Source organism: Dermacentor variabilis, chromosome 8, assembly GCF_050947875.1.
Source record: "Dermacentor variabilis isolate Ectoservices chromosome 8, ASM5094787v1, whole genome shotgun sequence".
NCBI classification, from domain to species: Eukaryota; Metazoa; Arthropoda; class Arachnida; order Ixodida; family Ixodidae; genus Dermacentor; species Dermacentor variabilis.
The window spans coordinates 113,747,874-113,819,962 of record NC_134575.1 but is presented as its reverse complement, the minus strand read 5'-3'; positions in this window follow the sequence as shown (position 1 = coordinate 113,819,962).

The following is a 72,089-nucleotide window of genomic DNA, read 5'->3' as shown; positions in this document are numbered from 1 at the left end:
CGGAATAGTTGTCTGAAACCTGCATGTTCAAATAGTAAAATTGGAGGTCCTTCAATACAAAATATTACCCCAAGTCCTTGGCCAAAATCTGCGAACATAAGATCCACTAGCTCTAGATTTGCACTAAATACGTGTAGCCTATAGTAATAAATGGGGAGTCTCAGAGGGATGAACTCACTTCATGTAAGCATTTGTAACTCCACCACATGAACTGCTATGCCGTAGGGAGGAAGTTGCTTAAACAACAAATAAGATAGAGTCCTAACCTATTTTTTATAATCTATGTTTTTGTTTCTCTATGATCATATCATTCATTTTTTTGCTCATTACAGTAACGCTCATACGCAATGAGGAACTTTTTGGTCAGTATGTAGATCCTACTTGGCCTGTTTTTTGCCACTTCCAGTGGGTGCCCAGATCGCTTTTATTGGACACGGCAACACTGCCGTCGAAATGTCACCGACTTTCCCACTCCTTGTACAGGCTCTAGCTGGGTGCTTTTGGATCAGCGCTGCTGCAACTTTCACGGTGGATGGACGCTGCCAGCTTGCATCACCATTGGCCTTGCCGTGTTGCGTGTTAGGCGCACCCTTTGGTAATCCCGTCACATCGCAGCTGCCACACGTGGACTATGGCCACAGCGCATCATCAACATGCACCATTACGTCACTTGACTATCTCGGACCTGCTGCCTTTCTGGCTTTAAAAGGGACGCCCGTTTCAGCAAACATCAGTGGACACGGCAACACTGCCGTGGCAATGTCACCTACTTTCCCGCTCCTTGTGAAGGTTGGTGATCGAAAATATGGTTTTCGCAGTGATTTTCGAGGCTTAGTCGTGTTGCCGTGTCCACATACTCTCTTATGTTGTATAACTTAGTGTTTTGCCGTTGCTCGTTTGCCAATGGCCCGCTCGGGATATGTTGAAGGACATCGCGGACCTATCACTGAAGAAATGTATAACGAGATGATTAAGACACAAAGGGCGGACTTACACAAAATAACTAATATTGAAAAAAAAACCAAGCATCTTTTCAGGCTCGAGTAGAGGGCAGGCTTTTGAAAGTAGAGCAAAGATTAGAAATCTTGGGTGAAGCCACAACCAGGCCTGCTAACGTCGAGAAGTTTGCCAATGAAACCTAACAGATATGGCAACTATTATTAAAAGGGTTGACCACTTGGACCAGAAATCAAATTTCCACAGTAATGCTCTCGTCAAACGGACTGATGACCCTGAAAATTGCCCTTGGCGAATTTATCTCATTGCCAAAGGGATAAAGGAAGATGTGAATGAAACTGAAGAGGAATAACGTAAGAAGGTCAATGTTGATGTTTTTCATACAGTCTTAAACCTAAAAATCGGTTTAGTCGAACAAATTCATCGCTTAGGAAAGCAACAGGATGGTAAAGATCGGCCAATCATTTTGTGACTCTAAGATTTCCGAGATAAAACTAAAATCCTGAGAAACTGGATTATGCTCCGTGGTAAGGAAATCAGCATTAACGAAGACTATTCTAAACGAATTTCGAGATCCGAAAACGGCTATGGGGCTTTAGTTCTGAGGAGAGGAAAAGGGGGGATCAAAGTGAAACTTATGGTTGGCAAGATGAAAATGAATGATGTAGTGAATGCTTGGAATGAGGCTACCAATTGGAGTTACATATGTAAGGCACCTTCTGAAAGAGATGACAAGCACGGTAACAACAATTGAAGCATTTTGAAGTAAAGTTAACGTAATTGAAGTAATGCAGTTGAAGAAGCATTTGAAATGGAGTTACGGACACTGAGGCTCTAGTACAGGAACATGATCCCGATATTCTGGTGCTTACCGAAACGTGGCTTAACTGAGAAATACTACATGCCGAAGTCACGCCTTCTGCATACGATATCGTAAGAAGATACCGCGAAACGAGAGGAGGAGGCATTGCCCTGCTAATTATGGAATGTATATTGCTCAGTATTATCCCGCATGTCACTGATGTCTAAGCTATCTGGATTAAAACGTAACCTAATTATCGTACAGTATACATTGGTGCTATGTTGAGACCACCAAACTCCCCAGTGAATGTATTTAATACGTTATGAAGCTTTATAGACGCACCCCTAATTCACGAAGACAATATTATTTTATTAGGAGACTTCAACCTTCCTGGAAATAATTGGTCGACACTTTGTGTAGAGAGACATGAAGTCCCTAATTGGAAACAACTACATGAGATGGCTTTCTGTTATAATTTGACTCAGGTCGTCTCAGCTTGTACGCGCGTGGGTCCAACCACTTCCTCAATCCTTGATTTGATATTCTTATCTGGTTGGGCGCTCCCATTTCTTAACATATAAGAAATTGATGAATGTCTCTCTGATAATAAGATGGTTATGACGTCACTAGATATGTATGTTAATATCAAGCGTGGGAATTAGAAACTTGTGATTCCAAGCTTTAAAGCCACCAATGACCTGGCAGTATTGGAACATCTGGCGCAGTCATATTATATTTTTTTAGAGTTGTACAGATCATCTGGTACAACTGAAGAACTATGGACATCCTTCCATGATATGAGAGCGTTTTGCATACAATATATCGTTCCTCAGCGTTCTAAACGTGCAATAAAAAGAAACCCCTTGGTAACTCGGGAAATAATACACACCGAAAAGAAAGCTTAAACTGTGGCGAAAGGCTTGCACTCCACTCGTAGTATCGAACAGAAACATGACATTCATCTTTTAGGTAAAAAGCCCCGGCATAACCTGAAGACATATAAAGATAACATTTATAACTGAACGCTGAAAAGATTTCTCTAGGAAGCCCCAGATAAGTCCTGGAGGTACTTCAATCCATCGGCTAAGTCGTGTAGCCTGCACACAGACAAAAGAAGCCAGGATAACGCGGACGCATTTAACCCTTTTTTGCTCAATTTTTACCATTGATGATGGTATCTTGCCTACCATCAATGATTATGCGGACAGACTTCCTATTCAGAATATGAAGCTTACAGAAGAGGGCGTTTTCAATCTGTTTCTTCACGCTAATATAAAAAAAATGTCTCGGTTCTGACGAAATGCCCAATGAATTCCTTTACAGAAATGCCTATTGGATATCCAAGTTTTTAATACTAATTTTTCAATCATCCATTTCTAGTGGCTTGTTTCCCACTGCCTGGAAGTGCGCAAAAATTGTACCCGTAGGTAAAGGTGGTCCAACCTCTGGCACCAGTTCCCACCGACCGATATCGCTCACGAGCACCTATTCTAAAATGCTAGAACACATGTTTCAAAGCACCTGCTCACCTATTAGATAAACATAAATTAATTTTTCCCGATCAACATGGCTGTCGCAAAGGATTGTACACCGTTACTCAGCTCATTGAACATGTACGTGACATTTCTAGCGCAATTAATACCCGCGGCCAAACTGACATAATATTCTCAGACTTTGCAAGGGCCTTTGACTAGGTGTCCCACTAAAAGCTTTTACTTAAAATCAGTGTTACTTTCAAAAATTCTGCCCTGACACGGTGGTTCACTTCCTACCTTGCGCTTAGAGAAGTGTGTCATTGGGACATCAGCAATCCATTTTCTCTCCTGTGGTACCTGGGATACCCAAGGGCCGCATTTTTATTCCTAGTTTAATAAATGATCTGCCAGAGACATCACTACCCAAATAAGAACGTTTGCCGCCGACTGCATGTTGTACAGGAGAACAGAGTTAGCAGGTGATCAGGCCGACCTTAATCTTAACTTACAGAAAATTATTAACTAATGCGATCGTTGGCAAATGCAGTTTAACCCAACAGAATCGGTTTTTATGTCCATCTCTCGAAAAAAGAATATTCAAGATTTCTCATAGAGTACGAACGTTCATGAATTGCTCGAGTTAAACAATATAAATACCTGGGTCTTATATTCACACCCGACTTGCGCTGGAATGTTCACGTAAATGAGCTTTGTGCAAAGCTAACAAATTATTTTGGTGGCCAGGACGTCACCTACATTGTGCCTCTCCTGAAATAAAAATTTTAGCTTACAGAGCCTTGCTAAGACCCATAAGTAAGTACGCAAAAATAGTGTGCGATTCTACATCCAAAGTTGCTGTCTAAAACTAGAGAAGGTCCAGCGCCTTCCTTCTAGGTATATACTTATTAAATACCGCCTTTTTCACACTCCAACCGAATCATGTAAACTTGCAGAGCTCGCACCTCTACAAAAACGTACCGAGTATGAAAGGCTTCAATTACGGTTCTTAGTAATTCACAACCATGTCTGAATAAGATACGATAAGTACTTCCAAATCAAGACACAGGAAACGTTACGACACAGACACAGTATGTATATACCTGTTTCCACAGTGCACAATGATGCTTCAGGTATAGCTTTTTTCCAGGGCAATTCAGCAGTGGAACTCTATGCCTGATTCAATTGTCCACATAAAATGAGTTAATGCATTCTTGGAAGCAATACATTGCCTTATGCACTCTGATTTACCCTGATGTTCTGTGCTAATATTATGATATAAGTCAAAATGTGCTGTGTAATTATATTGTTAATTTGTTTCATTTCAGCAGTGCTGCTTCACTTTACTTTTTTATTGCATTCTTCAAGCGCACTAATGCACTTCTCCCTTTATCTATGTCAAATCCACTCCTGTAATAGACCGTCAAGCACTGACAGTATCGATAAATAAATAATAAAATAACATGTTCGAATAGCGATGACAGCCTCAGCACTAGACCGCCGCAGCAACCATGCAAAACCTCGGAAAGTAGCGAAATAAGGCTTAAATTCAATATACCAAAAAGAGAATCTCGTTGCCTGTTATATTTGGCGTTCCAAATTGTTGTTCAGGACTACCTACATACTTCACAAGTATCTAGGGCGAACATAAAAAAAATAATTTATGGAATTTCACGTGCTGAAACCACCTTCTGATTATGAGGCACGCCATAGTGGAAATTTCGACCACCCAGAGTTCTTTAACGTGCACCTATATGTAAGTACGCGGGTGTTTTCGCATTTCGCCCCCATCTAAACGCGCCATCGTGGCCGGGATTCGATCCAGCGACCTCCTGCTCAACGGCCCAACACCATAGCCACTGAGCAACTACAGCGAGTGCCGGGTGAACTTGACGAGCGACTTTAGTAGGGCCCAATTGTTATGCCTATGTTAAAACATTTGCTTATAATAAAGCACTACAAATACTCTTGCTTTTCCGCCGTGTGGACGAATCCTTGTGCCGCGCACTGCATTAAAAAATACTGGGCATGCTTCCAATATTTAAAAATATTAAAACGAATGCACACTTGGACTTTCTATTGATCTGCTGTTGAACTTTTTGTTGAACTTTCTAGATACTAAATTCCGCATTCCCAGAAGGCCTGCGTCTCATTAAAGCCTCATGTTGCTCTTGTAGGGCAGCTGCCGCTGCTTTATTCATAGCCGCTTTCGCCGAATTCAAAATAATGTTATTTCCATCCATCCATTGATAGCAGCTTCCTGCCGATGGCGGTTATGAAGTGCGGCATATAGAGTTCACCTAGCATCTTCTGCCGTTGTGTGCTTTCGCAGTCTTCCTCGCGCATGACTAGGGCACTTCGCCCGACTTCCATCGCATCATCTCGCCTCCCTTCCTGCCGCTCGACCTCGTTCAGCGTTTAGCAAGATTATTGCCGCCAACCATGGAACTTTACCGTCAAACTTCACGCCTGCAGCACGACCATCTCAACCGCTGTGGTGCCTCCATCCACTCCAGGCTCTTCTTGCTATTGCCGGTATCAAAAGGAAAACGGAGATGTCAACTTTCGCCCTCAAACGAACCGTGCTTTCAGTGCTACATGAACACCACAGAGGACGCATCCACGTTTACACAGATGGTTCTGTATCCTCTAATAGTTCAGCTGGAGCAGTGGTGATTCCCGCAGAGTGCGTCACCCTCAAGTTCAAGACATCTCACATTACGTCATCGACGGCTGCACAACTCGCAGCTATCCGTGCTGCTCTGGAGTTTATTGTTCACAAATGGTCACATTCATGGTCCATCTTATGTGACTCAAAGGCAGCTCTTCAGTGTCTGATGGCCCCTTTCAACCATGGACCAAATCAGCAACAAGTCGCAGACATCCGACTGCTCCACCATCACGCAATCAACAAGGGACACAACATCATCTACCAATGGATACCGGGTCACTGTGGAATTTCAGGAAATGACAGTGCGGATGACGCTGCCCGGTCGGCTCATGATGGTGCCCAGATTATACCCATACCGCTGTCAAGAACAGATGCAGCCACAAGTCTTCGCTCCCTCGCCCGCGAGCTTACGCAGAATCTGTGGAACACCAGTGATTTCACGAACGCACGTCTCCACAAATTGGATCCACGTCTGCAACTCCGCCTACCACCAGGGTTGCCACGAGCGGAAGCAACACTTCTGTGCCGCCTGTGGCTCGGCGTGGCATTCACGAACTCATATTCATTCCGCATTGGCATGGCCGACAGCCCTACTTGTGACACCTGCGGCTGCGAGGAGACGATTCAACACCTCCTATGTGACTGTCCCCGTTATGCAGTGCGAAGAAAAGTGCTCGTGACCGCTCTCGCAAAACTGGACAATCGCCCCTTTACAGAGGAAAAAGCTCTAGGACATTGGTCCAGAGGGGCTTCGGCACTCGAGGCCTTAAGGGCTTTGTTGAAGTTTTTAAGGACATGCGAACTGTACGGCCGCCTTTGAACGTTGTAGCGCGTAGTTTCGCGTTACTGTGTGAATTTTCTCTTATTTTTTCCATTTTTTCCCTCTTCTTCTTTCCTTTTTTATTCCATTTACCCCTTCCCCCAGCACAGGGTAGCCAGCCGGTACTTACACTGGCTAACCTCCCTGTCTTTCCTCTCCTTTTTCTCCTCCTCCTATACAAGATGCGCGAGCGGGCTGCGCGAGTGCTGCCGACGTTTCCACAACATTCTACGGCCGCCTCCACTGACATTTCTCTCCTCCTCTGTCAGACCACCTCCGTTATTAAGTGCCTAGGAACGAGAAATTGAACAGTCGCTTAAGACAATTAATGGCTCATACTCCCTTAGGGAACGGCTGGCACCTCCGTTAAAAACTGTAGCTCAGTTTCTGCGATTTATTTTTTTGTACACCTCTCGGTAGCGTTAAAGAGGTCGCGAAGATTGGGTTTCCGGTACACTGCTCAACACTAAAATGTAAAATTACTTATCAATGATTGGGTGCGCATTTGACGTTCACTATAGAATGCCGAGTTTTCAGTGACGAGACGGCGTGGTCTTGACAGTCCGTAGGACTTTCAGCATTGTATATGATTCTCGTACATTGGCTTCATGATTATTGCGGTCGTATTGTTCACCTTGGCATTAACTTATTGGCCATGTGCGAACTGGGGCAGAGTTATGCGCTACCGTTTTTTGTCGGTTCATGCTGCCAAAATATATGCAACCACATCATGCGTGGTCCTTATCAAACGAGTCTTCAAAAATTCATTGTTTTTGCTCCCCTTGCTTAATCTATTTATACTGCCCACGGAGTTAGGAATTTCGATTGCCTTAGGCGTTGACATATTAAAAGCGCTGAACGCCAGATGACGTATACCAGAAGAGACTGGAAAAGACAGCAGAAAGACATAACCATGTCGTGGCTTCACCATACAAAGACAATATAAGAGGATTTTTGCGACACATACATGATAGAATATGCTGCACTTCGCAGCAGATCGGCTAAGAGCTGACTTTTGCTAAAAAAAACATCACTCGCAGTCTAGCACGAACGATTTCTGCCTAATTTTTTTTTCATTTTCTGGCGAGGGATCAAGTGGCATGTCCAGGTTGGTCGGTTGGTACTTTGCTTTAGATCGAAAGGTTAGGTTTGTGAGCCCTGAAACTGTAGCATGTAAAGAAAGGCTTGCAGCTGTATCTGATAAAGAGCACAATGCCTGACCTATATCTTTTACACACGAACAGACTAAATTCCTTTCAAGTACATTCTTTCATTTTTTACTGAAACAGCGCTTACGAAAAGAAGTGTCGCTGGTGAGACATGGCGCGGCGTGGTCTTCTTCATATGTTTTCAGTAAGCGCCGCACCAAAACAGAAGACGCTGCCTGCTGAAACTTAAACTGATAAAAAGAAAAAAAAAACAGAAAAACGAATAAAAAATCAATGTGGTAAATGCAAAACAGAATGAAGCGTGGCGCATAAATATTAAAACGCCTGTAGCAGCAATATCATTTGTAAATTCGTTATTTTCCGCGTCTTCTTCTTATATGAAGTGAAACTAAACTGTCTTTAATCTGCAATCCACAATTACCTTCTTCTTTCTTTCTTTTTTTGGTTTTGTATGCGGCATCTACATTGTGGCAAACGCGCTGAAGGAATACATTGCAATCCGTTGCGTCAAGCCGGCTCGATTGCGCCACAATAAACGAAGTGCTCCCACTTGCCAAGTCAGATATTTTTTCAGCTTTTCTGAACCTAAATATCGTTAAGTTAAGTTCTCGGAATTTATTTGCCTCATTTACACTCAGTGCATTACGCCGGGAATGGGATGAGCTTGGGAACACATTTATTGTTTGAATTACCGCTTTGGAAATGGTATTTCGCGAATTCGGGACATTCTCCATTAGAGACAATGGCTGTAGCAACATGTTGTACAAAGACCTCTGGAGGGCCTTGTGTTTCTGCAGAGAATGGCGTTTACGACCAATCGCAGCAGACAATCGCTTCGCACACGCCTCCCGCAGGTGAAAAAAAAATAAGCGATAACAGCTGCCTTGAGTTCAATAAAATATCATCAGAAGCTGGCCCCTGCAGCCAGTAGCGAAGCCTGTTTAGCCAAGAACTGGCTGAGACTCAGTTTGTTCATCTTTTTTGTTTATTTCATTTTTTCCTTTGCTGTACGCTTCTTTTCTGTCGCGGATGGTACACACTATCCCGATGGTGCGCAGTGGTACAGCGTCGCAATTTTTCATCAGGAAATGCGTAAACAGGCGCCAGTTCACAAAAAACTGTTCTCTGACAATTAGCACAGGGCATAAGTATTAGAGTCTATAGCATGTAAGCAAGGTCAGACGAATCCAGGTTTTTTTTTTTGCTAGAATAATGCTGTACAGTGATACTGAACACCGAAAAAATATACACTTTGAAGAGATTGTCAACTAAAAATAAAATGTGAGAAGGGCCATTGTACCATTCGGTGTGTCAGGTTAGGGCCTTTTTTCCGGTAGGGATACGTCGTGCGCGGCTATAACATCCTGCTAGACCCGGGCCGTTTCGTGCAACAATATCAGCGACCTTCAAAGTCGCTGACTGAGATTATTCGACCCGCGCGCTTTACAGCATCTCCAATGAACATAGGTAAAAGCTATATATAAATCAAGTACGCGTTTAGGAACATTGATTGTCTCCTAGCTTTCACTCGGAAAACCTGCGCGTGCAAAACAAAAGAAAAGTACACTTGACACTAACACTGTTTCGAGGGTATAATTGACGTCTATGTATTGACACGTTACTACACATCAGCAAGACGACATTTCCTTTCAAGCATGCAGAAACATGGTCTTCATGTTGTAGCCATCGAGTACCTCCTCAGTAACTCTAAACAACATGGTGTGCGAAAACAAAATACTAATAATTGTTCGGATATAAAATGTATGTGAAACCAAAGACAGTAGAAAATAAATACAATATCTCACGAATTTTTATTTTCCGCTTTGGCTTAACTAAATACCTAATAGTCGTACGCTGAAATCAAACAAGCCGTTCGCAGTTTTCAAAAACAATGCACAATTCACAGCCTATTTTACTCAGACTTTAATTAAGCCGGCAACAACAATGCAGTGCAAATACAGGAAAGGAAATGTGCGTGAATATTTTTTCTATATTTAGTTAACTTCCCAACTCTTCGTGAGTCGGCGCTTTCTTTCCGATAGCTTACAGTGAAGATGCTAATTGCTCGTTCAATATATCAAGTTTATATATGAAGTCTTTTGAACGTGGCATGGCTCCACCACGCTAACTTAATGGGACCTGACAGCGAGCGTCCTGAATGCCCTAAAAGCAGTTTTCTGTCTTTCGTAGAGAGCACATGCTTCGCTTGAAAGCCATGAAGACCAACAGACAAGCTGGGACAAATGGAAAGAAAGTTTGCGTTATTTTGTTGGCGGGTTGGCCTGTCGCTAGCCCATCGCTGTGAAAGAACTCTGCTGTATCGCTTAGGCAACAAGCACAACGTAGATCACTTACATACTTATGACGCCGTGTTGAGATGCAAACAAGCTCAAAAAAATATTCAGGACAGGAAAGAGTGTCACTTGCTGCTAAGTTTATCTGAAGCAGACGTGATCCCGTTTATACGCGAAGGTGGCGATGTGCGCACGCGCGTGTGTGCACAATTCTGAGAAACAAATTTGGATTTAATTTAATCACACAGTCCCAGAAGTGGAGTTTGTGCTGTGTAAAGTCACTGACCTACCGCTCACGGATGCATCACGTTTAAGAAAAGAAGTCTCGGTTAAACGCCGTGCCAAGGAATGTTGGCTTCTGTCAAATATGTGGATATTGGGAAGATCTGACCCTCACATGCAGGAATCCCAGTACATAGGCAAATGCGCAATAATCTTATTCTTCACCGCCAGATTGTGTTTCCTGCCCTATCATTGACGCAATGGCATGTCTGGCAGACCTTATGGCGAGTAAGCGAAATTTCGTACACCACGCCGACCGCGCTAGTCACATACGGCATTGCATGATTTTTTACACAAATGGACAGCTCCTGCCACCCTGATGTGCGTGTGCACAAGTGAGCGAGTTTCAGTGTAGCCGGGAAAATGACAGGTACTTGGTACCTGCTGGCCTTTACCTTCGAATTGTGCTCAACATTAGGCATGCATGGAACAAACCTGTTCTTTTTTCTTCCCTAGCTAGCGCCTTGGCCTTGCCCTTACCCATCAGATAAAAAAATTGGCTGTTACGTGGCAAAAGCCCGACCTGATTATGAGGCACGCCATAGTGGGGCACTCCGGAAACTTGGACCACATGGGGTTCATTAACCTCTATATAAGCCTGAGCACACGGGTGTTTTCGCATTGCGCGGCGATCGAAATGGAGCCGCCAAGGCCAGGATTGGGATCATTGATAACCGCTCATCGTCGCCGCAAAACTTGACAGTGAAAGCTTTTCCGCATTTTGTGAAAACAACGCCTCACCAGCGGCGCCAAAAAACACATGAAAGCTATTGCCCTTTTGTCAATCTCATTACCCGTGGAGTCGACCATTAAATGTTATTTGCGTGAGCACGGCCTCTACACTCAGCATATGTGTCACGCGGAAAAGATTAGGCATAAATTTAAGAACTGCCGCTTGTCGGGTAAAGAAACTTCATGCGTCAAGGAAGCTCCTATGTCATGTTTGTGAAATCACCTAAAAGTTCATCTTAAAATTGAGGTTGCTTCGCTGGTATGAGCCCGTGCGAACGCCAGAAATCCTTTGACGGATATTTCAGTGACGTTGTTTGGGTTATTTTGATATCTTTGGTATTTCAAAGGGCACGCCAGTTTAGTTTCAGGAAATGCGACATTTATTTAACCCAAACAACAGCGCTTGGCGAGGGACACATTGCTGAGAGAGAGCGACGGCGTGACGTGGGCAAACTACAAGTGGGGATGATGGAGGCTGTATCCGTTGTTACAAGAGGTTGTGATGAATAGGCCACGTAAGTCCTCATGACTTCCTGGTACTGATCCAATCGACCAATGCACGCCACGAATACCGTAATTCCAAAATCTGTAACAAATTAGACGTTTGCGTGCGGCGCTAAGGTTCAGGCTGACCTGGCAACTGCCGTACAGACTGAAAAACTATCTGGGTGGTGGTTCTGCAACCACAACGAGGGAACGAGAAGAACGAGGGTTAACCCATAGGCCAAAGTTTTATTTATCATATTGTTACGTAGAAAGATGCCGACGAAAAGCTATATACAAGTAGATTTAAAAGGCAATACGGCGCACTTGGCCAAGAGGCAACAGCCCGCGATAGCCCCTAATCGTCGTCGTCTTGACCCTGCTCGCCTCTTTGTCATCACAAATACTGTTCCGTAGCACTACCCCCGGCGGCAAAAGCGCCGTCCCGGAGCGACCAAACGCCGGACTCGGACGCAGTGTAGTAGGCCTTGACCCTACTGACGTGCACAACATCACTAGATGCAAGAGTAGAGGACAGCCTCCATCATGCCCACTTGTAGTTTTCCAACATCACGCCATCGCTATCTCTCAGCAATGTGTCCCTCGCAAAGCGCTGTTGTTTGGGTAAAATAAATGTCGCATTTCCTGAAACGAAACGAGGAATTTCATACGTCACAGGCGTCATCTGGCGGAGCATGCGGTAGGGCCCTGTATATCGCGAAAGGAGCTTCTCTGAAAGTCCCACGTGACGAGAGGGCGACCACAGGAACACGAGCGCACCAGGGGAAAGCTGTACGTCCCTATGGCGGCCGTTGTACTGACGCTGTTGAATGGTTTGCGAGACGGTCAGTCGAGTACGGGCAAGCTGGCGTGCGTGGTCGGCGAGGGGGATGGCGTCGCGCGCATACTCGCTTGTTGAGATCGCAGCAGGAGGAAGTGCCATGTCTAGAGGCAGGGTCGGTTTGCGACCGTAGAAATGGTAAAATTTAGAAAATCCTGCGTTGTCGTGCCGGGAAGAACTGTACGCAAATGTGACGTAAGGAAGGGCAATGTCCCAGTCGCAGTGGTCCTTGGTAACGTATTTGGTCAGCATATCCCTAAGGGTAAGGTTTAACCGCTCTGTCAGGCCATTGGTTTGAGGATGGTATGAGGTAGTCAGCTTGTGTTGAATGGAGCAAGAACGCACAATGTCGGCGATAACTTTCGAGAGGAAGTTACGACCACGGTCAACAAGCAGCTGCCGCGGGAGGCCATCAAGAGAGATAATGTCACGCAAGAGAAAGTCCGCGGCGTCATTGGCGCAACTGGTAGGGAGAGCCCGCGTGATACATTGTAAAAAAATTTTGCCTTACTTTACAGAAAATTTGCTGGTAATTTGTGACCGAACACTCTTCCGTAAATAAAGAACGGTCATTTCCGTAGAACGGACAACTGTAAAAGAGAGGCCGTAATACAAAACACGAGTGCTTCAGTATCTAGAAAAGGAAGACTCTGTATTCTGAATCAGTACTATTACCGTTAAAGTACGGTGCTTATCGTATTCAGAAAACGGAACACACTGTATGCTGAATTTGTACTATAACCGTTAAAATACAGGTGCTTGCCGTATTCAGAAAACGAACGACTCCATATGCTAAATCTGTACCATATCCGTTAAAGTACAGGTGCTTCCCGTATTTCATCTTGCAGAGCATATCCATTGTTCGAAGAATGTGCCATCGGGGACAAAATATCCCAGGACGTGCAAGAGCCGACCGATTCTTATGGTGCACTATTTGCTGGGATCAGCCGTGCTACCATCTGCGTTCGGAATGTGCATACGTGACCCACTGTTTTCAGCGGTCCTGAACAGAAATGCAGTTTGGTCAACGCTTGCACTTCCAGGGTACTTTTGTACACGATAGTACATCTCCTTCAATGCAAATATCATGAGGGTAGCTGATAGCCAAAGCAGGTCACCATTGATAAAATTGCCTTGCCAACACACAGACATGGCTGCAGAGACAAAACACTTTGCTCTTTGTGATATGAATGCACTGCATAGCATATATACAAAAAGGTGCAACATTTCAGTCCTCAAGTTCTTAGATCACAGAAGCAACTTTATTTTCTTCAATCACTCGTCTTGCACTTCTTCCTGGTGAAAGTGGTTCTTGACCCCAAATGATTGCAAGGATAAACTTCCTGCTGTTAGGAGAAAGAAATAATATTGGTGAATATCGATCCTAAAGAAAGCGGCAAAATATTATAATTACAGAAAACGACAAAGCAGTAACTTCTGTGTTAGAAAAACATGTAAATAGACCAACATTGTCGGAACAAGGGATGTTGCTGTAGCCAACATTTAGATATAGGTGCTTGTCATTAGAGCAGCAAATGTTTTCCTTGGCTGTGTTGTTTTGGACTGTGCATAGCTCATTGGCCCCTTGCCTCAGTGGGGGAGAAGAAACTGGTGCATATAATAGGTCAAGAGAAGCCAAAGTGTTAAAATAAAGGAAGGAAGCAGTGGTGATTGGGATGGAGCGGGTATGAGCACTGCTGTCAGTACTTGCTAAGAGTAGGGGTGACCAAAACAGAAAACGATGTACACATGTAAGCAGTCATTAATCCAGTAGACCTAATCTTCCCAGAAGACAAAATAGGTATCAAGATAACCAGTTTGCACTTTTGGAAAAGGAAAACGAAGAATTAAGGAAAATAAATTTTGTATCAAGATGCATCGGGTTAACATCACTGTAAATGGTAAATGAAGGCACATTATGAATATATATTTTCTTGAAAGCCGATGAAGAAAAGATATATTAACCAAATATCAAAAAATAGGGACATCAAAATGAAACTGGGTATGACCATAATACAGTAAACAACCTGTGGAAAAAATGGGACGGACAATGTGATAACCAGGTGCAAGATTGCAAAACGTCGAGCACTGTTTATATTCATGCTGCTGTTGACGGCTTCAAGTTTGTGTCTTCCTGTGGAACCTTTGTCTTACTTGAACAAGGAAATGGGTCATTTTTTAAACAAGTCAGTTGAAATGCAGTTCACAGCTCCAGCATTATTATAACGGAAGAAAATATTATGTTCAGTTCTCCTAGGTGTGCTTTCATTCACCAGTTATTTCCACCGGTGTAAGCTGAAAATTTAATGGTCTAAATGGACCTTAGCTCCTGACAAACCATTAGCTGGTCTTTTTTTCAACCCAGATGCCTGCACATTATATGTGTTGGCAGGAGTGCTAGCGAACTACATTATACTTGTTGCCAGAACCAAAGTGAAACTTGGTAACAGTGATTGAAAAAAAACAGCATTCCACAATACTGATTCAAGTCGTCTGGAAAAGTTGCTTAAGTTAATGTACACGCCCCACCCCATCAGACACAATTATACACCACACTTACTCTCATGGTGTCAACCATACTATTATAACACTGGGCATCAAGTAGGAGAATTAGGGGATAAGAAGGCACAATGCTTTTTGTTAGAACATCAAATGTGCTGTACATAAATGCTACATTCCAACTAACAAAGGAGCAGCCGGTTTGTGAGATAGTGACCAACGCATACGAAAGCTAATGACATTCTGTGCAGCAGAATGTTGACGATGAGGTGTTATGCGCACAAGTGCACTCTTTCACACAAAATGACATCCTGCAGTCAAACCTTGTGCCAACATTAGAGCTTGAAAAACACTACAGTGGAAAGCAAAGAGTGATAAATTTGTTGAAAATTACTAAAAATTATTCGATTATTCATTATCCTTATTGTTCGTTAAAGATTTAGATTGTTCCCTACGGGTGCTGTAAACAGGCACCCTGCTTTTACAGTCGTAGCAACAATGATCTGTGGCACAGACAAGAATAAATGCTCATGAAGTTTATGCAAAAGTATACCCTACAAATTACACCCCATTTCACATTCCAATGTGGTAGAAGAGGAAGGCAAAAAAAAACTACGTTCTGGTGGAGGATGCATACCCCAGAATAGAAGAAACAAGTGTGCCCTAACCATTGCTGCTGCCAATGCCTGTGCACTAGCAGTTACATATAATATGGCAGTTACAATTGTTTTTCCACAAGCACTGTAAGCTGCTGCCAGTTTACCAGTTCACAACTGCAATAAATTTAGGGCAAGTTAAAGCTCACTAATGGAGTTATGTCATATGACACAATTGGAATGCAATATTCTGCAAATAAGTGACGCGCGATGTGCCATCCCGTACAATGAAACACCTTTGAAGAATCTGAATCACCACCTGCACTCTTAGGCAGTTACACTCTTTGGAGTGCCCCTTCTGCCACACAATAATCGTTATCTGCCTTGATGCGTTTCCTTTCTTGAAAACGCCACGCCCGCTACTTTCCTGTCGGGAATGCTATCATGCTGATAACGCGCATGCCGTTAGTTACTGGAAAATACAGGGCTCGCAGCGTTAAAGAAAGGAAACGCATCAAGGCAGATGACGATTATTGTTGTGTGGCAGAAGGGGCACTCCAAAGCGTGTAACTTTGCCTCAAAATGTGGGCAGTGACGAGGTAAAAGAGTGTGTTCTGTGTAAAGTAGTGCACATGTATAATTTAAAGGTGTGGAGAATGCATTTAGTAGCAGCTGTGAAGGTTTCTAATTTTAATTGCACGCAGTAAAAACCTCCATTCAGTTTTGCAAAACGCAAACCCCCTACCTTTCTGTTGTTCAAAGGTAACGTAGGGCTATAACATGTACCATTATGGGTTTCGTTCCCAAACAATCGAAGTGAATACCACCACCCTAAGTGTTATGTGCCTTCTGTCCCACATTTCCTGTCGAAAATTGTTAGTGTCAAATGCTACGATCGGCACGGAAACGGATTTCTGGAGCAATATAAAGTATTAGGGTACTGTGATCTCAGTTATTTCACTGCTGTTGAAGCATTATTGGGTCTTGAAGTAAAAAAAACGAGGAATTAATACATGCATATTTTACGTCACAACCCTCATGAGGTATTTAGTAGTCTGTATTATAAAGGATTCGAGATTTACAACGCAGGACAGATTTTATTCCACTGAAAGAATGGCATCATGCCAATGATTCTGCATTTGGTGCTATATTTATTTGTGTTTAGTTCAGTTAGGATGTGTGTGTATGTCAGCGATATCGCTTGACATGTTTTAGACTGACTGTTTTCTAAATTTATGCAAATTCGTATTCGCAAATAACCTTGTATGACCCCAAGAACTGGCTTAGCAGGAGTATTTCTAACATTTGCAAGATATAAGGCTCTTGAACGCATATCTAAGCCTTGGGCGCACACCGCCCCCTAATCCCATCAGCAAGTTTCTGGAACTCATCTACGAGGTTTCTTATGATGAATGTAAAGTTGCTTGAACGGGGGAAATAGGGAAATTAAACAGGTGAATTATGCAGCATAAGAATGATGTCAGCAAGAAGCAAGCATCAAGTGGAACTGTTACTCAATGTGCATAGACTATCAAACGCAAGAATTATTTGGGATGATTTGAAGTTCTTGCATTGGAACGAAATGTCTCTTAATCTATATATAAACTCTGATTATTCACTCTACTACGACTACCTTCACCAGAAACATTCATAATCATTATTCTATTCATGCCACATCATCCTGGCTAATAATCAAGCCTTCATCAGCTGCTTTTTTTACTGATTATTCTCTGTGGGAAAGAGGTCTCCGTATGAAGACCATATCATATACTTATTACCCGTTTTTTGATAAATGATAAGGGAAAAACTTCACACCAAAAATGCACTGAGCTTGAGCAAGTTCTACGTTTGAAGCTGTTGATTCTTTTTTCCCTTTGCCATCATTGTCTCATCTGGTTAGCTAAGTAGACAGAAAAGCTGCAGGGGAAAGGTAGGCGGTGCCAAATTAGACTTGTGCCCCAGGGGACCTTTTCACGGTCACTGGAGGAACTGCCTGTGGCCTCGGCACCTTCCTTGAGGGCCATGATCATGTCCAAGAAGCCTTGTCTCCACAGGCTGCACAACGAAGGATAATTTTCTGAGCTAAGTCTGTTTTAAAAGAACCCATTTAAGTTGTACTCGTAGCTTTGCACCACAAAACTGACACATGACTGGCCACTCAAGACACTTTATGTGTATTCGCAGGCTTATTCCTTGGAAAAACACTTTTCTGTAGCACACAATGAGTAACAGTAACAAAAAAGTGTATCAGCAGGCTTTCATATTGCTTTAAACTTTTCATTGACACATTTCATTTAATTATTTGAGATATTTATTAACTAATTAAAAATTATGCAATTAGGCAGAATGGAAAAGATAATCAGAGTATCTCCAAGCGATGGCAAACATTACCTTCATTTTGTCTAGTTACATCGCATTTACATATTTCTAAATCTTGGTGCACTATAGTTAACACACCCTGTAGATCGAAAAAGAATATTACAATTTTCATAATCATCTCTTGTGTGTTTTTGGTGGCTATGGCTGCTTCAAGTTATTCTTTCAGTACGGTACAAGCAGTTTTGAAGTGAAATTGTTTTGCATCGAGGGCGTGTAATCTAGAAAATCAAGCAGAAGGTCAAGTTGTGTTCACTATTCAGATGTTTAACTAAGAACCTACAGGAAAAGGTTCTTAGTTAAACAACACAACACACAACACCTAATAAACAATGCAAAATTAGAAAATTTAAACTTAACAAGAAACCAGTTTTTGAAAACAAAGAAAAAAGTCAGCAGCTTACGACGAATACACCCTTACTATGTACTCCGGGTGAAGTTGTTACCGCAATGCTTGGGCACCATATGAACGTAACAATCAACAACTTTGAACAGGATATTAACACCACTAAATGAACTGGCCTTTGAAGATTCTTGATCTGAAATCCTCAACGACTTGTTCTGGCGTTTAATCTGTCGAGCTAAATCTGTATTCTCAAAAGCTGGCTCTCGGCCATAATTTATCTAAACGCAACGTCAGCCTAAATATCAATATAGGCTTGGCCTGTAAATAAAGTGGATAATGCAAGGCAAACATCATGAACACTCTTACATGTTAACCAGAGGGTTCACTCATGCAGCCATCAAATTATGTGATGCAGACACATGATATATTGAAGCTGGTTTTCTGAAGTGTTTCATGTTTCCAAGGCTTCTTCTCCAGTTGTGAAAGCTGTCTCCACTAGATAAATAAGCGATGAGAATAAAAAAAGAACTTCAACATGCTCAAAATATGTTGGCCATTTGCAAGTAACAAGCAGTCTTTTTGGGCTCCTTGGTTGCCTGATGCAAATCTACTGTGCCACAGTACTTGCATTACCCAGTACCAGCCACATTAAAATGCAATGTGTTCAGAGCCCTTACCCTCTGTTTTTCTGCTTTGGAAACAGTTTACCATGTGTTCTGTAGGCGTCGAGAAAGGGGACAGAAAGCACTGTGCACAACCGATTTCTAATATGTTTTGCTGGATGCAGCACAACACACCAGATGCAGGTGAAGCCAGTGGAAATGTGGTGTCATGCATTCGCTTGTCCTGAAAGCAGGGCATATGGTGGACTAACTAGTGCTGCGACCAGATAATAGTGCTGAAAAAGTTTTCTTTGTGGTTTTTCACACTTTAGGAGGTTTCTACATGTTTGGTATGCATATTTATGACAATCTGAACCCGTATACGATATTGCTCTCTTACATAAAGTTTTTTTTCTCATTTACCAGTGTTTCCATTGCACGCCCCTTATGTAGCGACACTGTGGACACTGCAATGGAAAAATTCTGGACACCTCGAAACACTGCTTGGGTAGATTATGGCACATCAGGCAGGCATGTTAGGGGAAGAAAAGCCCAACACCCGTGCAAACGAAGTGCTGTTGCAAAGTTGTGAAGCACGAACTTCCGGGACAAGGTTGGCTTCAGTCGAGGGCGTTCGATGTGCTGTCCATCACCTGTAGTAGAGATCAGTGGTGTGGACCCTTTTATACTGGCTTTCTTTTCTGGTCGGAACCTTGGCAACAGCTTCCACCATACTTTTTTGAATCTGCAACATGTGCAGAGAAAGTCAGATCACTGTGTGTTGATTGTATGGCTTTATTTTTCTACACCATTCTATCAAATCAATAAAAAATACAGTTCGCATATTTTTACTACTGTATATAAACAGACTAGTTGCTAGACATGCGAAACATTACCATACGTCTGACAGAATGCAACAATAAAAGTATACACTGGAACGCTACACTAAAATTTAAATTTATGTGACACCGTATGAGCACACAGTATGCATACTGTATGCTCTAGCCCTGTGCCAAGTAAAAGTTAATTGTCAATCGTTAATGGTGTATTTCTACTTATTCTGAGTCATCAAATTGTACAATCAATGTTCCAAGTTTACACATTGTTGGCTTTTGATTGCCTATGTTATCTGTTTTCTACTTACACATGCAGTAATCCAACTGTAATAAGGAAAAAGATTTAAAAAAAGAAATGCCGTGATCATCTTCGACATTTGCTGAGGGCAGGAGTAATGGCCAATAGCATGTGGCTGAAGCTACATAAATACTCAGTTTTTACACAGCTTAATTGTTCAGCAAGTTATAAACAGGTACGATGTGCGCCTCTGCATGACCAATAAAATCTGACTACTTGACACTGCACGAAGGCTGCTGCTTGATAGTGTTCGGCAGTTCGGCTTTGGTTTTGTGTTATACAGAACTGTTTACGTACCAGTAGTTTACTTTGCGATAAAATGGAACTTGGAGCACTGGCAATTTGCACATAAATAATGTGACAGCAAATATAACACAAGGATAGGAATATAGGTCTCTTATAAAAAGTACATCCACATTATCATTATAATGTGACGTGATGCCACAATGAAACAGAAAGCAACGCATAGAAGTGGACGGCCGATCCATGCCACCAAGGTTATTGGACAGACAGTATTTCAGAAGTGCCCGCAACACAGTCAAACAAGGCAAAGACGTATTACCTTGCGTTCAATACAATGCGTTGGCGAGCTAGAAAGTAAGTAAGGACTAGTAAGTAAAAAAATGAGTAATGATAAGTTACCTTGTTTTTGCTGAGTGTCAATACAATCTGACTTTCATGCATATCCACTCTCCGCTTTAGTATTACAACTGAATTATTCGCAAAATAAAAGAGTCTATGATGATACCATTCACTTCTCTTGTATGTCCAAATTTTTTAGCACTGATACCCCGTTTACTGCTTGCTTATTAAAAAGAATGCCTTGACTGCCCAGACATCATTCGAAGCAACACGTCTTGCTGCACTGCAAAAAGTTGCACCAAGGAAACATAGCAGAGCAGCCAGAGCGAATAATTTTTTTTTGCTGGTCACAATTAAAACGTGCACCCAAGCAAGAAAGTAACGATCACAGGTAGTGAGCGACTGCTGTTGCCTAGAACGTTTATTTCCGTATTCTAACAGAAGTTCTTGTATCGGATACAGTATGCTCTCAAGCCAATACAAGCGTCAATACAAGTGCAACTGAACGCAGTTTTATTCTAGGCTTTTAAGGCGAGTGAGCAAAAGGTTAGAAGTACCTCACGGAAATTGCGATCGAGCCGATCGCGCTACGACTGGAATCAATCTGAAAAGATAGAGTGATCCCTTTCCCCATTCATGCGTCATTTTTGCCCTAAGATGTTGCATACTGGTCTTTTGAAACAATATTTCTGTTCGTGACACCGGCTTACCACACATCATTTTTACATTTACGTTATGCTAACCAAATAGGATTAAAATGGGCTTAACTCATGAGCAAGTTACGAGCACGCGTTGACTGTTGAACACCCGTTGAGAGCAAGCAGGCTATCCGCGTCCAAGCGCATACGTGCACCCAAACACAGGACAACTTCTTCGATGCCGCAGCGTGCAGAGTTTTGTAAACGAAGTGAAAGACATCCAGCGCAATTTTCTCCGCGCGATGACGGCAAATGACGAGCGCACAAGCGTACACAACACAGCGACAAATTCGGAACTTTACCATATCGAACTTGCCGAGACCCAAGCAGCGTAACCATCCATCGTTTCTGTTCTTCGCTACCGATGCGTCAATCTCTCTTCCTTGGGGTCTTGCTCCACTCTTGAGTACAAATCAAGAGATATTTACGACAAATTAACAACTTTTACAACACGACACGATAAATGCCGGCTCACTACACATGTACAGCTCCGTGTGCCACTCCTAACGGATGCGCAGCGCGCGCTGCTCCCTGGTGCCGCACTCTGTGAGCGCGGAGAACAGAACAGAATCGGTTTCGTTTTCCCATTTGTGCTCTGGTTACTGGAACTGCAATATAATTGCTTGACAATTATTTGAATTAAAAAAGAGCAGAACGCTTTCTCTCCCACAAGTTAGTGCGTTTTATTCAAAGGGAGAGAGAATGCAAGAAGCAGAAAGGCAGGGAGGTCAACCAAAGCGTTCGCTACTGGGGATAGCAAACCCCTGTGCTGCAATGAAGTGCAAAGCAGTGCACTGCGATGGGTCCATAGGCTCTAGTATAGCGATAATTTGGGCTGGTTGGTTCATGTAATGAACGGATAAATAAGGAGTTAATAATATTTGGGGTTTTACGTGCCAAAACCACTTTCTGATTATGAGGCACGCCGTAGTGGAGGACTCCGGAAATTTTGACCACCTGGGGTTCTTTAACGTGCACCTAAATCTAAGCACACGGGTGTTTTCGCATTTCGCCCCCATCGAAATGCGGCCGCCGTGGCCGGGATTCGATCCGGCGACCTCGGAAATAAGGAGTTGTGTCATAACATTACCCATATAAAACGCGCATGGAACTAATGGTGTTGCATTCTAGGTCAAAAACAAATAAAGCTTGATTCTTTACATCTCGGCACTGGGCATTCTTTCTTTCCGTATTATTTGTTTATTTTTTTGACACTACACACAGTACCAGCACGGTAATAGGTCCTTCATCTTTAGTCACCTTCCAGTAGTGTACACACATGTCGGTGCATGTTCGCGTTCTTTATTCTACCGTACAAGAACGAGCGCGCTTACCGGTCTTGTTTCAAGATGAAGCGCCAAATGTTTGCGATTACACCTTATCGCAAGAATTAACACATGAACAGTGAAGATTATGCGTAATCGGTTTGTCTCAATGAATGGGCAGTTATTGTCAGAGACGAGATATTTTGTAAATGTTATGGGAATGAGTTAAACCAACTAGATTGTAGTTCAGCAATGCCCTTTGACACTTGGGTTAATTGCTTGCCGCATTCGAAAATTTCATCCGACCGTTGTACTTGGATCTATAAGCCGCCAGTCCCCTTCGAGACCATTTGTTGCAAAATGTAAACACAGGTACGGTCATTATACCACTCCCTTCGTTTCGCTACTGATTTACCATGCGCACAATTTTTGGCGTATAGAGCACCAATGTCTTTCCCAGTGCACCAGCACCTGAATGATGCAAGCTTGTTTCCGTATGCACGTATGTCCACGGCTCTTCATTCACTTAAACATATATGCTGTGTTAATAACTACAAAGCGCTTAATTTGAGAACATTGCGAGAACACGAACATATTTGCGCATATGATCAGCGTTACAAGGCCCATATGCGCGGCAAACGGCGACCGTAATAGAAGATGCGTATATATATTTATACGATCTCTTATTGCAGCTTTTGGTAGTAGGCTAGCTCTCACATTTTGTACGCATCTTCATAATGCGTACAGCTTGCGTGTTCAATAAGATATCGTTAGCTGAAACTCTATGAGTACGAGCGCTCACTCAGACAGCTTAAATTTTCTCACAATAATACGGATGTTCGCATAACGAAAATGCGGAATTCTGTCTGTTTCTTCCAAAACAGTGTATAGCCGTTATATGATTACAGTGAAAATGTCCGTAAAGCTTAAAACGGAGAGCACTTTCCGGATATTACCGGCAGATTTTGCCGTATTTTTGAAATATGACAGTTTCCGTATTTTTACCTGCAGTTCTCCGTATTGTCACGTGGTGGTGACGGTGAAGAAAGAAGCAATACGGTGGAATACAAAACTAGCTTTTATTGGGCGAACCTGTGCCCACAAAAACAGGCTGCACTTATAGCACAACGATAGCGGCGAACACGGTCGGCGATCGTCGGAAAACTGATCAGCGGGTCAAGCGCGTCGGCTTTTATAGAGCAGTCGCCGAATGTTCCAGACTAATCATTCGGACCCGCGTGCCTTCCACAATGTTCTACACAATTCGCGTTACGCGATGGAATAAGATAACACAAGGTTCGGCGACAACAGACAGCCGGGTAGAAGCATCGATAACTTTCCAGAAACGTCGGATACATGCAGGCGCGTCCCTCGCTGTGCGATTACATTTGTTAAGCGGCGAAACGTGGTCGCCCGATAAAGATAAGTACACGTGTCAGTATAATGACGGAAATTTTTTACAGTGCTATAGCGTATCGGGTGGTGTAATCAGTTGCGACGGCTACCCATTTGTTACCAGAGGATGACATGTGAAAGGGATCGAGGAGGTCTGATCCAACACAAAAGAACGGTTCCGCAGGGACGGTGATCGGTTGGAGATGACCGGCAGGTAGCACGTGAGGTGTTTTCCGACGCTGGCAGGGATCACAGGCAGCAACATAGCGTCGGACGAAGCGAGCGAGACCAGGCCAATTGAAGTGGTGGCGCACGCAGTCGTACGTGCGGGTTACCCCAAGACGTCCGGCAGTGGGTGCGTAATGCATCTCAAAGAGCACAGTCTGTCGTAGATGTTTTGGCATGACAAGAAGAAGTTCAGGGCCGTCAGGGAGGAAGTTCCTTCGGTACAGAATGCCGCCCTGGAGGAGATATCGTCGAACGGATGCGTCGGTAGGTTTAGAGCGCAGACGGTAGATGAGTACTCGCAGTGATAGGTCTCGGTACTGCTTATCGGTGGTGTTAGCGAAGGCAGGCACAGAGAAAATGCCGTTGGCGGTACTAGTGTCGGCGTCGACAGACTCGTCTACCGAGTAGCGAGACAGGCAGTAAGCGTCTTTGTGTAGAAGGCTAGATTTGTAGGTGAGAGAGTACGAATATTCTTGGAGGCGTAAGGCCCAGCGACCAAGTCTTCCTGTAGGATCTTTCAGTGAGCATAACCACCAAAGTGCGTCATGGTCTGTGACAACGGAAAAGGGTCGGCGATATAAGTATGTGCGGAACTGCGCAACCGCCCAAACTAGGGCCAGATACTCACGCTCAGTGATGGAATAGTTGCGCTCCGCGAGCGAGAGGAGCCTGCTGGCGTAAGCGATAACACGGTCGTGGCCACGCTGGCGTTGTGCCAGCACTGCGCCAATTCCGTGACCGCTGGCATAAGTACGGACTTCGGTAGGCGAAGAAGAATGGAAATGGGCCAGAACGGGAGGTGTTGTGAGACGGTCGATTAGAAGCGAGAATGCAGTGGCCTCGTTATCGCCCCACTGGAAAGGGGCATCTTTATTCAAAAGCTCGGTTAGTGGTCGTGCTATGGCCGTGAAATTTTTCACGAAACAACGGAAGTACGAGCAAAAGCCAATGAAGCTGCGCACATCCTTGACACACTTTGGAACAGGGAAGTGCGTAACAGCATGGATATTGCCTGGGCCCGGTTGCACTCCGTTCGCGTCAACGATATGTCCAAGGACGGTAATCTGGCGACGGCCGAATTGGCACTTCGATGCGTTGAGTCGCGAACCGGCTCGCCGAAAAACGTCCAGGACTGCTGAGAGGCGCTCGAGGTGCGTAGCGAATGTTGGGGAGAATACTATAACGTCGTCCAAGTAGCACAGGCACATGGACCATTTGAAACCGTGAGAAAGGAAGTCCATCATGCGTTCAAAAGTGGCAGGAGCGTTACATAGACCAATCGGCATCATTTTGAATTGATAAAGACCGTCGGGTGTTACAAAGGCAGTCTTCTCGTGGTCGAGATCGTCAACGGCAATCGGCCAGTAGGTGGAGCGAAGGTCAATAGAGGAGAAATAGCGAGCACCGTGGAGGCAGTCAAGGGCGTCATCAATCCTAGCTACGGGATACACGTACTTTTTGGTAACCCTGTTAAGGTGCCGATAATGCACGCAAAAGCGCCATGATCCATCCTTCTTTTTACCAGTACAACAGGCGACGCCCCTGCGCTACATGACGGTTCAATAATGTTCTTGGCAAGCATTTTGCGAACTTCAGAGGGAATTACTTGACTCTCAGCTGGTGATACTATATACAGGCGGCGATGAATAGGAGGGGCATCGCCGGTATTAATTCGATGTTTAACAACTGTAGTTTGGGCCAAAAGACGATCGTCAAAGTCAAAAATATCGTGGTAGGAATAGAGAACGCGGTAGAGCTCACGAGCGTGCTCGAACGGCATATCGGGCGCAATCATTTTCTGTAAGTCGGCGACGGTACAAGTTGCCGACTGCGATAGTAGAGGACGATCGGCTGAATTGTCGTTTACTGCAATAGATGCTACTGAGTGATCCTCGAATGAGCAAAGCTGGGCCAGAAACATCGCGTGTGGCAGCATTTGTGTCGTCAAGCCAAAATTGACCACTGGCAGGCAGGCGCAATTCGCCGTAATAGATAAAACTGTATGAGGTACTGTGATCCCCTGTGTAAGGAGCCGCGATGTAGTGACCGTCGGGGACTGGTGGGGATGGCACGAAGTCAACGTAAGTCAGTGCCGAAGGGGGCAAGCGAATGAAGTCCACGGAACTGAGGTTCATTATAAAATATGAAGACGCCATATAAACAGACACACACAAGAGAAGAGAACGGGACAGGGCGCCACTCGCAACTGTTTTATTTACAGAACGCAGGTACATATATACTGTCAGTCAACACATGGGCACAATGCAAACATTCATTCACGCATCTAATCAAGCATTCGTGACGCAACACACTCAAGAAACCTAGTCTCGGCCTTATATAATGTTATCGAAGTATCGCTAACGCACAAGCTGCCTTTCTTGCCTATGTGATAGGCTTCAACCAGTTCCCTTGCTCTAGTATCTTTACTTCCGGCAAGAATCCGCACGTCTGAAAAACGTGGTCGACAAGAGCGTGAGGGACAGTTTCCGATGTGTTCAGGCAAATTTGGGCCCTCTTTCATTTGCTCAACATTTCTTTCGTGCTCCCTGACACGCTCATTAACACAGCGCCCGGTCTGAACTATATAGGAACGACCGCACGAAAGGGGGATCTCGTAGACAACCCCTTCGGCACACTTCATGAAAGGTCGCCCACGTTTGGTTCCACAGCCTTTTTCACTTCTTTTTTCTTTTCTTTTTGCGATTTGGGAGCAAAGGCTTCCGAGCTTCCTTGGGGCTGAAAACACTAGCGGGACGCCATGTCTGCTCGCTAGCTTCTTCAGATTGTGGGCCACCTTGTGCACATACGGCACAGCCACCGGTCTCACCTCTTGCCGAGGGGCCTCTGCTCCAGCTCTCATCGCCTTTCTCTTCATTTTCTGTAAGAGGCTTTCGGCTACTCCTGTTAGGAGAGAACCAGGGAACCCAGCAGAAGCCAGCCTAGCCAATTGATTGTCGAAACTCAATGCCATCTTCTGAACACACGACTTCCTGAGTGCGCACTCAAGGTAGAGTGACGCAATTCCTCTCTTTACCAATTTCGAATGCGCTGAGTCAAATGGCAGAAGCCCTTTCTTCGCACGTGGTGCATAGCACGAACATACATCCTTACCAAACTCAATGCTAAGATCTAAAAACTGTAAAACATTTCCTTGCGGCAGTTCATGTGTAAAATCCAAGCCTTTTCCATGTTCTCTAAAAACGGATTAAACATTAGCCACAACCTCTGCGGAGTTTAGACTCCCGTCCTTAGTTAAAATAATTAAAAAATCATCTACATACCTAAACACTTTTGAAGCTTTGTTAGCTGGTAACACATGGTGCAATACTTGGTCCATTTGTGAAAGAAAAATTTTACACAACACAGGGGCGACACAGGATCCTATGCATATACCAGCCTTCTGCAGAAAAAACCGCTGGTCAAACATTATAAAAGTAGACTCCAGGTGGATCTTTCTGTGGATATTGTTGATTTATTTTATTCTTTTCCCCATGATGCTCTGTTCTTTGCGGTTAGGGAGTGCATTGAAAGGAATGATCCTATTTCTTTTCAGAACTCTGCCGGTGTTTCTATTGACGACTTTTTAACCCTTTTAAAGTTTTACCTTAAAAATTTCTACCACGTAAAAGCCCACTTTCGAATATATTGACATGCAGTAGCCCAGTCAAATATCTTATTAGTCAAATATCAAATACAAGTGTATGCTTCACAAAACGCTCGCAAGAATTGATATCTAAGACATCAAAACGAAAAAAAAAATCATGTCTTAACACTCCCCGCAAGGGGCGTACAACTTTTACCATAGAGAACCAGCGCCAATGTTTTCTACTTTTCTGGCTTGTACCATTGCCTTGTATAAGCAAACAGGTACCACACGTCTGCTAGATATAGACTTGGTATACTTCTGCCTGCTTCGTGCGCTGTGCCCATGCCATTGCGTGCCCGAGATGTTCTTTTAATGTTAAGGACACTTCCCCGAGTGTAGACAGTTATGTGTACATGGCTGGGTACGTTCAGAGAGCTGAGACTCGATGTGTTCCACCTCCACTCGCAGACAGCGAACACGATCAAACTAGACGACTTTCGTTTCTTTAGGCCGAGAGACCGAACAAGGAACTACCTAAATCAGAACTAAAGAATGGGGAGTAGGTCAGGGTCGACGCAAAGTGTGAGAAGAAAGTTGCTTGTTTCACTCTGACTGCGTCGAATTCCGGCATCATTTGCCGCTATATGTGCACATTGCCGCCGCGTCGGCATCGCGCTTGTGACAAACAAAGTATGTGGTTCCTGCTCCCGGTTTTTTATGGCGCTTTTTTATGTCAAAAACGCGTTCGTTCGTCTGTTATACTCGTTTACTAAAGAGACGCGTGAAACGTCTTGTGTTTAGACAAATGAATTTAGCCATATCCGCATCACTACTTCTCGCCGCTAGGTGCTCGCATCCTCAGCAGAGACGATGTTTAAAGCTGCTGATAAGCAAATTAACAATTACCAGCTGAGACTTTTGTAGAATTTATTTTTTAGTGGGCTCTATAGGTATGTATAGGATATAACGCCCAATTGAAAAGTTATTGCAGTTCTCCTTTGAAAAAATGTTTGAACACTTTTATTCCTTAATACAATAGTACGCGATTTGTAATTTTAAAGGAGCATGCTACCGAACAGACTCTTGGCTGGTGAGCTATGAGGATTATCATTTCCAGACCTTCCAATCCTATTAGTACAAAAAGTCATCATTGCTACATGGCTGGATTGTTCTTTTGAGATCAATAGCTCTGAACTTCGAAGAAACGAGGAATGTGATACTTTCTCCTTAGACGAAAATAATTTGATTGGATGTCGTCGTTTGTTGGCCACAGCTACTTCTTTTCACTGGATTGATATAATTCAATAAAAAAAAACGAAATATAACGCGCGATGATGCTCTCACAGGACAAATAGTCAGCCATGCCCACAACGACAATGAAGGCGCACCTAGTATCTTACGTGGATTGGCCATATTGCGTGTTTCTGTAAATAGTTGAAAATGGCTTACGCCTTCTTTCGCCTTGGTTATATTCTTTTAGTTGAGGGGTAGCCCTTCGGAAAGTCGGAGCTTTGAAGTAGTCTATGCGCACAACCCGAGGTCATTCAAGCAGACCCGTTTAGTTCGCCGGCAGCTGATTCTTCACCGACTTCATGATCCGATTCTTCACAATCCGGGGCTGATGTTCTTTAATATATTATTTATTTTCAAGAGGAATACCATATCTGAAAGGAAACGGACGCCACAGAGCACCTGGGACTTTTGCAAATAATACTTTTCATATCGTTTGGGCAAGCAAGAGGGTCCTCAGCGCGCCGAGAAGAACCAGCAACTCGAGCGCAAACGGCCATGAAATTTCACATGGCGCACACGCAGCGTATATTGTATATTGTTCCTCAGCCGCAAGGTCAATCCAAAGATGCCAGAATCTAACAAGGGCAGCCGCGTTCTAATTGGAAAGGTTGTTTTTATTGCTGGTATTTCAAAAATGCGCTACTGATTTTGACAACTGAAGACCTCTAATAGTTTGAAGGTGCTTTGAGTCGGTGGATCCGGAAGAAGTTTGTTAGCTGCCGAATGTCACCGCTATTTTTGTTGTGATTATCTCTCGCTTTTTCACCAGCTATTTGCAACGGTAAACAAGACGAGCGCATCGGCCGAAACGACATTGCGACTGCTTCTTCTGGTTCTTTTTTATTGCCACATTTTATAGGAACTTGAAACGATCACTTTGTTTGTTGAAACTGTCGCTCGCCAGACAGAAGCTAGCTGATGATGATAGAAATAACATATAAGTTCTCAAGTGCGAAAACATCAGACCTATTCAGTTGCCTTGTTCGGCCCCGCTCGTCAACTATGCCACCAATCCGCGAGGGTTCGTAAACGTAACAACATGCACATCTAATACAAATAAAGATTGCCAGCGTGGAGAGAGATTGGCGCAAGTGCACGAATCCGTCTCCCCCGCATTTCTTAAATGCCAGCAAACAGCATTATAGGCCTCCACTTTTAAGATACGACCCTTAGTGGCACAACAGAGACGTCGCCTGGAACAATAGTGTTTCACCGCCACCTTGCTCCTCGCTTCTTCTTCGGTCTCTGTCGCCCCATACCTCCGGGCGATACTTAACGGAACAATAAATGGTGCAGTGCGCTTTACAAAAATCCTCTCTTCTCTGTGCCCACAATTAAAGCCATTTTGGACGTTAGATTAGATTGCGTGAATATATTGACTTTAATAGGCAGAGCCGCACGTATATCGGCAATAAATGCCCACTTTCTTTTCTTCGCAATGCTCTTATGCTTGTCTCTTCGTTTATGATAGGAGTCGCCATGGGCAAAATTTGCCTTTTTTGAAGGTCTTCAGTGAGACTTAGCAACGCTGGATACTACATACTTCTTACTATAATTCTTTTCGCCGTCTCTATCCGTGTTTGTATTAGCTAGTGCTTGGCGATTAATATCTGATGTCCAATTCTGCTCTAATTGATTTGCCACTTGTCTCCTTCAGTTGCAACTTCTGAATTTCTCTGGTTCAAGCGATAAATCGCTTGCACGTTTGTGTTCCGTCGAGTTAGCGTCTTTGATGCTGGAAGTCTCAACGTATGTAACCATGTCGCCCATTCTTCCACTCCCCGATGTTGACTATCTGTCATTACTGTCTGGACGCAGTCCTCACGTGCAGCGTCATTCTTTTCCAGGCCGTTGTGAAGGTTACTGAAAACCGCACGTAAATCCCTCTTCTCAACTAGGTCACCATGTCACAAGCCTTACATCATGGTATCGGACTGGTAAGAGCGTCTCTCCTTGAAGAAGGCAATTAAATTTTTACAGATACCAATGCCATCTTTCCATCCAATTGTGTATTAAGCTGCACACTTAGACACGACGTAACTGTGCAGCTAATTTTGACAACATTATGGCGAAATGCCTTCCTTCCTCTTAAAATCCTAAATATGTGCCGCTTGGTAATGCCATTCAGTAACATACTAGCCTGGCGCTAGGACGAATTGAAAGTGTTTGCACCTATGTCTTTCAGCCATACTATGGCAGTAAATTGCGAAGCGAACATATCCATTTCTTACGGTGGCCATTTCTTCGTCCCACCCGGCCTTATATGCCGGTATCCCCGTGGTACTCAGTTGCTCCGTGGCTGTCAGTTGTTGAAGATGGCGGTTGTGCTGCACAGGTCCTCGTCGTACAAGCAACGAAGTGCGATTTGTTCCTATGAAGCAAGGGGTGAGGGCCCAAAGAAATCCACAGGAAACAACAGCCCACGTATGGCAAAAGGGGTGTCGCTCAGAGAAGTGGGAGGTGGTGGTGTTGTGAGCTTGCAAAAGACAGTGAAAACTTGTATGGCATGAGCGTTCGGAGAAGCCGCGTGCGTCACTGATGGGCGACAGGGGCATCTCAAGTTTAGTACTGCGATGGAACAAATGTATGAACCGGGGGAGGACTACGTGCAAAAATATTGTAATGTCGTAGAATAGTATGCATATTTGTAATTATATCTATGAACCTCATTTTGGCTAATCAAAAATATGAAAAAAGACTTTCTTATTCGCCCTATATTGATCTTAGGCTTGTAGGGCGAACCTCTATTGTAACACACCGGATCGACGCTAAAGGTTCACCCACGTCCTCGTCCAGTGTCCCTAGTTGAATGCGACGCTATCAAGAAAGAAGTAGATAAAATGTTCGAAAATGGTATTGTGGAGCCCTCATGCCCGTCCTTGGCCTTCCCCAGCTTCTCTCGCTAAAGAAGGCTGGTTAGCACACGAAGCTTCTGCGCCAATTAGCGCCGCTGACAGAAGATAAGCAAAATAGTGTATATCGTTCGCGAAAGATGAGCGACCTGTCTGACTGCTTCCTCTGAGCGTACTTACCCTGCACTGAGGTCGATTCGCCAAAGCGGCAACCATCTGTGAATCAAAATGAAGGAGCGAATCGTAAAATTAATTGCAAATCTTGAATCGATGTTCTGACGTGTAGTGACAAGAAAGAACATAACAGCAAAACTGAGCATCACTTTAACTTTTTATTGGGTGAACCTACGCCCACAGAAGCAAATTATTATCAAAGCACAACGATAGCGGCAAACAGACAACAATCGTCAGAATCCGATTGGCGTGTCAATCGCGTCGGCTTTTATACGTCACTTGTCCAAGCTTCTAGCGTAATTGCGGGTGCTCGCATGGTTTCCAGAAGCTATACACCAAACAATTCATGTCGCCCTTGCAAACTGATATAAATGGTTCGGCGAGGGCATACACAACAATAGATTGAGCGATAAAATTCGCGTATGTTCCAAGTACACAAAAGTACATCTACAATTGCGACAGAACGTTTACGGTGGACCGTTCCCGGTTATCACTAACAACCGCGGCATCATATCTGAGGAATGATTATTTAATCACATAGTAGACCCCCCTGAGCATGACTGCAGTAACCCTATAAACGGCAATATGCAGCTCTTGCATCTCAGTCATCTCACGGATGAATAAAGTCCAGAATGTCGCCTTTCCCTAGAATATTGCACGGTTGAGTTCTTCGTAGGGTGTCGCAGACCGAATTTTTTACTGCAAAATAGAACCTTCTACCAGCCCAGTAAGTTCTCTGAAGGCCTAGAACTTCTCCTTATTATCCCGGTACCCCGACGGCCGACCATCACAGACCGCACAAGTCGTTCCTTTTATGTGCACGTCAGCACGGCCCTTCGTGCGATCACTGTGGACGTCGAAAGAGTCCTCCATTCTTCCTTGCGGTCTCCTTCAACCCCTGGACATCGCGAATGGCTTTCCTTTCAAGTCGGTCTCGAGTTGCTTGACCGGTTCGTTCTTTATCACTGTGGGAACGTGTGGGTCGCCGTTGTAACAGATTGTGTCACGCGGTAAGCAAAACTCCGCGCCCTCCTAACTTGCTGTATGATTTATGTCGCCGACTTTTAAATTGAACGCAGCATGTGACTCACGAAGGGGAAATTCCGGCTAGTTATCGGCATTGGCGTGATCACCCATGTTCCAAAAACTCTATATGCAAACTGGTAAAGTTTGCGCGGAGACACGAGGACAAGCCGAGAGAAATCAAGGACGAGCGCTAACTTACAAATGAAAATTATTTCAAACACATGCAGGAATAAAATGAGAAAAAACGAAAAAGAACAAAACGCGGCCTATCAACTTCAACATCACTTGTTTTAAGGCACTCGAACCAACGGCGTTGCGTTTTGCGCACCTTTCGGTGAACACAGCTGGTCACGTCGCACTGCTTCTGCTTACGTGGCTGCTCGAGTTTACTTCGCCAGTGGCGCCACCGGATGTCGCCGCGCTTTTTCTAACGTGGCCGCAATGTTTCCGGATTCATGCATGTAGGTACTAAGTACCCCGTATGCCCGATTTATTTGGCCAAGAACCAAACTCCTTATCAGAGACGCGGACCGAAGTCTGACTGACGCACTTACCTCCTCTGATACGCAAACTGAAGGCTTCCATGAGCTCACGCACCAGTTGATCCCTGAGCCTGAATAGAATTGTTGTTTTGTCGAAGAGCGGTTTGCATTTGACCTTTTTTTTTCTCATCGTTCTTGCCCCAAGTGCTGCAATGTTTAGGGCTGTTTAGGCAATGTTTTCTCGGCTTGTCCTAGTGTCCCTGCGCAAACTTTTTCAGTATGCATTTCAACCAACTGGCCCAACTCTCTGCTCTAAGTCTGAAAAGCCATCGAATCCTCAATTAGTGGCAGTCAAACCCGCGAAGCTTGGTGTTAAATAAGGCATAGCTAATTAAGCTATGGTTGCTTAAGGCGCTCGAACCAACGACCACTGGTGCGAGTGGGTGTTAAGGCGAAGGTAATTATTGTAGCGGTAATTATGATATAGGTAATTAAGACACTAGAACCGACTTCTTTTGATGAAAGTCGAACGCATGACCTTCGGCGTTAGCTAGGGCGAAGTTAAATAAGTCACAGTTTATTAAAATAGAGGTAAATAAGGCACTCGAATCCACAGTCTTGCATTTCGCGCACCTTCTGATCAACACCACTGGTCACGTCGCAGCGCTTCTGCTTACGTGGCCGCTCGAGTTTACTTCGCCAGTGGCGCCACTGGATCTTGCCACGCCTCTTTTGACATGGCCGCAATGTTTTCGGATTCATCCATGTAGGTATAAGTAGGTACCTCTTGAATTTTTTTTATTCTGCGAAGCCATTTCTTATCATTATCACGACAATGCTAAACAGTTTCTTACTAAACGCGACTCGTTGTTCATATCGAAATTGATTGCCATCATTCTTGGATTCTTCACGACCCAGTACATGCTCAGCATAGCTTACCACCATCTGACTAAATGTCTAATGAAACGCTTAAATCGCAAACTCGTAAAATTGTTTACGATGCATGCAAATGTGAAAGGTTCTTTGTTTACTCCTTTGACTTTCCCGCTGCACCCGCTGGCTGCGGCTTCGCAGAAAAGTTGCTACACTGGGTGGCAGTCGCAGTCTTATGTTTACTACCCCTACCTGTGATCATTCCTCCATTGTTGTGTGGTCGGGTTAGTCTTATACCCTAGTCAATCTGTCGTAGTGGTTCGAGAGCCATGATAACACGGTCCTCATACTGAATGATGCACACTGGCACCACGTTGTCATCGTGTGGTCGCTGTCAAGCCAGCGTCGACATGCAGTCGTCGTCAATCTAGCGTCGACATACCTTCCTTGCCATGCCGTTCTCATCACACCGTTTTCTTTGTAGAATTTTTTTTCCCTTCTGGCTGCTGCAAACAATATTGCACGATTGGACGGCACCGCCGATATTGAAAACAAGCAGGGGACACAGTGCCAACCATGAAGCAACGCGTCAGCAGGTGATGCACGTGAGCGCAGGCGTGAACTCGAGCACCAACACGGACTCATCGTTTCATTGTCTTCATACCACCATGCATGATCATCCCTTTTTTCTCATATTGTCACCCATGCACCGTCAGCACTCTCTTGGTCTAACCGGCATTGGAAATTGTAAATTAGTGTCCTCACACAGTCGTCCTTCTCACACCGTCATCGTTTTCCTTCGTAATCGGTATTTAGTCATCGTGGCCTTGTCTTTGCTTCGTAATTGTCAAAGAGTCGCCATCATACGGTAGTCGTCATTTCATCGCATTGATATTGTGGTGATGATTTCACTGTCATCATTCTATTCCCGTATTGTCTTCGTAATGAGACCGCCATCGTCATACAGTCGTCGTCAATCGAGCCTCGCCACACCATTGTTGTCAAACCTTGAAATAATTTTATCATCGTCATTCACGTATCTTCATGCCTTTGTCGTGATAGCATTGCAGCCATAAATTTGACACCATTCTAGCACCAATAGGCCTGAATATCATGTCAGCACACCGACATGATTATTCCGTCGTCAACATGTTATAGTCATGAATCCAGCATCGTCACGCCATGGCCCGTTTTGCATCGTTTCATGACGCTGTCGGCCATCTGTCCTCGTGATGCAATTGTAGTCATCGCATTGTATTTATGCTGTCGGGTTCTACGCATAGTTGTCATTGTGTCGCATCATTGTTCATCACGTCACGCCATTGTGTCGTGCCGTCGTCACCATCATTTTATCGTCTTAATATAGTAACCGTCATGCTGCTGTGGGTATTCTGTCGTCGTCATTCGTTGTATAGGGATGGTGGAATGCAAAAAGTAATCTTGAGCCAAGTATATCCCAGTTAAAACACATCCAGCAGCGATGTGCGGTCCCTACTTGCAAAATAATATGTCCAAGTGGCATTGCCCACGACGCTATTGCCCAAGCTTCTCAGGCCCGATAGGTTCCCTGCTATCAATTAGCCACATTGCGAACGCATCTGAACTCACTTTACAACCGGCATCACCTGCTCACCAGCTTAACCAGCCCTTACCACGTCCTTCGCCAAGTCAATGATACCGCCTGTTAAGCATAAGTCTTGCATCCATGACATCGTGTACTGGGCGCCATCTCAGCAAAATTGTGCACTTTCAGCGGCTGAAACCGTACCACGCGCTCGAAACGTAGCCGCGTTCATCCTGGCTCCCCCTTCTTTCTTCATGCACAGCACTGATTTGGTGCTCATGCCACCGGAGGAATGTGCCACGAGACTCTTCATTAGCCATCTGCACATGGATGCTATAAAACGAAAACTGTACAGGCGCGCCTAGACTTGTGCTCATATACGTCTTAGTGTGTGTGCCCGTAAATCATCGTTGTATATATATTTATTTTCTTCCGTTTCATTTAACCAATTAATATGAACATATATACTTCTTACTCTTCTTGAACATACTGCACTGCTTACACCCCCTATGAACTCAATGGCTTCAAGAGCAGCAGGTTGTCATAGCGGACACAATCTCCGAAATATTGGGCGGAAACCGCTTCTCTCAGTGTCAATGTGAGGCGAAGCGCTTATGCTATGGCCACCATGCACTGCGATTATCATTGAAACATTGTAATGGCATACCACACTGCCGCCGCTGAAAATCGCCATATACGTGGCGTGTTCTGCATCCGGCCTCCTCTCCTTCACTTTCATTTGGATAGACTGCGGAATCTAGCGCTACCACTACAAAGTGCATGTATATCTGGATACCTAATCGGCCAAGTTTGTCTCAATATATATGAAGAGGGTTTGATTTCGCAACGAATAGGAATAATTCTGAAAGAATAATTTTGTGATTGAACAGCGACACATACATTGAGCTAAGTTTTCTTGAATCAGATTCGTTGAAGAGCTGCAATTACGTCGTCTCAAACATCCATTGGCGCAAACTGGCGTCAGGAAGGTTCACTGCAGATCGCCACGGACCATTGACACAGACTATGGGCACACAATCAGTGACTTAAGTCGCAGGTCGTGGAAGACCGCCGCAGCTAGTCTAAGCTTTATCATCTTATTGTTATAGGAATAATGCGGACACTCCCGGCGATGCCGTAACGGTATGAATATATATATATATATATATATATATATATATATATATATATATTGTGCGACTGCTAAAACAGGCCGTTATAGTCCAAGCCGCCGAAGGAGCAGCGCAGCACCGAAGAAAAGTCCAAAGCGCTTGCTCGTGAGCTATCCTGTATTTATCATAATCATCATCATTATCTTCATCCTATTTATGTCCACTGCAGGACGAATGCCTCTCCCTGCGATGTCCAATTAGCCCAGTCCTGCGCCAAGCGATTTTAACTAGCACCCGTTAATTCCCTAATTTCGTCGCACCACCTAGTCTTCTGCCGTCCCCTACTGCGCTTCCCTTCTCTTGGTACCCAATCCGTCACCCTAATAATCCAACGGTTATCTAATCTGCGCATCACATGACCTGCCCAGCGCCATATTTTTCTCTTAATGTCCATTAAAATATCGTCTACACCTGTTTGCTCGCTGATCCAACCAACTCTCTTTCTGTATCCTAAAGTTATGCCTAGCATTCTTCGGTCCACCGCTTTGCGCGGTCTTTAACTTGTTGTCAAGCTTCTTTGTCAGTCTCCAAGTCTCTGCGCCATATGTCAGCACCGGTAAAATGCACTGATTGTACATTTTCCTTTTCAATGATAACAATAAACACCCGGCCAGGAGCTCACGATGTCTCCCGTATGCGATCCAACCCATTTTTATTATTCTGTGAATTTCTTTCTCATGGTCCAGGTTCCCTGTGATTATTTGACCTAGGTAAATGTACTCTTCCACAGGCTCTAGAGGCTGACTTACGATCTTAAACTCTTGCTCCCTTGCCAGGTTTTATCATTATCTTTGTTTTCTGCATATTAACCTTCAGCCCCCTCTTACACTCTCCCTGTTAAGGTCTTCAATCATTTGTTGTAACTCATGCGCAGTGTTTCTGAATAGAACAATGTCATCAGCAAATCGAAGGTTGCTGAGGTATTTGCCGTCAATTCTACCTCCTAAACCTTCCCAGTTTAATAGCTTGAATACTTCTTCCAAAGATGCAGTGAATAGCATGGGAGAGATTGTGTCTGCTTGTCTGACCCCTTTCTTTATACGTAGCTTTCTACTTTTCTAGTGTAGAATTAAGGTGGCTATGGAATCTATGTAGATATTTTCCACGGTATTTACGTAAGCAGTCGATTACGCAATGCCTCTATGACTGCTGGTATCTCTACTGAATCAAATACTTTTTCGTAATCTATGAAAGCTATATAGAGAGGTTTATTGTACTATGAGGATTTCTCGATAGCCTGATCAATGACATGGATGTGATCCATTGCAGAATATGCTTTCCTGAAGCCAGCCTGTTCCCTTGGTTTACTAAAGCCCAATGTTGCCTTATTCTACTGGAGATTATTTTGGCGAATATGTTATATAATACTGGGAGTAAGCTAATGTGCCTACAATTTTTCAGTTGTCTAACGTCGCGCTTTTTGTGGAGTAGTTTAATGTTTGCCTTCTTCCACTTTTCTGGGACCCTTGCAGTCGAAAGAGACCCGCCAGTTTTCGTAGCATTATGTCTCCTCCATCTTTGATTAAATTAACTGTTATTCCATCTGCCCCTGCCGTTTTTTCCCGTTTCATGCCTTGCATGGCCCTTCTGACCTCATCTCCAGTTATAGGAGTTTCTGTATAGTGTTCATGCTTGTTTCGGATAGAGTACTCCAGAGTCCTCTGGGTACTGTACAGCTCAGTATAGAATTCTCCCGGTGCTTTTAATATACTTTCGAGATTGCTGATATTACCCTGCTTATCTATAAGTGCATAGATCTCGGTGTGTCATATACCATGCATCCTTGGCACTGATATCAGGATGCGTCCATGTTTTGCGGCTTCTTCAGTCTTTCTCACTATAACGATTGAACATATTTATCACCTATTATCACCTATTTTCGGTTTGTTGAGCAGTTGTTCCAGTTCCGCGAATTCTACCTTATCTCTTGAGTTGGAGTTGAGCGAGCAAGTATATATATATATATATATATATATATATATATATATATATATATAAGGGCTGGCTCACGAGCTCGCGCTTTTGTCGGTGCTGAGCTGCCCCTTCGACGGCTGCATCTTTGACACCTACGCCAGCTCCGATCCCCGAGAACGAGCATAATGTACCATCCAGTGTCGCATTCAGAAATCTAATGAGAGTGCGGCTATGTACATGAAAGGCAAGGTGCATCTCATCAGGCGAGCTGACCCTACTTTTATCGGAAGACAAGAAGCTGCGTCACTTGATGCGATGCGAGAAAGAGCAGCTTTTTAGTGGGCTCATTGGTTGTCCACCCACAATGGTTGCGGAATTTCTCACTGAAGCCGTCACCACGGAGAAGGCCCTGCACCAGCGCTCGCACCATTACGATAGGTAAGGGAATCCCTCCTCTGCTACCAGTGGCCTAGAAGCTCTCATGACTAACGTCGAGTAGCTTCGCGAGGTTCTTAGAAGTGTAATGCGCGACGAGCTGCGACATCTGCACTAGGTGAAAAAGCTTTCAGCGAATTTCATAGCTAGCGTCGCGCCTGACGAAGTGCAGCATGCGCTAGGCACACCACGTTACGATGCAGCACTTCCAGCTGCTCCATCACTTCAGGAGTTCGCAACTTCAGGTTAACCATGACGCACAACTTACCCTAACGTTTTCCGAGGCACCGTCCCGTCGCCGGCAACACCTTATATCGTGAGCGAATACCAGCGTGCGCCTTATGCCCACCCATTCGGAAACCCTATCCCTGCACCCGCGTCACTACCTGCCGTCACCCTGTATGCCATGCTTCAGTCAGTGCAGTCATTTTGGAAACGCTCTACCAGCCGTGCCTAAATCGGACATTTGGCGCATGCCCGACAGACTACCGCTCCATTACCACTGTGGTGAGGCTGATCATGTCTAACGAGAGTGCCAGTACCGCCACCTTGGACCCCAGCGGATTCCTATTATTTCACCCTGACCCACTTTCGGGCAATGGCCATGTGAGATAGAATAATTTATCGCCCGCCAGCGCAGATCACCGTGCTCAAGGCCCCAGTCGCGATCGCCGTCACCATGACTGTCCTATATGAGAGGTACAGGTCGGATGTCGCAAGGATGATCTCCGAGGCCTCACCTGGGAAACTAACCTCAGCGGCCTTTTGAGGCGAGGTCCCTGACACTCCACGTGCGGAAGATCTCAAATCGACCTGACTTGAGACCGACGGAGACTTAACGTCACCGGTGTCTCAGGCTGGAGACAACTTTTGAATGAACACTCCTGTGCTGCTCGACCGTCAAAATGTTACTGCTTTAATAGACACTGTCGCTGACTGCTCGAATATCAGCGAGAAACTGGCAAAGGAGTTTAAAGAAAGTTGTTACAGCTTGTACAGGGATGCATGTTTGGACAGCTAGCGGACATGTCATCAAACCACTTGGTGTGCATTTATCGCGTGCAAATTCGAAATTCTACGTTTCCTATCAGTTTCCTTGTACTCCGAGAAAGAATTTATACTTGAAATAGAGAGGAAGAGAGAGAGCCTGCAAACTTTATAGAAAGGAACACACGAGCGTCTACTTTGAGTGGTCCCCTCAGCCCAGAAGTCCAGTGGCCTCAGATGCCCTTTTCGATCGGTTGACGAGGTTGAGCTGGTCCGTCGAGTCTGAGCTGGACAGCACTGCCTCACATTGCCGTGTGGTGAAGCTGTGGTGTGCTTGCGCAAGCCCACAGTGGTAAAGCATTACTTTTTGATCGGAGTGTGGGAATTTATAAGAACACAACGTAGTGTGTATGGCGTCGTAGAGACTCAAGTGAGAATATGTGTTTGTTTTGAATTTTCGCAATATTACGGCGTCTTCTTACGTCAGAGCAATATGAGGTGGCAATGTTATTCTTCGTGAAAGGCGATAGTGTTGTAGGATGCGCGTGTAGTTTAAATGTATGGGCTCGGGGTGGAACTGCTCGGTGTGACCTTCTCGCGGCGCCCGGTGAGCATGCACTCGGGCGTAGGCGTGTGCCTACGCCCAGGGCATGAGCCGCGCCAGGGCTCATGCCCCGGAGTCCACACGACTTGTATGTATGGCGGAGCTGCTGCGCCTCAATCAGAATGCGATGTGCGGCACTATTAATATTGGCCCTGAAAAAATTTCTGCGTGCGTCTGAGAGTCCGTATGAACTATGACGCACTCCCAGTGTGGTCTAGTCGTGATGGCTAATGCTATCGCTTGTTCCTCTGCCTCTGCAGTGCTCGCTCTGGAAACCGACAACGCATTTATTTTGGTCCCATGATTGTCGACTAAGCTGGCGACAAGGGCAGTGCTTCTTGCGGTGCTGGCCGTGTCTAAGACATTGGTGTGGTTACCATATTTCTTCGCGAGCGCCTGGGCTCGCGCATGTCATCCTACGATGTAAAAGGTCGGGTGCATGTTTCAGTGAGTTGTTGAGAAGTTCATAGTTTCCTGTATTCTTTTTCGGATATTTGTCTGCGCTCTTGTCTTCAATACGCGATATTCAAGACATTTCAAGACGCTGTGACTCGCTGTTGTGCATTGTAGCCTTTTTTGTGGTTTACCATATGGGCCTCTTTTATTTCCCGTGTGTTGGTGTACACGCCTGTCTCCTCGAGGCGAAAAGTAGCCGATGCGGATGGAAGTCCGATCGCTTGCTTATACGCCTTCCACATCTGTACGTGTACTATACTTTATTGGACACTAAGGTGACATCATCGACACTGTATTTCCTTCTCTATAAAGAAAGCGATGACACATGACGGCAGCCGCCACAGAGCCGCTCTTTGTATTTCTGACAATAGCGTCATGATGCCAGCTCCTGCTAGGGTAATGATTCCGGCAACGTCCGAGGGCACATGGGAAGTCGAAGTACTCGTAGAGTGAAAGGTCTTCCTTCTTGTTACCCTCGGAATTAGCGTGGCTCAAGAAATCTTTGACGTTACGGATTGCCTAGCTGACTTCTTGGTCACTAACTTCACAAATTACCATCGACACCGCTCCCGTGGCACTTTCATCGCCTGCGTTAAAGCTTTGGATGACGTCATTGTGTGTTTCGCTTGTGGAGAAAGCGGCAGCGCTTAAGAGTGTGTTACAAATAAAAACGTCCGGGGTTGGCACCGGTGTAACACGGGGATCGGAAAAATTGATGATTAGGCACCATCGAACAAATTACTTTATGCAAACCCTGACATACAACGTACCCGCGCAATAAATCAACTGCAGAAATGTGTAAATGGAGATACGGTTCTATCACGCACGCTATTTCGCGATATCTTTGTTTGATAAATTTCACATGACTGTTTAAAATTTGTAAATTAGTTGGTTTTCATACCTATTCACAATGTACTCATCATATGTATATTCATTTCATTTCTTTTAAGTTGCACGTGCACATTCTTAACTGTTCTTTAACTTCCTTTTAAATATTGCTTTTAATAATGTTCATTTTTTAAGGTGTAACAGTAAATATTTCCGTGGCGATAACGTTATCCACCCGAATTTCAATGCGCTCTTAATGATGATGTATGTATAAAGATCTATTCATGCCCAGGGAAGTGGACATGTACCACGTGTTGTATTACTGCAGCTACTTAAGAAACGTTATTGTTTGCACTGCGGATGTGTGCGATGCTGATGTTGCCTGGTGGTGGCCCCCTGGCCTCGTCAAGCTGTATGTTTACAGCTTTCTTGCCAGGGTGGCCTTCAACACTGTACCTTGTACATGTTGTAAATAACCTTGACTTGAAAAAAAAGTTGTCCTTGCAAAGAAGAAGGACGGCACACTCCACTTCTTTGTCGATTTCGGAAAACTCAACAACGTTGCAAGGAAAGACGTCTATCTGTTACCTGGCACACATTACTCTTTCGACCAGCTATAGTGAGCCAAGTGTTTTTCCTACCTTGACATAAAAAGTTGGTACTGGCAGATGGAGGTAGACGAGCGTGACCGGAAGAAAAGCCTCTGTCACCCCGGATGGACTTTACGAGTTCCGAGTAATTCCGTTCGGGTAGTGCTCTGTTCCGGCAACTTCCCATCGGATGATCGCCACTGTGCTACGTGGCGTAAAGTGGCAAACCTGTCTCGTCTACCTGGATGATATGGTCATATATTCAGCCGGCTTCTCTGGACATATTATGCGACTTTGGCAAGTGCTCGAGGCAATCCGATCGGCCAACCTTACCTTAAAGTCTCAGAAATGTCACTTTGGTTATGAAGAACTGAAGATTCTTGGATATGTCGTGAGCGCGGCAGGTGTCCGTTTCGGCCTGAGAAAACTTCCGTTGTAGCTGCTTTCCCAAATCCTACCGACAAGAGAAGTGTTAGACGGCTCCTGGGACTTTGCGCATACTAGTGCAGTTTTATAGGCAATTTTCGGAAATTTGTGAACCACATATTCGTCTCAATAGAGACGATACGCTGTTCATCGGGAGCTCTGAACAGAGAGCGGCTTTCACTGAGCTACGACACCGCCTGGCATCGCACCCTGTTCTTGGACGAAGAAGCCGAAACGGACGAGGAGGCACCGCGAACAGGTCCCGGTGGCTTCACCACTCACCTACGCAGAAGTCATCACGAGGACCCAGCCACACTCTTAAGGCACTCGTCTCTGTTCCTCCGTCTTCGTGTCTAGACCTCTACTGCCAACCGCCGTGCGGTCATGTCAGCGGTCATGTACAACGCGTCCTGTGAATAAATGCGAGCTGCTTCGGCGAACCGGCGGCGTACTCCCAACAACCAGCCAGTGCTTTCTGTGCAGCTGTACCGGACACGTCACACGTATTTGTAACTGTGTACAGCCGCCTGTCACCGCAACACCCGTGGCAAGCAAGTGTGACCGTCCATATCATGGTCTCCCGTGGACTATGTCGCGGACATTACGCCCTACCGCAACTACCCGCGGTTCAGCTTGTCCACACCGTCACCTCGCCCCGTGACGAGGGATGAGGAAAGCTAATCGTCGAAGTTCAAGAGGCGAGGGTTGCGACAACGTGGAAGTGTGAAAGTCGCCACCACATTCCCTATAACGTAATCGAAGTGTTTGTGGGGGGCGTTCGCGCATATGCAATCATGGAAACTGGAGCCGTCGTATTTGTTATGAACACTAACTTTGGCCACTTACTTCGGAAAGTCATGATGCCCCTTTCTCAACTTTCGTGCCACAAAGCCACCGTTCAGCGCGTTCACTCCTTGGCGCCTTGCACTGTTCGTTTTGTGTTTGCCGATGTTGTAGATGCCATGGAATTCAACATTCTTTCCTCGTGTTCTGCTGACGTTATCCTCGGCTGGGATTTTCTCTAGTTCCACAATGCCGTTATTCATAGCGCAGGGGCCCAAACAGAATGCTCGCCGCTGTTAGATTTTCCCCTCAACGAGAATTATTCGCTTTCGAGGAAACTAGTTTTCCAAGCCGACACCCACATTCCTCCGAACGCTTCAACTGTCTTCCCAATGTCATGCAGCGAAATCTCAGACACTGTTGCACTACTGTCTTCGTCGGACCACTTTCTCACTCGGAAAGGTCTGCTGCTGCCATTTGCGACAGCGGACATCACACAGGGCTATAGCACCATTTTAGTTTGCAACCTGTTTCCATATCATGTGCTGTTGCTCAGAGGGTAATGTCTTGACACTGTAGAAGCAATTGAAGACGTGTAAGTTATGGACGTGCTCAATAAAAATTACTGTGCTAGTTGCAGTGCGCTCAGTGCTGTTTCCACGTGTGAACTGTCGCCCAGTTGGCTCTTCGGTTCTTCTATTGCCGATGCCTTACATCGGTCCAGCGGTCTCAGCTTTTGTCCTAAAAGGACCTAAAGGACCTAAAAGAAACTCGTCCGATTGCGGTCTCTCATGGATCTTTGCTATGGAAGAGACAAGTTGCTGTCGTTCTTGCGCGTACGTGGGGCACACGCAAAATATATGTTCAAATGTTTCTGGCACCTCACAGCATTCACAGTTCGGGCTAGTATCACTGGCACCTATCGTATTTCTATAACGGTTGGTGAATGCGACACCAAGGCCAATCCGGTGCACCATGCTCGTGTGGTTTCTTTTGAACTTGTGAGGCATACGAAATCTCATTTCTTGGTCCCATTTGTGTAATCGCTTGTGTCGTCGATCTAGTTGGGTCCAGTGTTCCAACGTAGAGTTGCGGTTTACGCGACGAAGTAGGGCGTTTGTGTCTGTTCGTGAGAACGGTATGCGTACTTCACAAGCATTATCTAAAGCAGTTTTCGCTTCAGCATCTGCCTGTTCGTTCCCCATCACGCCACAGTGTGATGGTATCCATTGAAAGGTGACATTGTGGCCATGTCTAGTTGCGTGGTCGAGATACTCTGTAATTTCTATAGCCATAGAATAATACGGGCCCCGTCTGAGGACGAAGTCAATCGTTTGCAGAGCTGGCTTGCAATCGCAGAATATCGTCCATGCGTGAGGAGGCTCCTCAGAGAGAAATAGAAGTGCCTCCCGGATAGCAACAAGTTCTGCGGCAGTTGATGTTGAGCTATGGTCTAGTTTAAACTGCCGAGCCATGATCATATGCGGAATGACGAAGGCTGCAGTGGAGGCATATGGTGTGACAGAGCCATCAGTATACACATGTACAGTATCTCCGTACTCTGTAGAAATGTGCAACAGGGCGAGTTGCCTGAGGCCAATAGATGCAACGAATGACTTTTAATAATTCCAGGGATCTGCAATGTAACGACAGGTTGAGGCAGAACCTACGGGGGTATTCTCGGAATACAGTCGGGAGAAAATCTTGACGGCAAAACACTCTGATGCCACGATATAGTCCTTGAAAAGCTGGAACCTGGGTGGGTGGTAGGGAGCGATGACAGGATGGTGCCTGTGTCGGGTGAACACGCGAAGGTACATTCGAACAGGCTCGCAGAGCAAGTACACCCGAATAGGACAAGCACGAGCTTCCGCTATTGTTCCATTGGTTGAATAGCTTCGTGGCAGGTCCAAACATGTGCGCAATGCTTGAGCTTGAATGCTCTCCAGCGCGCGCGCACAACTAAGTCCCATGCTTGAGAGCGCCGGCATGCTGTACCGTATATACCCTACGAATAGTGCTTGGTACAATTGGAGTAATGGCGACTCCGAGGGGCCCCATCTTGTTCTTGCCACGACGCGAAGGACGTGAACAAAACTATTCAGCTTTGACTTCAGTGCGGCGACGTGTCTTGACCAAGATAATCCCCGGTCTATGAATAAGCCAAGGAATCTTTGGTGTGTAACTGTAGGTGTCGCTACGCCGTTAATAACTATCGGATACCTGGTCATTCGTTTTCGCGTGAATGTAGTCACAGAACATTTTTCTGTTGAGAGTCGGAGGCCTTGACGTCGAAGATACTTAGCTGTGATTGTCACTGCACGTTGAAGCCTAACACGCATTTGGGGACGGGTGGCTCCAGATGCCCATATGCATATGTCGTCGGCATATGTGCTAATTTTCAACGTGCTAGGAAGTTCAGATGAAAGGCCACTCAATGCAACATTGAAAAGAGTGGGATTGAGAACTCCCCCTTATGGAACACCTCGATGTATATGGTTCTGTCCGGTGTCGCCATCACTTGTCGACATATACACCGTGCGGCCACTGAGGTAGCTAACAATCCATGCATATAGTCGGCCACCGATGTCTAAATCTTCCAGTGCATCAAGGATTGCATAATAGAGTACATTGTCGTATGCACCCTTAATATCCAGAAAGACAGCTCCAACTAACTGACGTCGACTTCTTTCCTGTTCAACAGTGGAGACCAAGTCGATAACTTCGTCAATCGAACAACGGCCTCTTCTAAATCCATGTAGAAAATCAGGAAACCAATTATTTCTCTCTAGAAACCATTCCAGTTTTGACAAGACCATTCTTTCCATTGCTTTGCCGACGCAACTGGCTAAGGCGATCGGTCTGTAGGAGGAAAGCTCGTTAGGGCACTGAACGTGAACGTGAGGCTGAACGGCGAAACCAGCTAAAGTGAACGTAAGTGGGGAGGTGGTCACTACCACGAGTCTCTAGATCCGTCGACCAGGATGCTGAAGACAGAAGGCTGCTTGATTCAAACGTTAGGTCAAGACAACTGCTGTAGGACGTGCGACGAATAAATGTAGGACACCCGTCATTGAGCACATTTAGTCCCCGACTACACATAAAGTGAGCCGAATATTTGTCACGAGAATCACAATATGAGGACCTTGCAATGCTTGCAGCAGAGACATCAGGTGCGAGCAATCGATCCTCGCTCTTGGGTGGATATATCCTCCAATCACTGTAAGCGTGCGACATCTGTGTTTTATGGTGCGGCATACGTATTCATTAGTAGTATGCGATGGGACGTCATGTCTGAAATACACCAGGTCGTGACGTATACAAACTAATACTTTGCTCGAGGTTTGGTCGTTAGGAGACCACATCTGGACTAACCAGAAATACGGAAAGAAGGATCCATATTAGGTTCAGAGATAACAATAACTGGAAATTGGAATTTAAGTACCCGCTGTCCGAAATCAGACAAATGACTACGCAGACCTCGAGCATTCCATTGCATAACCAGCGATTCACGCATCCGTTCTTCAAACATTATCGCCATACTTGCTTAGTGAAGAACCACTAGCAGTGGTTCCAAGACTTCAAGTAGCTGCAGGGCAGCCTTGGCAGCCGGGGTATTTAGGCCGGAAAGAATCCTGCGTATGGAGCCCATCAAATTTTTCACCATACTCGTGACGTCAATGTCATCCATCTTTTCATTTTCTTCAGTGCGTGTAGGAGCGGTGCATAAGGGCGTTCCCGCAGGCCTTGATGGTAAGGAGGGCCACTGAGTCTCCGATGTGTTTGGTGCCAATGATGGGTCGCCTTGTACTTTCGCGGCATACAAAGGCTTTGAGGCACGTGCTTCTTCATTCCTGAGACGAGGAGGGGGTGGATGTTGCACTTGAGCTGTCGTCCCTCCAAAGCGAGGAGAGCTGCGATCCCGTTGATGTCGGTGTCGTGAACAACGTCTGCGGTGGCGGATAGCCCTTACCGCTTCCCTGTACGTGGAACGATCTCTACCCATCTTCTTTAGAATACCCATTTCCTTCCTGATCTTTGGGCACTCTTTTGACGTTGCGTCGTGAGCACCAGAACAATTTGGACATTTCGCAGCAACGTTGCAATTGCTGTCTCCGTGAGGTCCACCACATCGTTTGCATGTCATTGCACCCTTCCAAACAACACTGACATGCCCAAGTTTCTTACACCTGTGACATTGTAAAAGCCTCAACACGTAAGGACGTACCGGATGCCTCACATATCCAACCTTGACGTGTGTTGGCAAAGTTTCCGAGTGGAACACTAATTTCACACATCGGGAACGTCCAAAAGGGTGAAAGCTGAGTACAGGAGCCGACGATGATAGTAGTTTGGCCAGGTCAGCGTCTGTAATATCAATGTCCACATCGTAGATGACGCCTGCCGTCGCTTCCTTGCCGTATGTGGGGAATGCGCGAACAGGGATGCTTCCCAACTGAGTGATGTTTTTCAGTGTCTCCAGTATTGTCGCTGTATTGACATCCACCGAGAGGAGTCAATACAGTTCTTTCGAGCGTTTATACGTATTTCTTCTACTTGACCATAGGCAGTTCGTTCAAAATTTCCGACAGGCTCTGCCTGTTCAGTGAGTTGAGGTTGTCTGTTGTCGTTGTTGGTACATATGCAATAGTGTATGATTTCTTGCCACTTGCTTTTTTCGTCGCCTGGCGACTGGTCGGTGATGTTCTTCGTATCTTTCTCTTCAGACGTCGGCTTGACACTACGGCAAGATCGCTGTCCGAGCCCATCTCATCAGTAGAGGAGCTATCAGATGACTCAATCGGGATCATGCTGGGGTCGAAGCGGTCACTCACGTCACCGGCATAATGAACTGGCCGTTCAGGATGAAACTTCTGGGCGGGGTTTGGGTCCCCCACTGAAGAGGACGACGTCCCCCAGTTTTCTTGTCTCTGATTGCAGAGATCACAGAAAATAAAATAGAAAATGCAGAGAGCTCGAAGCTGAAGCTGCTCACTACGATCACTTTCTCCTTTCAACCAGACTTGCACTCAAGGTATTGGCAAGTACCCATGAAGACGCCGATCGCCGAAGATAGGTTTTGTCTCACCGGACAGCTTATACGAATTTAACGTATTGCCTTTTGAACTTTGCGATGAGCCCGCAACGTTTGAGTGCATGATGGAAACAATTCTGCACGGCTTGAAGTGACACACGAATTCTCTGCTATCTTGACCCTCGTACCTACCCCTTGCACCTTCAACGGCTCCGGTATGTTTTAACGTGTTTGTTCAAACGCCGTGCTGCAACTAAACATCAAGAAGGGCAGATTTTTGGCTCGGCAGTTGAGAATTTTAGGTTACGTTGTCTCCAAGGATGAAATTCTCCCCAATTCAGCCACACTTCAGGGCATTGCCCAATTCGCTAAACCTACATCCGTCAAAGACCTGTGCAGTTTTGTAGGTCTGTCTTCCCACTCTACACGCTTCATCCAAAACTTCGTCACCATCATATAGCGCCTGACGAAGCTCCTTGGAAGCATGAGGCCTCTCACTTCCTGGTCGTCAGAGTGTGTCTAGATGTTCGCGCCGTTTGCTGACGTCCCCTCTAATTTTGCGTCACTACGACCGACGTCCTCTACAGAGGTACACACTGATGTCAGTGGTGTTGACCTCGGGGCAGTCCTTGCGTGTCACAAACACGGGTTTTCTAAATAACTTGCGACTCATGCAAGTCGCACGTTTACAAAGGCCAAAACATACTACACTGTGTCGGAAGAAGAAGTTTGGCGATTATCTGTGCTTTTAATAAGTTCCGGCCATAATTGTATGGCCACCCATATGACGTCGCCAAGGACCACCATGAACCTTGCTGGTTTCGTCACTGAAGGACCCTTCAGGCCACCTTGCCCGTCGGGCCCTTCGCCTGCAGGTATACTATATACGCGTGATCTATCGTAGCGGACGCCAGCACTCTGACACCGCCGCCCTCTCGGGTTCTCCCTTGCCTGGCGACAATGCCCACCGCTCCGCATCACAGCTTACACTTTTTCTATCGAACTTCGCACCAACACTTTTGAACAGTGCAAATACCACTGGGTCACCTTGAGGATAGACCTGCTCTCTGATCCAACGGCACAATTAAACACTCGCCCGTTACGTCGTCCATACCACCATTTCGCCATTCACGAAGACCTACTACACCAAAACAATTACACCGTTGCTGGCCGCCAGTGATTACAAGTAGTGCCTCTCAGTTCGCGCTCTTAAATATGCGCGTCATTCCACTCTGACCTACAGCGTGCATACTCGCAAGTATTGAAAATATTCCAGCGCCTTCGACAGCGGTACTACTTGCGCGGGTTGTACAGCTATGTTCAGAAGATCGTTCACTCCTGCCCCGTTTGTCAGTGCCGAACACCTTCACCGCACCTCTCGCCATCTGTCTGCAACTGTTACCTTGGCTTATCCGGCCATTCAGGTGCGTCGGCGTCGATTTGTATGAGCCCTTTACCCAGACATCTGCTAGTAACCGCTCGGCCTTCGTGGCTGTGGACGACGTTACACTACACGCCGAAACTGCCACTCTAGCAGCGGATACAGCGCGCAATGCTGCCGCCTTCCTACGTAGACGATTCATACGGCGTCATGGTCCACCACAATATTGCTCAGCGATCGCGAACGTGACTTCTTGTCGGAAGTCGTCGAAGCCATCCTCACGGAGTGTCGTGTTGTGCACCGCAAAACTACTGCTGGTCATCGGTAGACCAATGGCCTGACAATATGCTTCCACCGTACGCTTGGCAACATTCTCGAAATTTACGTAACCTCCTACCACACAAATTGGCATGCTATTCTGTCCTTCGTAAACTGCGCCTGCAATACCACCACTCACTGCGCAACTGGCTTATCACCCTGTTTCTTTTTGTACGGCCGGCACCCGGCGCACACAATAGACGCAATCTTTCCGTGCCAGCCAAATGCATGGGAGTGTAAGCCCATTCCAGCCACAGCCAGACATGCGGAAAGGTGTCGCAATCTCGCGGGGTGGTTTCCTTCAAATGACGAAGAGTTCCAGATAAGTTTTCGCGCTGACACCACTCCTGCGCCCTCATTGGACTCTCAGCACGAGCGGCATTCACGACCAAAGCGCTGAACAGAACCACCCACTATAACGTCCCAATCCTTCTCTACAATTACCCCTGGGAACGAAAAGGGAGCTACCAGTAGACCTAACAGCTTATCACTACGACTGAGTCATAGTAATTCTCGAGGTGGTCGACGTTGACAATGTCTCGTCCCTGACGGGGCATGTTCGAAGAAGGCCCAACGGGCTCGATCACGTAGTTGACCGCAGATGTGAGCTCGACAACGCGGTAAGGACCTTCACACATGGGCAGTAGTTCAAGCGAGAGCCCAGGTGCAGTAGAAGGGATGTAGAAGTAGAAGACAGTAGAAGTAGAAGAGTAGGAGCGCCCGGGGTGGAATTTGGGCGCAGAAGTGGTGTCATGGCGAACGCTCTTCTGGCGCTCTTGATCATTTGAAGGGGTCACCCTCGCGAGATTGCGACACCCTTGGGCATGTCTGGCTGTGGCAGGAATGGGCTTACACTGCGATGCATTCAACTTGTGCGGAAAGAATGTCGATTGTGTGCGGGGGGGTGCCGGCCGTACAAAAAGAAATAGGGTGAAAAACCAGTTGTGCAGTGATTGGCGGTACTGTAGGCGCAGTTTACGAAGGGCAGAATAGCATACCAATTTGTGTGGTAGGAGGTTACATAAATGCGAGCATGTTGCCAAGCGTACGGTTGAAGCATATTGTGAGGCCATTGGCCTACCGATGATCAGCAGTAGTTTTGCGGTGCACAACATGGCGCTCTTTGAGGATGACTTTGACGACTTCCGACAGGAAGACACGTTCGCGATCGCTGAGCAACTATTGTGGTGCTCCGTGACGCGGTATGAATCGTCGAAGTAGGAAGGCGGCAACATCGCGCACTCTAGCCGCTGCGAGAGCGACAGTTTCGGCGTATCGCGTGACGGGGTCAAAAGCTATTTTGGCCCAGCGGTTACCAGCAGACCTCAGGGTAAGTGACCCCTACAAATCGATTGAAAGTGGGTAAAATTTTCAGCGCTTCTGGCGAGGCTACTTCATTGGCATATTTCTTGAGGTCGCTGACTACGATCTTAGCCTCCCTGGAGGTTGCGTTGTTTTTTGTTTATTTCCAAAATTTTGTTTCCTCAAGAAAAAATTTTCTATCGAGCAATAACTGATAAAACCTTGATGACGTTTCATAACTATATAGCAGAAGAGAACTGGGATGATGTGTTCAAGCAACCCAACGCCACACTGGCTTACCAGGTCTTTTTCATGAAATTTCAGCGTTGCTGCGATTTGGCCTTTCCACTCCGAGAAAGTGCCCAGAAAAGTAAACGGATTAGAAAACCAAGGGTTACTAGTGTACTGTACAGAACAATAAAAGAGAAAAACCGAAAATTTCAACAGTTTCTTCAAACCCGAGACCCATGCGTACTGAAGGAATTCAAACAACTGAGAAACAAATTGAACTCGGATCTGAAATACGCAAAGTCCAGTTATTTCCAAACTAAATTCCAGGACGTTCAAAATGACAGAAAAAAGACATGGGAGCTGCTAAGCAACATATTACAAAGAAATCAAGCTAACTGTGGTGTGAAGGAAATCTGGGGCCCTATAACGTAAATCTATTCCAATGTGTTTCTATTCCAATCTCCTGTCGTCAAATTTGCGTAACCACCAACGCAAGCACCAGGCGGTCACCCGCAGGGTTGTCTGAACAGACCAATAAAACGCTCTCCTCGTTTATAGGAGGTCAATTTTGTTTGCTTGAAAAACGAATAACATTGCCTACACTGAGCGGCTTGTCGTATCTAATTGGCTGACAAGAGGCGAGGAGAATGCTCAAGTGGAGAGGGATTCGACGGGGCCGAGCTACTGCACTGAAAGTCGATAACCGGATGAAGAGGTTGGTGCCGGCGTCTACGAGTGGTCGGCTTTCCCTTACTTAGCTTGAGGTGGCTGGTCGAAAATCACGGGGGCATGCAACGGAAGCTCAAGAATGACGCTAAAACGGACCCTCAGCAAAGAAGAGTTGGCAGAATGAGGGGGTAAACGTGCCGAATGTGCTCGAAAACGTTACACGGCCACGCAAGAAGTTTATTATACGCAAATACACCCATGCTCTCTGGCAGGTGCGTGTAGCCAGCGTCTGAGAGATCGGCGGCAGTCATCTTTTATTCCTTTCGGAACGGGGCAACCTGCGGCTATTCCAAAGAAAATTCAGTTTTGTTCGGCATATTAATGCATCTTTATCGCGTACACGTCACTTTGACGCGGTGAGTTCTTGCGGTTTTGTGACGTCGCGTGACAGGCAGGTGAAGTGGGTGCAGCCCGAAAACTTTTTACCAATAGCCGACGGCTAATGGCGAAAAGGGGTCAAATCAGAAATAACTGTTTTCCTTTTTTCTTTCAAATCATGCATAATTAGTGTGTACACATCACATCAGATGGGGAGGTATCGCGGTTTTTGTGACGTCGCGTGACAGACAGGTGAAGTGGGGGTGGTCGAAAAAAGATTTTTGACCAATCGTGGAGGGCCGATAGCAGAATTGGAATAGAAAAGTTTGGAATAGTTTTACGTTATAGCGCCCCTGCATTGACAATATGCTTCTAACTGGGAACAATTTAGTAGAAGCCATGAATTGGCATTTCGGTAATGTAAGTGTTTGTTCAGGACGGCACGGCACTTGCCGTAACTGCGTACATATAAATACCTTGATGGAGTCAATCGTGCTTGCCCCTACAACGTCTCATGAAATTGATACCAATAATAGAAAATCTAAAAATAAAGTCGGTTGTGGGGACAACGGGATAAAAGTTTTGCCTATTAAGCATGTGGTATGCTTGATAAGCCCCATATTATCGCATATAATAAATCAGATGCTTTTTAGTGGAGATTTTCCAGATGATTTGAAGATCGCAAAAGTTACACCTGTCTACAAAGGCGGTGGTGAGACCAACATTCAGGATTCGGCTGAGAATGGTCTGACAATTGACTATGCGTGATAATAACGGCATCACAACCACGAGCACAAACTTATGGGACAAGGTATTAGACAAATTGGGCCACTGGTTCGGTAGAAGTCTTCACAACGACGGCATGAGGAAGGTTAGATCATCAAGCTGGAATGACGGCCACTGAACCACCACGACGGCATCACGACGGTGGTGAAGAACGAATGCATGACTACTCTATGACGACAAAATGCGTGACGACGACCGCATGAAGAGTGTCGCATGACAAAGTTGGAATGACGAAGGTGCAACGACTGCAACGGGATCACAATCACGAGTATTAATTAGCGGCGCAAGCTATTATGCGTTGGGTCACTGGCTCGGGATAGGAGGCCAATCAACAAAGAGTATGACGAGAGACAAATCACTAAATTAGGATGTTGATGAAACGAACAAGACGGCATCATGACCCGTGGTGCACACCGTGTGGCCTAAGCAGGTACACAGCTTTGCCCACTGGTTCTGCGTAAGAGGCTAAAAAATAGAAAGAGCTCTGGAGATTGAATGAATCTGATGCCTTTTGTGTCTCCTTTTAAGCCTTTGTAAAAGGACTGGTTACATGACGCACAGTTATTAAACAGTTAAGCGTGATGAATAGGTAATTTGACAGATTAATTTAGGCTCCTTAGGACATGTATGAACATGGTAAAAGTTGAAGCACCTCCTAAAGCCTGCTGACGATAAACATGTAAGCAAAATGTTCACAAAGGTTCTTTTGCCAAAGTGAATGAGTTTTTGGCATTTAAAGGGCGGGTTTACACGCATTTGCTGAAAATGTTGCGGTTAGTGCATGCACATAGGCCACGTGCATTACGTATTTATATGTATCACTATCCTGCGCGTATTTTGTGCAAAAGAAAGCGTCATTTTCTAGCACGTACTATATATGGAAATGGAATATAGCATGCCAGAGACAGATTGCTGCAAACGCTTCTATTTCTTTTCGTTCCAATAAACTCTTCTTCTCTCTCGTTATTCGCATGAACATCAATAACTGTTCAGTCCACTTCTTTATAGTGATCGCAGGGTTGATGTATGCGCGTTCGTGTAATACAGCAGGAAAGTATACTACACAAGAAATTGAATTTCTTGAATAGCAGCCAAAATGCGTTCACATAATTGTAATTTGTAACTTTTTAAAGAAACAGCTTTCCTGGTCTGACTTTTACAGTCATTCTGATGTCCAGTGGTGTCGTCGCTTGCGTTGTTTTTCGCAGCAATAGTGAAGTGCTGTCAGTCTGTGCTCGACTAATGAATAATGTTCGATTAGCGTTACTAATGGTTCCAACCATGATGATTACTCAAGGCCGCAACCATATGCGTTTTGTTCTCAATAGCACATTTCTAGCCTCTCAAGGGATATAAAAACGCAGGTCGTGCACGGCAATCGTTGACCTGTCTGTGTAGACGTCAATGTAGGAGTGTTGATGAAAGATGAAGTGGTATCTGCAATTCAAAAACTGGGATCTTGGGCGCTGCCATCGCTTTCTCCATGACGACATCAATAAATTCAATGGTTTTGTGAGCTGGGCCTTTCATACGCAATCTGACTGATTTAAGAATATGCAAAACACTGGTATGTTGTGTTGTACATGACACTAACAACTAATAAAGACGGAGCCGCGGACGATAACCCCCAAGAAGTAGGGCCCGGGTCTTCTTGCGAACAATGAGCCGACTTGTACGTATGTACTGTTCCTTCTTTCTATGTTCGAAGTGTGTGTCTTGTGTTTTAGATTTCTTGAAGAAATATAGGGAGCTGTGTTATTGAACATGTAGTGATTGTAAAGCAATGTGTGCCATAGTGAAGTTCCTTAGTCTTCATATATGTGCGCTTAGAGTGAACGCCAAACGCCAAAAGTTTATTATGTTAAAAGGAAAGGCAATTCGCCAAGAGATCAGGTGGGCGCTGCTATATCAGCCAAGTATGCGGGAGCATCAGTGATACCGAGGAGACGACGAAGGGACCGTACATCACAAGGATTAACGTCTACTGTTTTTGTCTCTCAGAAATATTAGTTTTCAACTGTTTCTACTGGGAGGTGGGCTTCCGATTTTATCGATGGAAGTATAACCGGTCGAGCGCCGCACGAATATGCCAGCTACTTTGGGAGCTATTCCAAGAAACAGGAACTACTCTCCGAGTCAAGCTGACAGGGATGACGCGGAGCTGTACTCTTCTTTAATTGAAGCCAGTTCGGAAGAGAAAGGCTTCGAGGTCTGGGCAAGCCAAACATCAAAGAGACGAAATGTCAGTGGGTACTGCGCCTCGAGTCTAATGTGACTCCTACGCCGACAGCTCTGGAGTATACAAATATATTCGTTCCTGAGATGGATGCGGACAGTGTGAAGCGACTCAATAGACAGAAGACCTCTGTTCGTCTGGAGGTGAAGCGTTGCAGAGGAGGAAGGTATGCGGATGCCTGCTGGGTTGGCCTACTCTAGCATTTGCTAAAGGTTTTCTTTGCGATACATACGTGTTGGATTCATATCATGGTAACATCGTCCTGGCTCGCCGTTCGTTGTGTGCACGAGCGAAAGCGCGCGACGGTGAGCCGATGACGGCGGCTCAATATCGCATGCGCTAGGAGAGGAAGCGCGCTGTATAATGCCACGCACATGGCACCGGGGCAGGGAAGGGGGGGTGGGGGGGCGTTGTACTTTGGCCGCACGCGCTCGCACTGTCTTTATCTTCAAGGTAATTTGCTTTGGGAGAACCGTCTAGGTGGGTCGACAGCTCGTAGCGTAGCGTGCGCTGTGTTCCCACCACTAAGTTTGTATTGAAGCAATGGGCAGCATCTAGGACAATTCGCTCACTGCTGCTTCCGCGATTCCTCATGCCAGCGTTTTGACAACTAGTGTCTGTTGTCATCGTGTGTCAATTAGTCATGTTTGCATGTGTGCGGTGACACCATGCTATGTAATTTACATAGTAAAAGAATGCTTACAACGGGGTGTTCTACTGCGCGAGCGTTGTCTTGAATAAGATCTGTGATGTAAAAAGTGTAGCCGTCAAGGCAAAGCGAGGGCCGATAGCGTCGTATGCCTATAGTACCCATACTCTTGCGCTTCATCTGCGATTGAGAAGTGAAACGTCATTGTATTTTTTTTAAATACGGGCCTGGACATTAGGCTTTGAGTAGACCGAGTTGCTTGCTATATGTTTCACATCCTCCTTCTCTGGTCATCGTCACCCATAATGGGCCTCTTCCTTCCCCCTTTCTTTCACTCTTTCCCTTCCCTGCACGCGGAGTAGCTGGCTTGAAGAATGTACCTTAGGCTGTCCTCTCTGCATGTCGTATCATTGAAGCTTTCTCGCACTCTTTTAGGCCTTGTAGTGCCACTAGGGAATGAAGGAACAGCAGTGGAAGTGGAAAATTAAAGCTGCGAAGAAATGTTTCGGTAATATTTCGTGCTCGGAAAGTTCGGTACGGTGAGTAAATTTTTTTTTAGATCAGGGCTTCTATGCAGGATGCACCGAGTTTCTCATTCGCATGGATTTACTGAGTTTGCTCGCCGACATTCAGTGAACGGAGATAGCATGTAACGCGCAAGAACAGCAAGCTTAAAAAAGAAATATCGAGGAGCGTCTTCTGCGTGACACAATCCTTCCGTGTTTGCAGCGCTGAATGCTGCGCAAGGAAACGCGCCAGCGCCACGTATTTTTATCAACGTATCACCGTAACTTAGCAATACTGTGCCTGTGCGGCTGGCTAACTGCACACTTTCCGTGAGCTACTTGGCATGCCTTTCTGCGGTGCGCCAAGAGTGTGCTTCCTCTTTTGGGCATTATTTTTCTATTCTCCGTCGAATGCGAAGTGGGCACATATGGTGCATTTTTGCACCAATTCTTTACTTCAGTCTAATGCGTTAAAAAACTACAAAGAAAATAACAAGTATGTTATTTCTTAACGTATCTATTTTTCCTTTTGAATGCTATAAATTTCGGATGACAAACAGAGATGGAGCGAATTCTTAAATTTTGCACTTTTTTCCACGAGTGGCGGCAGTGCTCGTGAGGTGATAGTTTAAAAGCGGATACATTCTAGAGGGTTGCATGCACGTGAGAGTTCATACGGTGAATAGTTTATGCAGCTGATGTGCTATTCTCGATAAACTTGGTCCTGGCAATGATCTGACCATTCTCCGTTTATTACGGGAATGGACACGAAGCGCCGCGGTAAGGCTGTTTACCGCAGGAGTTTCACTGAGGCTATTAAAGCTGCCGCTTTTCGGACTAAGAACGACACTCTATCCAAGAGATGGGAGCAATAGCCGTCACTACAAAAAGATGGTACGGTAGGTGTCCATAGTGACGCCGCACAGTGACAATGTACCAGTTTCTCTATGTGCTCGAAGCCTCAGTGATCAACTGCGAATTAGAGCATGCTGCCCAGCGGCGCACTTCATCGCCTGTCATCGCTTGCCCAGTGAACGCGCTTCTGTGCGCATGTACGCAGGATTTGAGTGGGTTGTGCACTCCGAGGTGCTTGCCTCTGTTGGAGCTAACAGCGATCGCAGATGGCTACCGTAACGACACCGCAGCAATCGCATTTTGTCATGCGAGGGCTCTTGTATGCAGTTATGAAATGAGTCTTCGAATGTAGGATGGTGTTCCAACTGTTGAGTTCACAGTGCTTGTGATGAAGAAATGCGTTGCACTGGGTGCAGAAAAGCGAGCGATTCCCGACGCTGACCGTGTTTGCTGTTGCGAAACTGCGCCTCATATACATAACCGATGACAAAACAGTCATTCCAAGGAACAGCTACGGTATGTTGTCACTACGCACTCCTCAGCTTCATCGTCCACGACGGTGCATCGACGCTTTGCAAGCAGGTGAGTTACGTGTCGATAATCATTTTCTGTGCGCTAGGTCGCCACAACAGAGACAATAAGACCGTGTTGGGGTGCGATCACAGTACCAGAAGATATGTGCATAGGCCAGTGACAGTCGACGTTTTATTTTTGGCCGTGGCGCTCAGTGGACCACCGATGACAGTGCATTTTCCGTGTTTTATTTTGGCGGTCAAGCTAGGTCTCTCAACTCTGCGTCGTGTCACGGCTCCCGAAAAATAAGTTCGGTGTGGCCCAACCGTGGTGAGTGCATGCACAAGAGTTACATTTCTCGCGCGGGGCATGAACCATGGTTGTGATTTACTGGTGAACTCGTACCAAACTGGCACAATAGCGAAAACCACCTGAGTTGAACTCGGGAATATGGTGGTGGCAGCAGCAGCCTGCCTCATCACATCCACCGGCCGCAAACGTCAATAGGACTGTCTGGACCCGTTCACCTATACATGACCGACCTAGAGTTTCTGCGTCATTTTCGCCGTCCCAAAACGTTAGTGTGATCGCTGTGTGACATGTTAGATGAAGAGTGTCGTCAGCGGAGACCGCGTGGCGGGCAAATTACGCTTTCCGAGCACAGATTGGTGTTACTGGGCTTCGGCTTGCTCCGGCTACGAGCGCTGTGCGTCCACCGCGCACCAGCGCAAGGCCAGGCCGGGCGGCGTTATCGGTGTAGCGTGGCACCTGCAAGGACCTGCGGTTCAACCCGGACCAACCAACATGCGAGGGTGGAGTGGGCACAATAGCGAGGAAGGCTGAAGAGGTACCGAAAGCAGTTGTCGCGATTACGCGGTACCACTCCCCTGCAAGGGCATAAAGACGAAGGAAGCTACTTCACCTACACGGACGGCCTCGGCCGCCCGAACGACCACATCTCTAGGCGGCAAGTGATTTGGCTCACATACTGCGTTAACCAATGCGTGAACGTGTGGCTGTTCAAAGAGATTACCGATGACTTGTTTCCTCTGTCGGAGGATGTCATCGCCGACCAGAGGAACTACGCCCATGTGGTCGTGAGGGACGAGCTGCGGCACGGCTTCCACTCGGTGACCCTCGGTGACCCTCGGTGGGAAAATAGCGCAAATCGACGAGTGCCTTCTTCGTGGCAAGCAAAAGTAGAATCAAGGCCGCCTGATGATTGGCGACAACGTTCCGCCTAGCCGGCAAAATTACGGTCGTGTTGCAGATTGTGGCCATGGGTCTTCGGCATGGTCTGCGCGAGCACAGGGCGGTGGCTGCTTTTTAAAAGTCTAACGAGGAGACGGGGCGACGCTAGGCCCCAATACTGCAGCCACTGTTCCACAGGGTACCATTATTCACCGTTACATATGGGCCGCATCAACTGTATCCTAAATTTCGTAGATGCAGACGGGCGAGCCTAAATGGGCGTTGCGAGGCAGTCAACCACAGCGTAATTTTTGTGTACCCCATCAGATGCGCTCACACGCAGAAAATAGAAGTTATTGTGAAAAGGTAAAGCGCCGCGCCACCTCCTGAACTGCGCTGCTTCTGGAGTCCCACGAGACATTTATGCGGGGGCAGTCAATAATGACCATGTGCGCTGAAAATACCCTTTCTTGTGTTTGTTAGAAGCCATGGAACAAACGGGGCTACCCAGAATGAAAACGTTTCCTGCGGTTAATAACAGGTATCGCTGGAATCTACCCGGTATGAAGGTGCACCACAAAGTAGAAGAAAATAAAGGTTACATTTCCGGCCCTTTGATTGTATTATTGTTTTTCAGCGTTCCTACGTACTAACATCCTTAGCACGCGGAAAACCACTTCTGCGCTGGCCGACGGTCACTTCGTCAAGCAGCCTTACTTTAGCGCGAGCAACGAGTAATTTGTTGGAAGCCCAGTGCAAAAACCAGGAGCACGCCAATTTGTGCTCGGAAATTCGAGCAGAAGCACGTAGCAAGCCGCGCCATTCCAATCCAGAGGAAAGAGGAGGGGGGAGAGGGGCGGTTCCTCGTGTTGTAACGCGAAACGTAAAAAAATTACAGATTAGTCTAAGACACATTCAATATACGTGTTGTATATTTTAAAATGCTTATAATCCGCATAAAATCGAATAATAATATTGTACTAAATGCATTTGTTTTATAACCTGCTTCTGCATGTAATGCATCCTGTGGAACGCCAAATAACTGAAAGAAGGCACCGACCATGCACTGAAGGTATCATCACGTTAGCTCCAGTTGGGCAATCACCCATATAGCAATGCCCAAAGAATGACAGCCACCCAATGTGAATCTAGAAAAACCAGTGAAACTGGAGGCGTGCCATGATACAAGCTTTATCTGGGTAAATCATTCACTCTTTCATCTCGGGGCGTCCCAGAGCTCGCGAAGATCCTGAGTTTCGCCAAACTCGGCGTGCCCTGCATGGCACCCCGCGACCTTGCATTTGGTCATCCCTATCTGAAGTGCTGAGCTGCGTAGGGTGTACATTGAGCGATAGGTAAAGTTGTAAGCAAAAGTTTGGAGATCACGGCGTGAACAAAAAATTGTTATATATTCAAGCGCAGCTCCGTGGCCTGGAATTAGTTCAATTCAAGGTAGGGGTAACACACGCGCACGTAGGCGTGCGCTCTCGACTTCAGCCGAAATGCCCGAACACCAAAATCCCGGCACGTTTGGTGCCCAAACATTTGCTTGCAACTCTAAAACTAGGTCATGCGGTTTACTTGGAAATTATGTCTTAGCAGAAAAGATTTTTTCGTCAGCAGCAGTGAAAGCTTGGCATATACCAATTCTCGCTGTGCGTGGAATTGGAATTATTTCTCACCCTTTTGTGGGCTCACAGCTGTTTTCCCTAGAAAAAAAGCTTGGCAGGACTTCCTTGTATTTTCTTTTGTTTTTTCTACGAGGCGTTAATACACAGAAAATAATCAAGACATCTTAAAAATATGCATGTAATCCTGCACCACACAGGATTGCATTTTGTTTTGTATGTCGCATTCAGCACGTTGTTAGCGGTCAGGTTTTCATAATTTGGGCGAAACCAGGCATGGTGTAAAACAGTTTGCTATTGTATCAGTATTGTACTTTTGTTGGTGTTGTCAGGTGTCAATTATTCGTGGTTTTCTCTTGGTGTATAGCAGCAGCACTTTACGAACAAGGTAACATTTACTTGGTGTACAACGGTATACTTCGACTCTATTTCTACATTTTTTCTGTGCTGTTTTCGTTTGTATTTGTCCGAACTAATTTGTACTTGGATTGTACTGTTGTCAACATCGTAAAGCTGGACGAGGGCATGTCAGGGTGTAGGCGCCTTTAGCTACGACCCCTTCTAAGGCAAGCTCTGAGAAATAATAAATCAGAGCTTTGGTGCCACAGCGTATTAAGGTTGCCTCGTGATTAGTGCATCATAATGCTCGCTTTTGCAGTTTTTGTCTGAGACAGGCCCACAGGCTTATCACTAATTCTTTAGCGACATTATGCCACGTGGAAACCCAAGTGAAACAAAGGAAAGGTGCACAAATCGACAACAAGGGTTGTGTGGAATGGGTCATGTGGCGCTGTGTATTTGAACATACCCGCTAAACATATGGGATAGTTATGTTTCAGTGGGTAAGTGCTGAAACAGACAAGCAGAAGAGACGAAAAGAAACATACCAGAAACAAAAGCAAATTGAACAAGTTGCGTACACAGAAGTGGAGAGGTCGTCAACAAGAGCAACTAAGTTTAGAGAAAGACGTTAAGGGGGGCGGGAAAAATCGGAGCTCAATGTGCATTGTGCGAGGATTGCTCAGATACAAAGAATTGATGAATGCAACCAATAAAACAAGTGGACTATGGAGAAAGTGAACGAATAAAGTAAATATGACCCGAGCGTGCGCTCAGTCAGTACATTTGAACTACTGGGGGGGGGGGGGGGGGGGGGAAGATGTTATGTGTAGACAGGTCAGTAAACAACAAAGTAAGGTGGCTTACCACTCTGTCCTACATATGTGTGGCAACAGTCAATTTTCTTCATTGACGTAGCCGAGGCCTCTTAGATTCGTTTTATAGAGATAGCCAGATTCGCATGAGGTACTGATAACACTTCTGCAACTGTTCTGTTCGGAAGCAATATCTAAAGTAAGGAAATCCAAGATTGATGGGCTTTTCGACATTTTGCTGCTTGATGTGTCGATGTCTTATTATTGTTATGAATATTGGAAGTAATACATGAGAACTTCTATGCATTATTCAACCTTTATTATGCCTAACTGAAGTACAACAGCCACCTATGGAAAAATAAATGACTTATTTATTTATTGCGCTTGTTAACGCGGAAAAGCACAAATTCACCAAAAAGTAGTGCTAGTTCGGTCGACTTGGTATATTTTTCTCGGTGCAATTGCTCCGCCAAAAATACTTGACCCCACCAGCAATCTTGCACTTCTGTTGATATGCAGTGTCGCACAGCGTACCATTAGTCTTGATATGACTTTCGGCCACCAAGTACACGCATACTGTGCCACCTGAAAGCACAAAAGGGAGTAGTTCAAACAGTCTTGACACAAGCATGTTTTAACGTCATTAACAAGGAGGAGGAGGAAATGAGAAGAGAGGGCAGGGATGTTAACCAGCGATGCGTCTGGTTGGCTAAGCTTCTCTGCGGGACCGGAAAGCCGGAATAGAAAGATAAGATAGAGAGAGGGAGGGGAAGGAGCCACGATGGACTCGCGCACGCACGTGGAGGGCCTGAAAGACCTCAAGAAACACAAAAATAGCTTTGTGGGCCGGTGATCGATAAGGACGGTCATCAAGTAGCACCTGCACAGACAACGGCCGACTTTCCGGTCGTCGCAATGCGCTAGATAATATTTGTCTTTCCGACTGAAATCGATGGCAATGGCAGAATAAATGTTGGATGTTCTCTTCCACGGCGCAGACGTCACATGCAGCACTGTCGGTCATTCCAATCAAAGTAGAGTGCGCCTTCGTGAAAGCCACTCCCAACCGCGGCCGGTATAGAAGCGATGCCTCATGTTGGTGAAGCCCGTGTGAAGGGTGAAGTTGTGGCAAATGGTTTACTTCGTAAAACCCGGTGCGTCTTACGTTTGGGAAGTTCTACTCTGTTAAAGAGGGCTGGCATGCAAGGTGACAAAGCTGCCTTGCGGCGTCTGTCCTGGAAAGAGGAATGGGAACGCTGTGTTGTTCATGATGTGACTGTCGAGCAGCTTCGTCTGCTTGATCATTTCCACTTAGGCCGTAATGGCCAGGTAGCCACTGGAAAATAATTTCAATGCCTTCCTGTTTGACGTCGTGATGAAGTTTGGCGATTTTCTATGTTAGCTGTTTGTGAGCTCCATGTCTGAGAATTGACTGCATGCGGTGTAAAGCCGGTCCCGAGTCGCAAAATACGGGCCACGTACCGGGACTCTCTACGTCAACAAAATGAAGGGCACTGCGCAAAGCCGTGAGTTGTGCAGCCATGGACGTCGTGACATATAACGTCTCTAATCGTAGTGTTGTTGCTCCTCTTGTCGGTACCCAGCACCCCCAGAACAGGTTGAGGTGATCGATCCGTCAGTACAGGTGTGTACGTGGCTACAGTAATTCTCCTACAACAGGAGTAAGTTCAATTGTTTTAGTGCAAGCCTCCCTTTCGTGACTTCCCTTTCATGACATGCATTAGGCAATAGCTGGCAGTGTTGACCATTTTAGTTGAACGTAATTTCATTAAAGCCAAATCAAACACAATTTTCGGCAAAGAAAAAGGCCCACTTTCTCATATATTGCCATACATCAGCCCAATATTCTACACCTGGAATACATATACGCGTCATAAAACGCCCCAGAAATGAAAGCTAAGGCCCTATAACGTGAATCTATTCCAATGTTTTTATATTCCAATCTCATGCAGTCAAATTTGCGTAACTGCCGACACAATCATCGGGCGGTGACCCGCAGGGTTGTCGGAACAGACTAATCAAACGGTCTCCTCGTTCATTGGAGGTCATAGGTTCATAGGAAGCTCTAAAAACAAATAAAAGTGCCAACTTTGAGTGGATTGTCTTATCTAATTGGCTCACAAGAAACGAGGAGCACGCACAAGTGGCGAGGGATTCGATGCGGCCGAGCCAGTGCACTGACAATCGATAACCGGATGAAGAGGGTGGTGCATGCATCTGGGATTTGTCCGCTTTCCCTTACTTAGCTTGCTGTGGCTGGTCTAAAATGGCGGCGGCATGCAACGGAAGCTTAAAAATGAGGCTAAAACGCATCCTGAGCAAAGAACAGTTTCCAGAACGAGGTCGTAAACGTGCCGAAAGTGTTCAAAAACGTTACATGGCCACGCAATAAGCTCTAGTACATGCAAATAAACCCATGCTCTCCGGCAGGTGCGAGTAGCCAGTGCCTGAGCGATCCAGCGGCAGCAATCTTTTATTCCTTTCGAAACGCTGCAGCCTGTCGCTTTTTATCAGAAAATTTAGTTTTGTTCGGCATATTATTGCAACTTTAACGCGTGCACGTCACTTTGACGCGTTGAGTTTTTGCGGTATTGAGACGTCGCGTGACAGGCAGGTGAAGTTGCTGCAGGCCCAAAATGTATGACCAATAACCGAGGGCTAATGGTGGAAAGGCGTCGAATCAGAAATATCTTTATTTTGTTCTGTCAAATCATACATAATGAGTGTGTACACGTCAAGCCAAATGGGAAGCTTGCTGTTTTCGTGACGTCGCGTGACAGAAGGCGAATAGCGGGTGGTCCAAAAAAGTTTTTGACCAATCGTGGTGGGCTGACTGCAGAATTCGAATAGAAAGTGGAACAGTTTTACGTTATAGCACCCTAGCATTGCTACAACGTTTCAGGCTTACGGCGGATGGCTACCGCGAACCATTTCCCCACAGGAAGCCTCAAAATGGAGAGAGTGGTAATCAGTACGCTGCTAGGCTCTTTACCTTATTTGAACGGTGAGTGGAGCTCTCCAATGCAGGAAAGACTTTTGATTCGTTCCGCAACTTAGTTTTTGCATCGCAGCTCATGAATAAGTGCCATAGCCGATTAACGCTGTTCTTGCGTTAAATAAATTTCAAAAGAGTGAAGTCAATCGCAGAAACCGCTGGAAATTTCTTGGAAGCGCGGCGGTAAAACAATTTGCTGAATTTTAAGTGGGAAACGGTACACCGCACCGTAAAGCAGGACGAAACGCGCGTAGAAAGCATTCCAGTTAAGTGCTTCCTCTGGAATTAAAGTCGACACATGCATTCTGTCTGTCAGGTCGATTTGAAGAAGCCTTTCTGCGACTATTGCCAATGGCCATGAAATGACACGCGGAACTGCAGGAAGAGGAATGACACCGCAATACTACTTTAGCCTCCGGTATGTAGCCGGAAAACGGGGAAGAAATGAAAAAGGGCTCATGTCTCCTCCACAGTAACGGACAAAGAGATGGAAAGAACCAGTCCCTAAAAGTCAACGGTATGCCGGTATAGAACGGTGAACTCTATGGCCAATTAATGTGCGTATTGCGGGGCACTAGCAGCAACACCATCGTGGTGCGCCGTGCACGCATACACGATACTGCTCTCACAGGTTCCATGGCAACAATGTTACTGGCGGATGGCCGGAGCATCGATGGCCCAGAAGCCCAAGTGGAAATTCATTCGCCATATTTTTCAGGTACCGTGGCAGCCAAGAGCTTGGAAAATCCTTGTACGATGTTATCATTGGTAATGGTCCCGGTCCTTGTCCACCAATATATCACCAATATAACGTGATATCAGGTCCCTTGATATCATGAGACCAGAACAAATATGTCGACGAGAAAAATGTGCCTTGAGCAATGGCAAGGCGTGCACGGGAGCGCGAATAAAAACGGAAAAAAAGACACACAGGTATACATACACCGCTGTGTGTCCCTGTGTGTCCTTTCTTTTGTCCCATCTTTTAATCACGCTGCCGTATACCCTTGAATATGCATTGCCGACAAGTCCACATTGCAACACTCTTGGGCCACGGCTTCTTTTGTCGGGGCCATGGAAGCAAGTGTAAACCCGCAAGTAAGTCTCCATTCGTTAGAAGTGTGAAAACCCACTTTCTGTGCCGAACAGAAAAAAAAGACAAATCTTAAGATAGGTGTAGAAAAATATTGGGAAGAGAGTGTGGGGAGGAAAACACACAATCTATACTTCTTTTACGACAAGGGCGTCTTGTATAGAACTTGTCAGTTTTGCCCGGGGAAATCAGTGCAGCACACCATGGTACCGAAGAGTCTGATATCTCAGGTGTTATCTCTTGCGCACAAAAACTCAATGTCACGACACCAAGGCATCAAAAAGACGACGGACCGAATCCTCGCATCGTTTTACTGGCCCGGAGTGCAGGAAAAAGCCCGCCGATATGTACGCTCATGCGTTGTTTGCCCAAAGACTTCTCCCTAAGGAAGCTTCCGCAAAGACACATTGGGACGTATGCCACTAATAGACACGCCTTTCCAGCGAGTGGCCGTCAACATTATTTGCCCAATATGTACTAGTTCAAACAAAGCAAGCAGATATCTGTTGACACTGGTGGATTTTGCCACCAGATACCCGGATGCTGTACCCTATATTCCATCGACGCAGCTACAGTAGCCGAAGGATTGGTGGATAACTACTCTCGGATTCGCTTACCTCAAAAGATTTTATGCGACCAGGCATCTTGTTTTGCGTCGAACTTGATGAAAGAACTTAATGAATTGCTGGTAATGAAGCACATGAGTTCTGCGCCGTACCATCCTATGTGCAACTGAATGGTAGAATGTTTTAATGGCGCACTCAAGCGGATGCTGCACAAGTTGCGCCAGAAACAGCCTACGTACTGGGATCGTTTCCTTGCGCCACTTGTTTTCCATACAGAGAAGTATCTCAAACAAACCTGGGGTTTCCGCCGTTTCAATTGGTATATGGAAGGCACGTGCAGGTACCACTGACCGTTCTCAAGGAGCTTTCGACTAACCAACACCTTACTGACGAGAGCAGGAATACATACTCTGACGTCGTTGATCTTAGGCCGCGTCTCAAACGAACCTTGGAACAAGCAATAAAAATCTGCTGCAAGTTGAAAGGCTCAGAAGAAATATTCTAACAGGGGTTCCAAGTGTCGGCAGCTAAAGGTCGGAGATCGAGTGTTGATGCTGCTCCCAACAGATAACAACAAATTGCTTATGCAATGGAAGGAACCATTCCCGGTGACTGGAAAGAACAAGGAGCATGATTATTGGGTGGATTTAAGCTATTACAAGAAGCTATTACACCTAAATATGTTACAGCGCTACGGGGAACGCTCTATCCCACCTTGTCAAGCTTCAGCGTTTGTCGTCGTCGAAGAGGCAGAGAGCGAAACACCGCTTCCGTGTTTTGAAATTGAACCGAGCAAGAGAATTGAGGTGAATAATATCTCCTGTCAACTATGGGCACGTTGCACGTGCTAGGCGGCGCCTTGTCTTTTGGACCCCTAGCGCCATCTGACGAATAGTTGCTCGAATGCGTTAGGATTACTCACGGCGTCAGCAGCTCGCGCTGCGTGTTTGGCGCCCTGTCAAACGGTAGTGATGGCGCGAAACAGCTTGCCGATATTAATTTTAGCGTGGTTTCGGGAATTACGAGATCTTCCCAGCTTTTTTCTTAAAAAGAATTTAGAGAAAGGAAGTCGTCTGTTTGAAGTGGGGCACGTCCACGACATGAGGGAAGTGTTGAATTCGCAGTGATCGGAAGTGACTGCTAGGTGTATTCCGCAAATGAAAATCAACGCACCAGCGAGATGCCTGAAGTTCAGCATAAGTTGCTTCGTTATCTACGGTTTGGACATATGAAATTACAGGTGACATTGATTCTTGAAGGTTGGCGACAGCAGACAAATGCTAGCGGTGAACTGCGATTGCCGTGCTGGCATCGCAGGGAAGTGCAAGCACTCGCGGTAGTTTTCCTGTGCATACAACAGTAAATGAGAATCCAAAACATCTCATCCAAGAACGTGGGGCGTGCGAATGACTTGTAAGATCCACCCGAGGTATTCTAACCTTGCTCTCTCCAAACAAATAAACAAACAAACAAAACGTGACGAACTTGCCACTTGTGTTACACTACGCTGGGAAAATATGTTCGCTCAAGTTACTGGAAGTTCGATAATTTTATGTTGTTGCCATTTTTCAGTGCGCGCAAAGGAGGTTTCAATAAACCCCGTCGTCAAATATTTTGGTGATCTCAACTACCCTTAGTCGATATGCTGGGCGCAGAATGGTGTATGCCAGCTGAGCCAGCTGCAAACCCTCCTCGTATAGCTCTCGGCAAGCCCTGGCGCGGTTTGAATGGGAGAGGATTGGGAAACAGCTTTACTGCGGTACAGTGTGGAAACAAACTACTTTGTTGGCTGCATATCCTGGTACACACTGCAGATGTCCCGTTGCTGCCATCATTGCTGTAAAAGCAACGAATTCAGGATTAACGCACTTGGCATAACGCCGGTGAGTATAACAGCGTACTTCGGCCGTCGGACAAGCGCGATACAGTGTTGCCGCCGTTCTACTTCATACGGTCGGCTCGGAAACTTGTAAAACTTTGTTCCTCGTGAGTTGGTATACGTGCTGTTGCAGCGCACAACGCAACAGATTGAGTTGTACTTCGGCATTGCTCAGAAAAGGCAATCGCTACGCGCGAACAGTGCACAGACAGGCTTTTCGAACGCAAGCGGGCCGGTCTTATCCTGCCGGGTGCGCGCTCGCAGCCGCGAGGGGCGCGCTAGTAGGCGCGGGAACTACGTTGGCATCCAGCCTATACAAGAGTCACTGCGCCGCGTCTTTGTGCAGACGGACCATCAGCCGTTGTATTATCTTTCGCAGGCTTAACATTTAAAACAGTAGGGTACATCGTTGGAGCGTGGTCTTGCAGGAACCCTCCTTCCGTGTGAAACACATCAAAGTAAAGGCAAATCTTGGTGCCAACCACATGAGCCGGTGTGAAAGTATAGGGACATCATTATAAATGAATATACTCTGGTCAGAGCAGTTTTCCAATGCGGACAGTGAGGATCTACCTGAAACCTGAACACACTTTTTTTTCTCGCGCATGTCTGTACCAGCAGGTATTTTTTTAACAAACGAAATAACCTTTTCAAAGGGACTTCAAGAGGACTTGTGTATTATGATGCGTGCGACGTAAGACTTGTGTTGAGACGTTGCGTCGATGACTGCAACGCAACCCCTTGGAGAAACAAGCAACAGCCGGGAAAAAGGGAATTGCAGACAGGTGACGCAAAGCTGAAGAGGGAGAAGGAAGAAAAAAGATGCGGGAGGCACGAAGTGAGAGAGCTCGCAATTGGGGGGCTCCGAAAGCTGGCGACAAGCAGGCGGTGCTGGTTTGTGGAGTGGGAAAAAAAACTGTGCCTAGACAGAGCCAGGAGGCAGCCGTGAAATTCCAAGGGCCCGGACTGTTCCGCGGATGTCCACGAACGACGGTTCACGGTCGAGCTGAGCCTGGTGGATGGAGCCAGCTGGCCGGTAAGGCGAGAGGGCCCGGGCCAGCCGCACAACCTGGGCCCCGCTGACCGTTGCTCAACGCTACTCCTGTGCCACGGCCCGATCAACGCTTCCCGAAGAACACGGCTACGACCCGTGCGCCAACTGTTCCTAAGTGCTGAACGAGCACCCGGCTCTACTGACATCTCCCGGAGAATGCAGCTGGGACCCGTTCATGGACCGTGCTGTTCGCGACTACCAAGCGCCGCGAAGAGGCCAGCGTCGGCAAGAGACCCTGCGGTTCATCCACGGCCGCATCCTCGGAAACAACCCCGGCATCTGGGCCGAAGCAATTTTTCTCAGTGAACTTGCGTTTATACGATCATTGTTGCTCTTATCGCGTCGTTAGTGCGCGAAGTAGTGAAGCGTGCAGAGCAACTCTATAGCTGTGATCGCGCTCTGCTTATTGATTGTTGCCAGCTATAAGGACATTTCAGTCTGAGTGCCCCTGCATGTGGTGTATATATATGTTATTCAATCTTGTGAAAGTTTAGTGAGAAAAGATTGTATTTCTTCTGCAAACGTCCCTGTCCAATACTCGCACCAAGGTTGTCCTTGCGTGCACGATATGCTCCTTAGAACATCGCATTATAGTGCCGAGTTGCGAAGACATCAGCCCTATTTCATTGCCCGTTCAGGCCCGTTCTTCGCCGATACCATCGCCCAACCGTAACTGCACGCACATCTTATTCAACTAAAGATGGACTGGCAGCCGGGCGCACCACTGGCACAAACATACGTGTTTGTTGCCGCCGCGTTTTTTTAACGACAGCCAACAACCTCCAAGTACTATTATTTAGGTACGGCTCCCAGTTGCAAAATAGTAACGTCGCCTTGCCCACCCGCAACCTTAGCGGTCGCCGCCACCATGGGGTCTGTTGTCGCTCCCCGCTTCTTCGTTGGAGCCAGTCGCTCCGTTGGTCCGGACGACGTTTATCGGCAAACTAAATGATGCCCGCAAGAACTGCTATCTTGCATTTCCATGCCGAAAATCATCTCTTCATTGTGCTTACATTAAAAAGCACTTTGGACTTGTAATTAGACGTTATGAATATATCAGCGCTTATAGACACAGGCAAGCATATATCGGTAAAAAGTGCCCATCTTCGAAATTCTCCTCGCAACTTTGTCACGCTTACTACCTCGTTTAAAATCAAGAAAGGGGTTAACAGATGGAATAGCACACTGTGGTATAGTTTGTAAACAGGGATAAGGTGCCTTAGAAAGGCTGCCCAACGTTTTGGAAGGAGGACCTATCTTCGTCAAAGGCGGGCTCGTCATCCTCGGCATGTTAGTTTTAAAGGGTTAGTGCAGTGACGTGACATGCGTTTGTTGTCGTTGGCGGTTGGTGATAAAGGGA